We start from the raw sequence: 72,089 nt of genomic DNA on the forward strand, positions 1-72,089 counted from the left end.
CACTGGGGACAAACATGGCTCTGTGCACTGAGAACAAGCAGGGCTCTGTGACATGTTCCCGGCTCACAAAGCAGGATGATTGACAAGCCAGGAACCTGTACAGAGCCCTGCTTGTCCCACTTTCACATCTTGGACTCCTCATAGAGACACACAGGCAATAGTTACAGGGACAGTATTTTTTCACCCAAAAATATAACTATTTTTGACCAATGTATATTACAAATATACATATAATGGTATCATATACATTGTGAGCTAAGTACCTCACTTTTTCATGTTTTTCATTTTTGCACAATAGCTGTAGCTCCATGTTGGCTCCTGCACCCCACCCACCTCTAGTAGGTGTATATAAGGTGCTTGGACATCTCAGACCTTGCAATGCCTGTTGAACTGATTACACAGAGGCATATTCACAGTGTAGGGCCCGTCTCAATGAGGTCACCTTACTGTGGTGGGATGGTCCAAACTATTTGGCAGCCAAATTGGGAGCTAAGTACCTCACTTTTTCATTTTTGCACTATAGCTGTATAGCAGTTCATGTTTTATTTGTATCAGTGTGCTAGCAGTGTACTGCTGTATTCTTCTGTTGCTGTATATTTAGCCTAGCAGCGTGCACCTGTACGCCAGGTCCATATAATAGTTTGGTGTCAGTAGTGCTGGCAAACTTATCCTTGTTTGTGTTATACATACGGGGAAGTGGCTACCTCCATGTTGGCTCCTGCACCCCACCCACCTCTAGTAGGTGTATATAAGGTGCTTGGACATCTCAGACCTTGCAATGCCTGTTGAACTGATTGCACAGAGGCATATTCACAGTGTAGGGTCTGTCCCAATGAGGTCCCCTTACCGTTGTGGGATGGTCCAAACTATTTGGCCGCCAAATTGTGAGCTAAGTATCTCACTTTTTCCTTTCATTTTTGCACTATAGCTGTATAGCAGTTCATGTTTTATCTGTATCAGTGTGCTAGCAGTGTGCTGCTGTATTCTTCTGTTGCGGTATTATGTACATGATATAAATAGGTTTTGTTGATGACAGGTAAACTTTAATGGAGTACTCTGGCAAACGGTAGTAATTTATCCCTTATCCACATAGCCGTGTCGTAAATGTATGGTGCCGTGATTTATGGCGCATGTCCTTAAGAGGTTTACACAGGTTTTTGGACGCAGGACAGATGTGTGTCAGATTTTCATAACTCCAGGCACCACTTTTGAAAATCTGGTGCAAATAGCATTGATTGTTGCACTAATAACTAAATACACATCTTTAAATATGTCCTCCAAAGTCTTTAAAAGTTACAGGTGATTATTGGGCCAATACACAACCTCATAGGTGTTATAGTGGTCCTTCAAGTTGCAATATTAATTGGTTCCAGGAGGACCATTTTAAGTTGAAACCATGGCCGTAAATGTTGGCACCCCTGAAATTTTTCAAGAAAATGAAGTATTTCTCACAGAAAAGGATTGCAGTAACACATGTTTTGCTATACATATGTTTATTCCCTTTGTGTGTATTGGAACTAAACCAAAAAAGGGAGGGAAAAAAGCAAATTGGACAAAAACTCCAAAAATGGTCTGGACAAAATTATTGACACCCTTTCAAAATTGTTGAAAAATAAGATTGTTTCAAGCATGTGATGCTCCTTTAAACTCACCTGGGGCAAGTAACAGGTGTGGGCAATATAAAAATCAGACCTGAAAGCAGATAAAAAGGAGAGAAGATCACTTTGCCTTGTGTGTCTGTGTGTGCCACACTAAGCATGGATAACAGAGAGAGGAGAAGAGAACTGTCCGAGGACTTGGGAACCAAAATTGTGGAAAAATATCAACAATCTCAAGGTTACAAGTCCATCTCCAGAGATCTAGATTTGCCTTTGTCCACAGTTCGCAACATTATCAAGAAGTTTGCAACCCATGGCACTGTAGTTGATCTCCCAGAGCAATGAAGACAGGGACAGAGCAATGAAGACAGGGAAATCTACAAGACTAGGCAGAAAGAGGCCAAGAAAGTTATAAGAACTTCTAAAGTGCAGGCAGAAGAAAAACTAGCTCAGTCTGTGAAAAATGGGGATGCAACATTCTTCAGATATATAAATGAAACAAAGGTATGTAGAAGAGAATAAAGGGCTAGCTGACTGCCTTAATGAATACTTCTGTTCAGTTTTTACAGAAGAAAAAGAAGGAAAGGACCTCCATTTAGGGGGGAAGACTAATGAATTGTTTTATGCATGTGTCTTTACAGAGGAAGAGGTTCTACGTTTGCTATCTAAAGTGAAGACAAATTAGCAAATGTTTTGCCCATTCACAAGAAAGGTAGTAGGGAGAAATCAAGCAACTATAGGGCAGTAAGTCTGACATCAATAGTGGGGAAATTAATGGAAACCCTACTAAAGGATAGGATTGTGGAACATCTAAAATCCCATGGATTGCAAGATGAAAAACAACATGGGTTTACTTCAGGGAGATCATTTCAAACAAATCTTACTGATTTTTTTTTACTGGGCGACTAAAATAATAGATAGCGGAGGGGCAGTAGACATTGCATATCTAGATCTTAGTAAGGCTTTTGATACTGTCCCACATAGAAGACTTATCAATCAATAAACTACAGTCATAGAGCTTGGACTCCCATATTGTTGAGTGGATTAGGCATTGGCTGAGTGACAGACAACAGAGGGTTGTAGTCAATGGAGTATATTCAGAGCAAGGTCTTGTTACCAGTGGGGTACCTCAGGCATCTGTACTGGGACCAATATTGTTTAATATCTTCATTAATGATATTGCAAAAGGTCTTGATGGTAAGGTATGTCTTTTTGCTGATGACACAAAGATATGTAACAGGGTTGATGTTCCTGGAGGGATATGCCAAATGGAAAAGGATTTAGGAAAACTAGAAGAATGGTCCGAACTCCGGCAACTGAAAGTTAATGTGGATAAGTGCAAGATCATGCACCTGGATTATCGCAGCAGGAAACACTAGAAGAATGCTTGGATGTATAGGGAGAGGTATAAGCAGTAGAAAGAGAGGAGTGCTCATGCCCCTGTACAGAACACTGGTGAGGCCTCACTTGGAGTATGGGGCGCAGTACTGAAGGCCGTATCTCCAGAAGGATATAGATACTCTAGAGAGAGTTCAGAGAAGATACTAAACTAGTACATGGATTGCAGGACAAAACTTACCAGGAAAGGTTAAAGGACCTTAACATGTATAGCTTGGAAGAAAGAAGAGACGGAGGGGATATGAGAGAGACTTTTAAATACATAAAGGGAATCAACACGGTAAAGGAGCAGAGCATATTTAAAAGAAGAAAAACTACCACAAGAGGACATAGTTTTAAATTAGAGGGGCAAAGATTTCTGCAGTAATATCAGGAAGTATTACTTTACTAAGGCTAAGTTTCCACTTGTTTTTTTTTTCTGGCAGTTTTTGGATATCTGCCACTGCAGTTTTTGAGCCAAAGCCAGAAGTGTATTCAAAAGGAACTGGACATATATAGGAAGGACTTACACTTCTCCTCCCTTGTGGATACACTTCTGACTTAGACTCAAAAACTGCAGTAGCAGATATCCAAAAACTGCCAGAGAAAAGCCAAGTGGAAACTTGGCCTAAGGCTAGGTTCCCACTTGTTTTTTTTTTTTTGCACACCTAAAAAAACACCAGAAAAACTGCCACAGGTTTTTCCTGTGTTTTGGCAGTTTTTCTGGCGTTTTTTCTGGCGTTTGCCCTGGTGTGTGGAAACAGACAAATTTGTCCCCTGCAGCAGTTTTTTCACTGCCTTCTGGGTACCACTCTGTGGGTCGGATGCTGAGCGCCCGGTCCACAGAGTGTAAGGAGGTGAGGAGGGATGTATAGTATCACTACTCACCTCCCCGGCTGTATAGTATACAGGGGTGCATAGTGTACACGTGTATACTATACAGGAGCTGGGAATCCTGTCACCAGACTGACAGGACTCCCTGCTACTATAGCCCCTTTGGGCGGTATACAGAATATACAGCTATCTATAGATAGCTGTATATAGTGTATACAGAACAGGAGGTCCACTTACCTCCCTCGTTTCTGTCACCTCCGGTCCATGTAGCTCCGCCCCTAGTGATGACGTCATTAGGGGCGGAGCTACAGACATATTCAGGATAGTCTGAAGCTCTGTTCACATTGTCCGTTTTGGATAATGGGAACAGACCCTTCTGCCAGTGTCTACCCAGACAGGGAGACTCCAGCTGTTGCTAAACTACAACTCCCAGCATGCCCAGACAGCTAAAGGCTGTCTGGGCATGCTGGGAGTTGTAGTTTTGCCCCAATTGGAGGCTCACTGTTTAGGTAGACATTGCATTATGGGTGCTCTCCCCTGCAGAGAGTGCAAAAAATGTCCTAACCTATTTTTTTTGTGTTCTTTTTTTCTTCTCGTTTCAGATCGGTGTATGCAGAGGATTACGACGGAACCCCCAATTATTACCCTGGTACCCACCTGCACAGAGGTGCCGGGAAGAGCCGGTACCAACAGGCCCGGAGCGTCAAAAATGGTGCTCCTTGCCCTAGGCGGTAACAGGCTGGCGTTATTTAGGCTGGGGAGGTCCAGTAACATTGGTCCTCGCCCACCCTGGTAACATCAGGCTGTTGCTGCTTTGTTGGTATCGTGCTGATACTGAATATACAGGGAACCCTATGCGTTTTTTTTTCATAAATAAAAAAAAACAAAAAAAAAATGCATAGGGTTCCCCCTATTTTCAGTATCAACCAGATACCAACCAAGCAGCAACAGCCTGACGTTACCAGGGTGGGCAAGGACCATTGTTACTGGCCCTCCCCAGTCTAAATAACGCCAGCCTGTTACCGCCTAGGCCCAGGAGCGCCATTTTTGGTATCGGCTCTTGCTGGCACCCCTGTGGCGGTGGGTACCAGGGTCATAACTGGGGGTTAGCGCTAGCTGTTTTTGGGGCTAACGCTAAGCCCTGGCTTAGTAATGGATTCTATCTATTAGACCTGCTCCATTACTAAGCCTGAATATTCAATAAAAAAGAAAACACAACACATTGGAAAAAAATTTTTATTTTAAAAAACACTCCCCCACAGCCCTCGTTAACCATTTTATTAAAATAAAAAAAAATCCTGTTCATCCGTGGTAATCAATCGAATCCGTCGTAATCTTCTGCATACACGGATCTGAAACGAGAAGAAAGAAAAAAAACACAAAAAAAAAATAAGTTAGGACATTTTTTGCACTCTCTGCAGGGGAGAGCGCCCATAATGCAATGTCTACCTAAACAGTGAGCCTCCAGTTGGTGCAAAACTACAACTCCCAGCATGCCCAGACAGCCTTTGGCTGTCTGGGCATGCTGGGAGTTGTAGTTTAGCAACAGCTGGAGTCTCCCTGTCTGGGTAGACACTGGCAGAAGGGTCTGCTCCCATTATCCAATATGGACAATGTTAACAGAGCCTTATACCCTTGCCAGCCTGGATCGCGTCTGTAGCTCCGTCCCTAATGACATCATCACTAGGAAGCGGAGCTACACGGACATGAGGGGACTGGACGGAGGTAAAGGGACTTCTCCATCTTCTGTATACACTATATACAGCTATCTATAGATAGCTGTATATAGTGTATACCGTCCAAAGGGTTAACCTACACTGTCCAGCAGTGTAAGTTAACTCTTTCCTTGCCGGGCTGGCTTAGCGCACAGCTCAGCAAGGGGTTAAGTGAGCCAGCAATGTGTATACTGTATACACATTGCAGGCTCACTGTAAGTTCTTGCTGGGCAGTATGTATATGATGTATATATACTGCTCAGCTCAGGATCAGCTGTTCTCCCGGCTCTGTAGCCCTGAGAACAGCTGATCCCAACAGTCATATAAGGACGATCGCAGCAGGTGTCAGGAGAAGTAACATCCGCAGTGATCTGTCCCTTACTGCAGGTACTAATACTCCCAACATGGAGTACACTCTGCTCCATGCTGGGAGCTGTAGTATCTGCATTAATAGACAGATCGCAGCGAGTGTCACTCCTCCTGACACCCCTGTGATCCTCCTGTATAATGTATAGATGCAGAAGCTCTTCTATTGTCCCCTGCACTGCCGTATATATATACACATATTCCTATTTCCCACAGAGTTGTGATTGGCTGGAACCATCTGACCAATCACAGCTCTCTGTGGGAAATATGAATATGTGTATATATACGACAGTGCAGGGGACAATAGAAGAGCAGCCGGCCACATCTATACATTATACAGGAGGATCACAACGGACCCCAGCGATCTGTCAATTAGTACAGGTAACTACTACTCATATCATGGAACAGTGTGTTCCATGCTGGGAGTAGTAGTACTACCTAAAAAATGTAAAAAAAATAAAAAGTGAAACACACACACACTACATTTTTATTATTGTCGGCTACATTTTTAGTGCCCTACCCACGCACATAAATTGATCCCTGTTTAAAAATTAATTAAAATTTTGTTATAAAAAAGATAAATTTAGTTAAATACAATTTTTTCCATCACTACTGTATCTTTTTTATTATTATTTTTTAATGGTACCCTACTAAATTTTAATGAAGAAGGTGTCTCCAACATGTTTTTTGGTTCGCTAATGTCCAAAAGAGAATAAAAACCGCCTGAAAAAAACGCCAAATTTAAAACCCACATGGCGTTTTTCTTGGCGTTTTTTCACTCCCATAGACTTCTATGAGAGAAAAACGCCAAGATTTTCCCGAAAAAACGCCAAAGTCTCGACAAGAGGTCATTTTTTAAAAACTGCCAAGGAGCCCAAAAACACCGAAAGCATTACAAAAACGCCAAACTGAAAAACGCCAAGTGGATTTGGCATTTTGCAGTTTACTACTGACATGCAGCTAACATCTGGCCGCAGCGTTTTTTCACAAAAAAAAAAACCGCCATGCGGCAGAATGGGCGTTTTTATTGGCGTTTTTGTAAAAAAAAAAAACAAGTGGAAACCTAGCCTAAGAGAGTAGTGGATGCAGGGAATAGCCTTCCTGCAGAAGTGGTAGCTGCAAATACAGTGAAGGAGTTTAAACATGCATGGGATAAGCATAAGGCTATCCTTCATATAAGATAGGGCCAGGGACTATTGATAGTATTCAGATTATTGGGCAGACTAGATGGGCCAAATGGTTCTTATCTGCCGACACATTCTATGTTTATATTTTTCAATGTAAGTTAAGGGTGCCAATAATTTTGTCCAGCCCATTTTTGGAGTTTGGTGACATTATGTCCAATTTCCTTTTTTCCTTCCCTTTTTTGGTTTAGTTCCAATACACACAGGGAATAAACATGTGTATAGCAAATCATGTGTTACGGCAATCCTTTTCTGTGAGAAATACTTCATTTTCTAGAAAAATTTCAGGGGTGGCAACATTTACTGCCATGACTGTATGTTGAAACTATTGTATATTTAGACCATAACTCTATGGGAACCTGGTAATTGGCTCTGAATACCCAAAATGTCATCTAAAAATAGGAAAAAGTGAGGACTGAATAAAATTAAGTAGATAACTAATATAGATAAAGCAACTTCTTACATATAAAAGTAAGAAAGATCTGCTGGGAGCTGTAATCACTGTATATGTAGAGGACAGGAGCTTCTTCAGGGTCCTGTACAGTACATGCAGTGTCCTAAATAGTAACATGGAGCCGTCCTTATCTGGTGTCCAAAGGAGCAGGTAACCCTGGTACAGGTAAAGAGTACAGAACATGTAATACCTCCCTGTACTGTAGGGGGCGCTACCAGACAGCCAGTCAGTGCATGCACTTCCATAATACATGTTTTTGTTTTTACCAGTAAAATGCTCATTGAGATTAGTCAGATGTTCCATTGATAAATTTTGCTGTTTTAGATTGTCCGTATCATTATATGTTGAGTATGCTTTTATATTACAATGGTCCAGAATGTTGACAATATTGGAACCTGAGGCCACTGTAAGTTGATGGAGCACTATACAAGTCCATCGCTATGCACTCTGAACACCAGGTGGCGCCATAACAATAGAAGTAAATCTCAACTCTTCCGTGGTGACATTTTAACAGCATATAAATGTCAAACCTTGTTCATTTTCTTCGATGCAACATATATACAAGTAGCGGATACAACAGTGGAGCTCAGAGAGTAAGGCTGGGCGCACACCACGTTTTTGCAAGACAATTCCCGTATACGTTTTCAATTTAATAACCATACGGAACCGTATTGAAAACCGTATGCGCTGACTCTCCATTGAAAACCGTATGCCAAAAGATGCATCAGGTTGTGTCTGTTTTGCATCCTGTACGGTTTTGTCAGTTTTTTTCCTGTGCCCAAAACCGTAGCCTACCACAGTTTTTGGTCCGGGTGAAAAACCGTATCGAATTTTATAAGTTTTTTTTTTAAACATGCGAGTCAATGGGAACCGTACAGAACCGTATGTGCGTACGGTTCTATCTGGTTTTCACCATCCAGTTTTTGACTTTGCAGTGAAAAAACGTATACGTTTTTTCTTAAAAAATGGATGCAAGCGGACATCATTTTTCAAACCGTTTACGGTTTTCAACTGTATACTGATTAAAGTTTGTACACACGTTTTGATACAGTTTAGGGTGCATTTACACCACAGTTTTACAATACAGTTCCTGTATACGTTTTTAATGTGAAAACTGTATGGAACTTTCTTGAAAACCATATGCATTGACCCTCCATTGAAAAGCATATGCCAAACGATGCATCCGGTTGCATCCTGTACGGTTTTGTTCATTTTTTTCCTGTATCCAAAACCGTAGCCTACCATAATTTTTGGTCCGGGTGAAAAACTGTATTAAACCGTATACGTTTTTTTTTTTAACATGAGAGTGAATGGGAACTGTACAGAACTGTATGTGCATACAGTTCATCCAGTTTGCACCATACGGTTTTTGACTTTGCACAGTTTTTTTTCTTGGAATTTCAATCAAACAAGTGAAACTTTATTCATAATGGAGTGAAAAGTTAAATGATGTCCGGATGCAACCGGACATCATTTTTCAAACCGTATACGGTTTTTAACTGTATACGGGTTAAAATTTGTACACACATTTTAAACAGTTTAGTCAGGTTTCGAGGAATCTGTTTTTCATCAAAAACCTGATAAGGAAACTGTATTGGAAAAAAGTGGTGTGAGGGTGGGTGGGTGGTTTCACACCACGTTTTTGCAATCCAGTTCCCGTGTCATGTTTTTTTGAAGGAAATGTATCGCTAAAAACTGTACTAAACCGCATACAACCGTATATGCCATATTCCGGTTAAAAACCGTATTGTGATAAAAACGGATATACGGTTGTATACGGTTGCATACGGTTTTACACTAAAAACACTCCCAAATAGAAGATTCTAGAAGCTCGTGAAACTTTCGGAGCCAACTGCGCATGTGCAGATTCGTAAACCATATTGTGAAAACCGGATGTAACCGTAAGTGTATCCGGTTGAATACAGTTCTCATAGACCACCATTATATAAAAAAAACGTATACGGTTTAAATACGGTTTTTCAAACGGACTTCAAACTGTAGTAGACTACGGTTTGAAGTAAGGGAAATTAAACGCTTTTAACCGTAACGGATACAAAACGTATGCAACCGCATGATACGGTTAACATACGGTTTGCAATACAAAGTCAATGAGTACGGTTTGCAATACGGTTCCATACGGTTTTGACGCTCAAACCATATACGGGAACTGTATTGCAAAAATGTGGCGTGAACCCACCCTTAGTCAGCTTTTGAGGAATCCGTTTTTTATCAAAAACCTAATACAGGAACTGTATTGCAAAAACGTGGTGTGAACATAGTTCATAAAATTGAAAGAAGACTGAAGTTCATTACAGCGGTTTTGTTCGGTAAAATGTCAGACACCACCAAAGAAATCTGAGTCGGGTGCTGCCTTGTGTCCACACTATACACACAACTCTGGTGCATGCATGGGAAATGCACACAAACCACATTACACACAAGTACATTGTACACAGGCAGTTCTCACTCCACACTGTTCTGCTGCATGCATCTCCTTTACCAGTGTTTCCCAACCAGGGTGCCTCCAGCTGTTGCAAAACTACAACTCCCAGAATGCCCGGACAGCCTTTGGCTGTCCGGGCATGATGGGAGTTGTAGTTTTGCAACAGTTGGAGGCACCCTGGTTGGGAAACACTGTTCTATACAGCAGTCTCTCTACACCCGCACAGTGCCTGCCTCCTCCTAAACATGTGACTATTCACATGGTCATGACATCATCAAAGGTCCTTTTGCACAAAGGTTGTAGCTGATACGATATAGTGAAGGAGAATGAGGAGCTGAATTGTGTTTATCTTTACACCTCTTTGCTTTACGGCACTGGCCCCAGAGACGTCCAGGTAATATGCTCTGTGTAACATATTCTGTACATAGATATATAACATTATAGACTAATGCTGAGGGGCTGGTGTAGTGCACAATGTCAACAACTGGGGTCTGACGCATGAAACTATATAGAGCCCCTTTAAGAGAACCCCAGCTATACCTCTTCGAGCCATACCCCCCAATGTTATGGGCACTTTTATGACAAATAACTATAGCGCAACACTGTGCATAATAGTCATTGTTCTAAATCACTTTAATTTTGAAATGGAATACCTTCACGAAGTGCCCGTTCTGCCGCTTTTAACTGCATGAGGAGACAGAGCTTCCATCTTCATAGAATCTACCATTGTGAGACCAATCGCCACAGAATCACATTACGCTGGGGGACACTATGGCATTGTTTCCCAATCAGGGTGCATTCAGCTGTTATGAAACTACAACTCCCAGCATGCTCAGACAGCCAAAGGCACCCTGGTGAGGAAACACTTCACAATGGACACGAAGCAGGAGACTCTGTCTTATCGGGGGAGATTAAAGGAGATCTGTAGTGCTCTGAATCTATCTGAGCGCTGGGGCCCCCCGCAATCTCTTGTACGGGGCCATGTTCTGATTGGTTGCTATGGGCAACTGGGCAACTTTTCCTTTGCACAGGTTTAGATTAAAGGAGATCTGTAGTGCTCTGAACTAAGGATAGGGGATAAGCGGGGGGGTTAAGCGCTGGGGCCCTCCGCGATCTCCTGTATGGGATCGGGGGAATGTACAGGAAAGGGGGCATTCCGTCCCCGCATGAATCTCTATTGGATTCATGGAGGGGCATGCTAACTGCCGTGTCATGCAGGGACTGAACACCCCCTTTCCTGTACATTGCCCCGGCCCCATACAGGCGATCACGGGGGGCCCCAGCGCTCAGACCATCCCAACCCCCCGCGATCTATAACTTTTCCCCTATCCTTAGTTCAGAGCACTACCGATCTCCTTTAATCTAAACCCGTACAAAGAAAAAGTTGCCCATAGCAACCAATCAGATCGCTTCTTTCATTTTACAGAGGCCTTGTTAAAAATTAAAGAAGCGATCTGATTGGTTGCTATGGGCAACTGGGCAACTTTTCCACTAGACAGGTTTTTATAAATCTCCCCCATAATGCACAGGTATAAGCAGCGTTCATTCACACAAGCAGAAATGCTGTGGATTTTCCGTGTAGAAATATGCATGGAAAATCTGCAGTGGATTATGACGTGGACAGCGACCTGTAGTGCACATTTTTACATCTGCAGTATTTCAATTTTTGTAGTTTAGTCTTTTTAGTCTTTCCCAACCAGGGTGCCTTCAGCTGTTGCAAAACTACAACTCCCACCATGCCTGGACAGCCTTTAGCTGTGAGCTATAGCCTGTGAGCTATAGTTTGGCAACAGCTGAAGCCACTCTGTTGGGAAACAATGCTGTAGTGTGAAGAAGAAGAAATTGTTGTGGATTTTTTCTCCTCCGCTTCAATATCGCAAGGAAGCCAAAATGCACAAACAACTGTTAATGTTGCAAGTGCATATAAATGCATAAGTTAGGAAAAAAACACTATGCCCACCTTACCAATCCCTACTGCTATGGGAATGTGTCCCGGTCCTCCAATGGGACTTTGTTTACTGGCCTCCAGGTCTTTGGAGATTAGGAAGATAAGTACCCCTCTCTTTTACGTTACATGATCAGCTGTTCTTTAAAGGGGTACTCCATCAACTGGTGGCAGAAAGTTATACAGATAATCCTTCCAGTACTTATCCTATGTAAAAATCTTAATTCTTCCAGTACTTATCAGCTGCTGTATGCTCCAGAGGAAATTGTGTACTTCTTTCCAATCTGACCACAGTGCTCTCTGCTGATACTTCTGTCCGTGTCAGGAACTGTCAATAGTAGAAGCAAATTCCCCATAGTAAATCTCCCCTGCTCTGCACAGTGCCTATTTCAACGCTGGCGCATTATGCGGGGCCCTTTACGGCAATCAGCCATCGGTCATACATTTTCTAGTACATGGAGAGATGTACGACCGGCAGGCAATGATTTTTATGCAGATAAGAACAACCCAGTTAGCCAGCAAGCTTGTTGAATGCTGTCTCTATTAATTTGTATAAAATTTATATAAATTATATAAATCAATGTAAAGTCTCAGAACTGTAGGGACTCCCTTGCTCAGAACCCTGCTCTTTTAGTGGCAACAAATTGATCGCACTAAGGATAAGTTTCCACTTTTTTTTTTTTTTGTGTTTTTGGAGCCAAAGCCAGAAGTGTATTCAAAAGTATAAAGTAAGGACTTACACTTCTCCTCCCTTATGGATCCACTTCTGACTTTGGCTCAAAAACTGCAGTGGCAGTATACCAAAAACTGCCAGAAAAAAACCAAGTGGAAACTTAGCCTAATGCTGTTCTTCCTGAAATCTTCTGGTTTTGTGTATAGATAGAATGTATATCTCACTGTCGGTGGCTGGCATTTACATAGAGTGTTGTGATTTCTTAACCGTTTTAGAGCACAAAAGTCACGGTGATAGTTGCGGATTTATCAAATGGTGCACAGACTTTCATACTTTTTGTGGATGCAACTTCTAAAAAAGTTGCAGATTTTTGTATGAAAAGTCGCATCTACACTGACTCAAAAGTCGCACAGAAAAATGTAGGGCAGGGCTGGCTTGACCTGAGAAACCATCTATTTCTGGGATCGTTGCATTTAAATGGGGAAAAATCTTGGTAACTGATTTGAAATGTTTCTAAAGGAATTGTCGCACAAAAAGTTGCATGGATGCAGTGTGTGAATTTTGTGCTACAAACAGAGAAAAAAGCTGTTGAAAAAGCTCTCTAACTGTCTTGATACCCCCCCCCTTTTATGTATATGATGTTATCAGTGCAGTAACGTATGTATAGTTTTCCTGCATGCTTTGTGTAACCTGATGAAGATGACCGAAGTTGATATGAATTGCCATCATATGTCTGCAAGTCCGGGATAATGCAACGTGTCAACAAGAATGTGGTGCTGGCTGTGCTGACAGCTGCAAGTACCTTATTTCTTCTGTTTCAGCTGTATTACTACCGATACTACATATCTACAAAGGTAATATTTCATAACGTCATATAGAATATATTGTGACCTAGTAAAGAGATATACCCTGTTATGTAGGACATAGAGTAAGAGAGGTTTTGGGGAATTCTAGTACTTATTCCTATTTATACAGGATCATAGTTAAATGAGTTAACAAAAATGTATAACAAATATCGCTTAAAGGTGAAATCCAGCATAATATCCCTTTTAAAGGAGAAATCCAGCTCAGGAAAAGGGATAGGTAGCTGATTCCCCCCCCCCCCCCCCCACGATTCCTCAGAACAGGACCCTCCTCCCAGTAAGTAGCGTGTGCTGCAGACGGCACATGCTCTATCTATTTGTATGGGAATGCCGGAAAGACCCTAGTACAGCACACGGGCATCTTCGGCCCTTCCATAGAAATGAATGGAGCATGTGCCGTCTACTCGTAGATGACATGCGCTCCTCACTGAGATAGCAGGGGTCCTGTCCTGGAGATCGCTGGGGGTCCCAGTGGTTGGACCCCCCCATAATTAGCTACTTATCCCCTATTCTACTTTATATTTGTTACAGACTAGATTGCTCCAGAAGTCTAAAAATTCCTCATGTAGTTTCAGATATTATGTCTGGGTTTTACTGCTCATCTTCTCCACAGCCTGCATTTTTTTTAGTTTTCCATTTATTTCTGTATGTTTTGTAATTTTTTTTCTATTTAGAATGGCCCTGCTTTCTCCAAATTGAAAGGAAGTTTATCTTCACAAGACAGTACACATTGGGTAAGTAGACTGCATAGTTGACAGAAGGTTCTTGCTAAGTTCGCAGATGGTCAGTGTAGGTCACATTTAAAACATATTTTCATTTGTATTTTTTAAATAGAATTTATGGGCAGGGGTTGTTTTGATGAAACAATCCCTTAAAGGATTAATCCGGTGGAAAGCATTTTTTTTTAAATCAACTGGTGCCAGAAAGTTAAACAGATTTGTAAATGACTTATATTTAAAAAAAAAAAAATCTTTACCCTTCCAGTACTTTTTAGCAGCTGTATGCTACAGAGGAAATTCTTTTCATTTTGAATTTCTTTTTTGTCTTGTCCACAGTGCTCTCTGCTGACACCTGATGCCCATATTAGGAACTGTCCAGAGCAGGAGAAAATCCTCATTGCAAACCTATGCTCTGGACAGTTCCTGACATGGACAGAGGGGTCACAGCAGAGAGCACTGTGGACAAGACAAAAAATTAATTCAAAAATAAAAGAATTTCCTCTGTAGCATCCAGCTGCTAAAAAGTACTGAAAGGGTAAAGATTTTTTAATAGAAGTAATTTACAAATCTGTTTAACTTTCTGGCACCAGTTGATTTAAAAGAAAAAAAAAAGAAATTTCACCAGAGTACCCCTTTAAGACAATGTCAAGTCATATTTTCTTCCACGTTTAGCAAAGTGAGAGAAAGCCCTGATAAATATGTTGCTTAATGGAGATATCCAACCAAAAGTGGTAAAAAAAAAAAAAAAATTAAATAAGTTATATATAAGTTCACCATGACTCCACAAGGCATCTCAGCTGATTTTTTCAAAATCAGACCCCCATAAACAGCCTTTGAAAATTCTGCTTAGTCAGCAAAAAACTACACACAGTGGGGGAGATTTATCAAAACCTGTCCAGAGGAAAAATTGCTCAGTTGCCCATAGCAACCAATCAGCTCGCTTCTTTCATTTTTAACAAGGTCTCTGCAGAATGAAAGATGCAATCTGATTGGTTACTGTGGGCAACTGGCCAACTTTTCCTCTAGACAGGTTTTGATAAATCTCCCCCACTGGGCTTGTTTCCTGTGTGAGCTGCAGGGAGGGGCTGTTGTTAGAGTGAGGATTGAAGGGGTGTGTTGCCCTCTAGCCAATTAGGGACACTCAAACACGGCACAGTGAAGCGGTCAGCTCTCTGAGCTCTGGAGAAGGGAGTGTTGTCTATGGTAGACGCTAGTCATCAGTGTGATAAGATCTTCTGGACTTCCTGCCTGGAGAGAAACAGGGTATGTGCTCAGCAAAGATTACACTTCACATTGCTAAGTTATATAACTTTATCATTTGCAGCTATATAAAGGTAATTTTATTTGGCTGGAGTTCTCCTTTAAGTCACACGAGTTAGAAACCTTAAAGGTATTTTCCCCATATAGTGCACACTCATCATCACTAGTCCTACAGTGCAATCTATTTAAGTCCAGCACAGCTGCATCCATGTGTTTCATTACTGTAACTAGATCATGTGATAAACAGCCCTACCCACAGAAAAACACAATGTTTAATGTGTCAGAGGAAGTGGTCTCTCCTGCTTCAGTTGACCTCCTGTGAACTACTTGCGTTAAGGCCGTTCCCTTTCCTGCCCAGCTCCATCTGTATACTGCTGCTACTGTATGTATGGGATAAGGAGATATATATATGTATGTAGTTATACATATACCCTGAGGCTGTGTTTACATGTTGCGTTTTTGCTGCCTTTTGTCTGTATCTTTGCTGTGATTTTCCTGATATCGCAATAAAATGGTAATATTTTACTGTGCTTACCCAAATCACAGTAAAACATGCCATTTTACCAAAATGCCAAATCTTCATAAAACACCTCAATTGTGATTATAGGTCAAATCATTTTCTCCTCATGGCAATATTTCTCAAAAAAAATGCACCTTGAATAAGAATTCGAATCAAATCTGCACAGTGTAGATTGACACTAACCCCCATAAGAGTTTAACCCCTTAACGACCACGGACTTAAATGGATGTCCTGGTTTGGCTGTACTTTGTAAGTCATACACAGCAGGTTCCGGCTGCTAGCAGCAGCCGAGGAGCCACCGGTAATGGCCGACATCCGCGATCGCGCGGATGTCAGTCATTAACCCCTCAGATGCGGTGATCAGTACAGATCATGTCATCTGCGGCAATGCACATGTTAAAATAACATGTAATGGCGGACGGAGGTCCCCTCACCTGCCTCCGTCCGTCTCCCGGCGTCTCCTGCTCTGGTCTGAGATCGAGCAGACGAGAGCATAAGATAGCCGATAATACTGATCAGTGCTATGTGCTATGCATAGTACTGAACAGTATTAGCAATCTAATGATTGGGCACATAAAAAGTGTAAAAAAAATAAAATAAATAAAAATAAAAAAAATAAAGTTGAAAAATGTAAAAGTCAAAAGTGAAAAATACCCTCCCCCCCCCCCCAATAAAAATGAAAATTTTCCTTTTTTTATCATTTTACCCCCCAAAAGCGTTAAATTTTTTTATAAACATATTTGATATCGCCGCGTGCGTAATTGTCCGAACTATCAAAATATTATGTTTATGATCCCATACAATGAACGGCATAAACTTAAAAAATAAAAAAAAAGTCCAAAAATGCAGCTTTTTTTGTCACATTTTATTGCAAAACAATTGATAAAAAATTATCTAAAAGTTTTATATATGCAAATGTGATATCAATTAAAAGTACAGATGACAGCACAAAAATTAGCCCTCATACTGCCCTATATACGGAAAAATGAAAAAGTTATAGGTGGTCAAAATAGGGTGATTTTAGATTAGTGATTTTGTACAAAAAGTTTTAGATTTTTTTTTAAGCCGTACAAAAATATAAAAGTATCTAGCCATGGGTATCATTTTGACCATATTGACCCACAGAATAATGTACACATTTTTACCGTAAAGTGTACAGTGTGAAAACAAAACCCTCCAAAATGTGCAAAATTGTGGTTTTCATTTAAAATTCCTCCCTTAAAAAATATTTTTTTGGGTTCGCCGTACATTTTATGGTAAAATGATAAGTTTCATTACAAAGTACAATTGGTCACACAAAAACAAACCCGTATATGGGTCTGTAGATGGAAATATAAAAGAGTTATGGATTTTAGACGGCGAGGAGGAAAAAACGAAAATGCAAAAATAAAATTGGCCTGGTCCTTAAATAGGCACTGTCAGATACAAACACTTTTGATATGTTGTAAAGCATGTATAACCAATAGGTTTTGCAATTGCTTTCATTGGACCAAGGACGTACCGGTACGTCCTTGGTCCTGCTCTCCTGATATAACGCGGGGTTACACAGTAACCCCGCGTCATATCACGGCGGGCCCGGCGTCATAATGAAGTCGGGACCCGCCTCTAATAGCGTGCAGCGCCGCGCGCTATTAACCCTTTAGCCGCGCGCTCAGAGCTGAGCCGCGCGGCTAAAAGTGAAAGTTGCCGGCTAGCTCAGTCGGGCTGTTCGGGATAGCTGTGGCTAATCGCGGCATCCCGAATAGCTGACAGGACAGCGGGAGGGCCCCTTCCTGCCTCCTCGCTGTCCGATCGCCGAATGACTGCTCAGTGCCTGAGATCCAGGCCTGAGCATTCATGTGGCAGAATCATTGATCACTGGTTTCTTATGAGAAACCAGTGATCAATGATAAAGATCAGTGTGTGCAGTGTTATAGGTCCCTATGGGACCTATAACACTGCAAAAAAAAAGTTAAAAAAAAGTGAATAAAGATCATTTAACTCCTCCCCTATTAAAAGTTTGAATCACCCCCCTTTTCCAATAAAAAAAAAAACACAGTGTAAATAAAAATAAAAATAAACATATATGGTATCACCGCGTGCGGAAATGTCCGAATTATAAAAATATTTCATTAATTAAACCGCTCGGTCAATGGCGTCCGCGCCAAAAAATTCCAAAGTCCAAAATAGTGCATTTTTGGTCACTTTTTATATCATTTCAAAATGAATAAAAAGCGATCAATAAGTCCTATCAATGCAAAATTATACCGTTAAAAACTTCAGATCACGGCGCAAAAAATGAGCCCTCATACCGCCCAATACACGGAAAAATAAAAAAGTTATAGGGGTCAGAAGATGACAATTTTAAACGTATTAATTTTCCTGCATGTAGTTATGATTTTTTCCAGAAATCCGACAAAATCAAACCTATATAAGTAGGGTATCATTTTAATCGTATGGACCTACAGAATAAATATCAGGTGTTATTTTTACCGAAAAATGTACTACGTAGAAACGGAAGCCCCCAAAATTTACAAAACTGCGTTTTTTTTTCAATTTTGTCTCACAATGATTTTTTTTTCCGTTTCACCGTAGATTTTTGGGCAAAATGACTGACGTCATTACATAGTAGAATTGGTGGCGCAAAAAATAAGCCATCATATGGATTTTTAGGTGCAAAATTGAAAGAGTTACGATTTTTTAAAGGCAAGGAGCAAAAAACGAAAATGCAAAAACGGAAAAACCCCCGGTCCTTAAGGGGTTAAGTAGTGTAGGCTTCTGGGCCCAGATTTATCAAACTGTGTGAGAGAAAATGTGGAGAGAGATTTTCCCACAACAACCAATCACAGCTCAGCTAATGAGCACTGGTAAAGTGAAACCTGAGCTGTGATTGGTTGTTGTGGGAAAATCACTCCGCATTTTCTCTCACACACTTTGATAAATCTGGGCCCTGGTGTCTAGCCAGTTGATCTCATTAGGGTAATTGCAGTGATGAGACTCCACCCCTTCTGTCTGCAAAGCCAGGAGATTCATGGGAAATATGGGCAGCATAAAAAAATCAGTGGGGAAATAGAAATCAATATGGCTGAAAAAGGTAAGCACAAGACTAGAGATGAGCGAACTTACAGTAAATTCGATTTGTCACGAACTTCTCGGCTCGGCAGTTGATGATGACTTTTCCTGCATAAATTAGTTCAGCTTTCAGGTGCTTCCGTGGGCTGGAAAAGATGGATACAGTCCTAGGAGACTCTTTCCTAGGACTGTATCCACCTTTTCCAGCCCACCGGAGCACCTGAAGGCTGAACTAATTTATGCAGGATAAGTCATCAACTGCCGAGCCGAGAAGTTCGTGACGAATTGAATTTACTGTAAGTTCGCTCATCTCTAGTTAACAGCTCTGTGAGTCTATTTTTACTTATTTTTGGCTGATCTTGAATTGCAATATATTATCTCATCCACAGCAATATTACAGTTATGCACTCTCTGTGCCAATGTTTCCCAGGTGCACCTTCTAGTTCAGTGTCTGTATAGAACAAACATTGTTTTTAGTGTATTCTATGATAGGATCTAAGCTTTAGAAGACTTTACAAGTGTCACAGTGCAGAATGACTCAAGAAAGAGCCTACAGAATGCAGCTCTGGATAACAGTAGATGCCATTAGTATTATCATCATTATTATTATTATTATTTAAAACCGTCCTGAACATGGTTATTTAAATAGAATGTAATTAATAACAGGAATGTACCTACTAAAATAGTAAATTAGGAACAACATAAAAATGAAGCTAATAATGTTAAAATGCTGTTTCTTTCTTCTTTTCTTCTAAACAGCGAGTGGTTAAGACTTTTATGAATCTGGTTTCCAAACACAATGTACCAGTTTTTCTAGTGGATTCTCAGATTTTGGGACTTCTAAACAAGGATTTAGAACAGCTGAAGAGCTCACCAGACAGTCTGCCACCTGGATGCCAATATTTGTGCAAGCAGAGAGACATCACAATTTTTGGACTGCTAGACAAGATTTGGGAACATAAAGTAAGGAATGATTTTATTTTTAATAAATGTATTGCCTTTATTGTGTTTACAACTTTTGTTTGTTTTAATCCGAAAATGTCAATAGTCTTGATGTAAAAATTAATTTAATATTGGATATAGTAAACAAACAGTACATTCTTTGTAAATACTTAAAATGTACCTATCGTTTGCAAAAACTTGAATACAATGTAGATAATAACATTATTATTGGATGAAAAATAAGCTGTCCCTGGCAGATATTGCCTGTGTGTGTCTCTGTGTGTGTCTCTGAAGTTGAGACAGGACAAGCAGGGCTCTGAGCAGGCTCCTGGCTTGTCATTCATCCTGCTGTGTGAGTAGGGAGCGTGTCACAGAGCCTCACTGCCCAGAGCCCTGCTTGTCCTCGGTGTACAGAGCCCTGCTTGTCCTCGGTGTACAGAGCCCTGCTTGTCCTCGGTGCACAGAGCCCTGCTTGTCCTCGGTGCACAGAGCCCTGCTTGTCCTCGGTGCACAGAGCCCTGCTTGTCCTCGGTGCACAGAGCCCTGCTTGTCCTCGGTGCACAGAGCCCTGCTTGTCCTCGGTGCACAGAGCCCTGCTTGTCCTCGGTGCACAGAGCCCTGCTTGTCCTCGGTGCACAGAGCCCTGCTTGTCCTCGGTGCACAGATGGGTTTGGTGAAGCTGACAGCTTCTGTTCTCATCGGGGCAGGGGTACAGAAGCTATGCACCCGCGGGTCACATTTAATTAATTCCTCGATCAGGGATAGGAGAACAGAAGCTGTCAGCTTCTCGACCCACAGCGCTATCCCCACATCGGGGAATGAATGACATGTGAGCCACGGGCGCAGGGCTCACAGCGAGGAGACATCCTCCCTCTGTTAGAGCCTGAAACACACTGAAGAAAACTGTGCTACAGTGGAGTTGTTAACGTGACACACGCATCCCCCCCCCCCCCCAACAGCCAATAGTAGGGTCGGGTGTGCACTTCTCAGCCAATCACAGATCCTTAGGTGACTCGCCACTTTTCATAGCTGTAGTGTCATAATCAGCTTCAAATCACAGTTTTCCTCACTACAAGCAATTGCAAAACATATTGTTTTTGCATGCTTTATGTATTATTGTATCTGACAGTGCCCATTTAAGCAGTTTTCCATTAAAATATACTTGGCCCAGGGCTGGGAGTGTTGTAAAAATAATAAACATGCTATACTCATCACTTCAGGTCCCCCGCAGCTTCCATGCGGATGTTCTCGATCTCTTGCTGTTTTTCACTTCTTTCAGGTTCTGTGTCATCCCGTCTTCACAGGACCTGCCTTCTCAGGCTGCAGTGGTGTCCCGCCTCAAGTCACTTATTGACTGAGCAAGCAGGTCCTGTGGGACAGAGATAACACAGAACCTGAAGCAAGCAGAGACCAGTTCCTAACCATATAAATCTGTATATCACAGAGTTTAGCTTCTGGATATGTCAGTAAAAACCACCCCACAGGTTTGCTTTTTTGTTGAAAAATGCCAGTCAGTGCTGAGACAAAGTCAAATTATTCTTTAGAATGTGATGTTTTATGTGTTTTAAGAAACCATCTTGTAGTTTGTTTTGTTAAAGGGAATGTGTCACCAAATGTCATTATTTTTTTTTTTTTTTTTAGAGGTTAAATAATTTTTTTCACATTTTTTAAATATTTTTGGAAATATAAAAAAAAATTGTCACAAAATATGAAACATTTTATTATAACTTGTCATATCTCCCACTGACCAGCAGAGGGAGCTAACATGAGGAATCTGGTGAAAGCAAGCAACTTGTCTGGCTCCTGTAAAAGAACTCTGCTCGTCTACCTTCCTGCAGCCTTCCAAATCATCACTGCATGGAGCTTTGCGTGATGACTCACAATAAGATGTCTAGGGAGGAGTACCCCTGTGCCTGCCATAAAGCAACTGTGTAGGTGTTGTGAAGTGACACACCACACCTAGGCTACAGTAATGGCAGCCCCCAGTACACACTTTATTAATAAATAGCATTAAAACTACATTGTCCAAAAACTAAACACATAAATGAAATGCTTTATCTTGATAGAATAATTTTATTTATAAAATAAAATAAAAAAAAAATAAAAAAAAATGGTGACACATTACCTTGCAGTCCCCTTCACATATATCAAGGAATTCGACAGTGTTTCCCTCTGGTGCTGTAGAAAAGTGCCGGAGGGAAACTCATTGATACCGTTCACTTGAATGGGAAGTTCACATTTATCCGGTGCCTTAATTTGGACGCTGGGAGGTCAAACACACCACACCGGCACCAGATAAATGTGAACTGTCCCAATAATATAGATAAATGCGTTCTCTCGTCCAGCCTGCACACTTTTGAATGCTGGATGCTAAACAACTGATGCACTTTGTCATCAGTTGTGGCATCAGTTGCAGCCAGGTGTAGGCTAGGTTCACTGAGTCGGTACCCCAGATGTATTTAACATATCCTTAGAGCAGTAATGTCAAAACCGAATGACCAGGGAGTCAGGAGTATATCTGGCGCAGAGAGGAACCATCAGGCAGCCAAGTAAATTCAATGGATTTATTAGATGCAACGTGTTTCGCTGCGCATGCGCAGCTTCATCAGGCATGAAAAGGGAAGGCTGGTAACAGATATATCTACCTCCAGGAATTAACCATTAGAGTACTTTTTGAAAGAGTTGTTACATGTTACAAAATGTATAAGATATAAAGAAATATGGACCTATAAGGTGTTATGTATGTTAATTCAATATTTACATACATAACACCTTATAGTTCCATATTTCTTTATATCTTATACATTTTTTGAAATAATATCCAACTTGCGTTGTTGAATGCCGCACCGGTGACTAAGCGGTGTGATTCCTTGAGTCGCTTGTGGTGTTATATTCACACCACATGCGATAATTATATTATATATATATATATGTTTATAAGATTGCATTGTGCTTTTATATTGTTCTTTTTGTGACTTTTGTTTGCCTATTTATATTTATTTATATCTATTTATATATTTTTCATACATTGTCACATTTATATGTGGATATGTAATTCTATGTAACAACTCTTTCAAAAAGTACTCTAATGGTTAATTCCTGGAGGTATATATATCTGTTACCAGCCTTCCCTTGTCATGCCTGATGAAGCTGCGCATGCGCAGCGAAACGCGTTGCATCTAATAAATCCATTGATTTTACTTGGCTGCCTGATGGTTCCTCTCTGCGCCAGATATACTCCTGACTCCCTGGTCATTCGGTTTTGATTTTACTCTTACCCAGGAGGGCTGCAGTGGACCTTCTTCTATATCTCTTCTGCTCTTTACCTTGTTGTGTGTGGGCGCACAACCAACTTTGGTAAGCGGCTTGGGAATTACCGTCCCCTACCCCCACCTGCAAGATCTACTGATCCCGCACATGAGGCACCTTCCTCCCTCTCTCTAGATTAGAGCAGTAATGGGTATTCATGTAACTAGGGATGTTCCCACTGATGTTTTTTTTTACTGAGCTCTGACATCTGGTTCTTGATCTGCAGAATCTTTAGTTTTCATGGTATCATATTACTCAACCATCTTGGAGCTTGAAAGCTTATTCAGTACAGTGGTCCCTCAAGTTACAATATTAATTGGTTCTGGGACGACCATTGTATGTTGAAACCATTGTATGTAGAGACCATAACTCTATGGAAACCTGGTAATTGGTTCTAAAGCCCCAAAATGTCATCCAAAAATAGGAAAAAGTGAGGATTAAAGATAAATAAGTAATAACTAATATATATATAAAGCAAGTCCTTACATATAAAAGTAAGAAAGATCTGCTGGGAGCTGTAAATCACTGTCTATGTCAGTGTTTCCCAAGCAGGGAGCCTCCAGCTGTTGCAAAACTACAACTCCCAGCATGCCAAAGGCTGTCCGGGCATGCTGGGAGTTGTAGTTTTGCAACAGCTGGGGGCACCCTGCTTGGGAAACACTGGTCTACGTAGAGGACAGGAGCTTCTTCTTCGGGGTCCTGTACAGTACACACAATGTCCTAAAAAAAAAGTAACATGGAGTCTCCCTCACCTGGTGTCCAAAGGAGCATGTAACCCTGGTACAGGTAAAGTGTACAGAACATGTAATACCTCCCTGTACTGTAGGGGGCACTACCAGACATCAGTCAGTGCATGCACTTCAGTAATACAGGTGTTTTACCAGTAAATTGCCCATTCTGATTGGTCAGTTCTCTTGGCCATTGACAAGTTTCACAGACTTGGACTGTCTTTGTTCAGATTGTCATTGTATGTTGAGTCTGGTTTCAACTTACAATGGTCCAGAAAAGACCATTGTATGTTGAAACTATTGTATGTTGAGGCCATTGTAAGTTGAGGGATCAGTGTATAGGAATAATAACCTATATGACTAGATAAGTTGTTTCCAGCAGGTACATAAAAAAGCATTGTATATTATATTGTGCTGACCATAGTATTAGCTCCTTTCATTGCCTACTTTAACATTTTTCATTGTAGAGCAACATTTTTCGGGCTGCAGAGAAATTGGGATTTCAGTGGCAGAAATACGATGGAAGAGATCCACGACTGGAAGGGATAGATGATCTCTCAGGCACAGAAATACCTCTACATTTTATATTCAAGATGGCAGCTCACACTATACATGTAGTAGTGTTTTATGAAAGGAGTGGCAACTACCTCTGGCATGGCCCTTTACGACTAAAGAGAAATATGGACAGAAAGTTTGCACCTTTCCGAAAGCTTCAGTTTGGCCGATATGCTGGAGCCTATAGTAGGTATGGATGTCAGTTATCATTCATGAAAGAGATTATTATGGACCGGTAAAAAATGCTGTAAAGTAAGTGCTGTTAACATTCCGCACAAAAATATTGACATAAATCGTTGTTCTCTGTTATTTATTGATATTACTTATTCTCTACAGCAAACCATTAAAGGGATACTCCGCCCCTAGACATCTTATCCCCTATCCAAAGGATAGGGCATTAGATGTCTGATCGTGGGGAGAAGATGTCTAGGGGCGGAGTACCCCCTTAAGTAGCAGTTATGTTCAGGCTATGGCCACAACTAAAAATCTGCAGCAAAGCAGATGAGATTTCTAAAATTGCAACCAAACGCTGCAGAAAAAATCAGCAGCCAAAAAATTGACCTGTGTTGTGGAGTTTAAATCTGCTGCATGTCAATTGTAGGATCTGCTGCAGAAAGTGGTGTAGGTTATGGCAGAAAACTACTCCATCTTTGAGTCTGGCCTCGAAGTCTGGCACATGGACAGTGAGAGAAATGAGGCACATTTATTAAGAGGCTTATGCCTCTAAGTGTATCTAGCACACACGCAGCAGATTCTCACATGCCAGTTTTCCACCTCTTTTTCAGAGCTGATACGGTCCGAATTACTGTAGATGGATTAAAGGTGAAAATCCCAAGAGACCCCTCATCCTTTTTATCTGAGGTTTCGCATTCAAGGTTTTTAGAGTGCCGCTACAAAGAAGCTCGGTCATTTTTTAAGGTTGGTTTTCTTTCCCACATATAGTAAACATTGTTACATAAATGTAGTTAGTAATATCCATGGGCCAAGCACAAAGCTAACATACTATAACATTTAATTGCAAAAATAGTATACTCGTCATCAAAACAATGGAAACCCCAGAGCGATGAGCTAACGGAGTCTCTTAGGCTCTGTATGTATCTGCTGTAGCACAGATTCTAGGATCTAAGCATGACATGACCCTTGTATGCCCACCAGTTATACAAATGGCGTGTCTGACCTATTGGGGGATAGGCACCATTTCCTTGGTGTGCCATTACACACCATGGATAATTTTTTCTTCCTGACTTGCGGTTGTTCATCTTGCTGCTGGTTATAGTAATCTATCTTATGCCTGCCTAGGGAATATAGCATCCCTTCTGCTTTATTATGCATTATGTCTATTTTACATGATTTTGGATATTCTTTTGTTATCATAGAATGGTCATAGTACCGATAATAATACCTATGGGTTGCCATTGCTATTATTACTTCTAGCTGCTGAGTGAACCGTCACACTGCACATAATTGTTGATCCTGTGCCATCTCCCAATGGTTAAAACATCAATTTTTATAGGATATCTACCTGTATGTGCCTATCACATTGATGGCAGATGGGCTGCATTGTATTACCAGTGTGTGCAACTACTTAATGTCTACTATCTGCATTGCATCATCAGTGTGTAGCCATTTCGGCTGCTTTTTCTTGAATTGTATTTTATTACCAATGTATACATTCTCTGATGATCCTGTGATAACCTTACTGGTGAAACACATTGCAATTGGGAATTGTGGTCTCCATTGGTGATTTTATCTCACCTCTGTGTTTCACAATTATCTTACAATTATACATTTTTTGGTATATGGTGATAAGGAGCTCTGTGGTGTATATTTATCTTTACCTTTCTCCTTCTTTGGTCATCTCCCTTTTTTTGTTTTTATCCTTCACTTAGGATAGACCAGGGTCCAGCATCGTGGTTGAGGCCACCCTATTAAGGAGGTGGGTCCGTCAAAAGGCAGGGACAGAGGAACGGGCGCCATTGACCCAGTGGGCATGTTATCCCTCCCCCCGCTATTTTCTCTAGTCCTCCTGCTACTATTACCTCCTGCTTAATATCAATTTACTCCTATTACCATCACATTTAGAGGACTGAACCCCAAACTGACTAGTAGGAGAGACTATTATACCTTGACTGTTAGGTTGGACCAACACACCCCAGAGATCCATGTATACTAGTAGTAGTATTTTTTTCTCCTCTTTTTTTTCTTTTTTTCTTTCTTTTTTTAATTTTTTTAATTTTTATTTTTTTTGTGGGTTTCACTATACTCCAATTTTTGTTGCTTATCTACTTTTATTAATGAGCTATTAAAGGTTATGTTTTAATGTTTTATATTGTGTTGATCAGGAGGTACCCTTATCGGTGATTTTTGTACCACAGATTTGGCACAGTATTCTGGCATTTATTGGAATGGATGGAAGCCATAGTGCAGATGTGAAAAATAAATTTGATCAGCACTTACTGTATGTGTATGGCTGTGACACAAATGTACAATTTACAGCAGTCCATTGCAGATGCTAAGGCATGTGTGAACACTGATTTATCACTCTTTTGGAGACAAAAACTGTCTGGTTTGTCCATAGCAACCAATCACAGCTCAGTTGCTATGTCCTCAGACAGATTGATAAATCTGGGCCATAGTATATGAATTATTTTGAACTGCATTACGGCTGTATTTACTATAAATGCAAACGTCACCTTTTTGTTAATATAAATTAATTTTCTATTTTGTATTTAATAATTTCCACAGATTATGCATAGTAAATTGCCTGCTACCACTACACATCTCCCAGAACCAGGGTCCTATACCATGCCTGCTATTGAACAGGAATTGGGATTTTGTGAGATCATTTTATAAAAAATGCTACCACATTTTCAAATGATTTGGGCTTAATTTGCACCATGTTTACAGCTCTTTAAAAAAAAAAAAAAAAAAAAAAAAAAAAAGGATGTGGCATCAATAAAAGGGCATGGCTTAAAATGCCCCCAAAACGTTAAAATATGTGCGAAAAATGTAGTAGACAGTGTAAGATGCACTTAAATAACCTGAGGTACTGTTAAACATCCGTCGCACTCTTAGACTCCCCCAATGTCTGTTATTTACCTGTATCAGTATAGGTAGGAGCCTTCTCACTGGTGATGATTTGCTGAGAGGAGCTGACAGAGAAGAAAGTCTCACACTTCTTTCAAATGTCTTTTTTATCTGAATGCCCGGTAGTTTATTTGTCCCTGCCGAATTGTGGCACAGTAACTGTATTGAGGTTGTTGTTTATTAAAGGGGTATTCCATGAAAAAACTTTTTTTTATATATCAACTGGCTCCAGAAAGTTAAACAGATTTGTAAATTACTTCTATTAAAAAATCTTAATCCGTTCAATAATTATCAACTGCTGAAGTTGAGTTGTGGTTTTCTGTCTGGCAACAGTGTGCAGTTCCCAAAACAAGCAGAGATGTCAGCAGAGAGCGGAGTAGAAGAGGTTTGCTATGGGGATTTGCTTCTAAACTGGGCGGTTCCCGAGACACTTGTCATCAGAGAGCACTTAGACAAAAAAGAATAGCTCAACTTCAGCAGCTCATAAGTACTGAAAGGATTAAGATTTTTTAATAGAAGTAATTTACAAATCTGTTTAACTTTCTGGAGCCAGTTGATATATAAAAAAAAGTTTTTTTCCTGGATAACCCCTTTAACAGCATAGATGACTACTCTGACAAATCTGAAGCTTATAGTATTCAGCGATCATCTGTTATAATTGATTCTATTTCCCTCTAGCTCTATCCTGACGACACTTCACTGGAAGGGATTGAATTTAGAAAGAAAGCCAAAGCACTGTTACACCTGGCAGCTTCAACTTTGGATTCATTGGGTGTGAGCTTTTGGATCAGCAGTGGGACATGTTTAGGTAATAGAATGACTCCTTATGATACTACCCACAATATGGCAAAACAAAAAAGATAAAGAAATAATCACTTTTTAGCAAATACCTTAAAGGGGGTACTCCGGTGGAATAAATTTATTTTATATCAACTGGTGCCAGAAAGTTAAACAGATTTGTAAATTACTTCTAGTTAAAAATCTTAACCCTTCCAGTACTTATCAGCTGCTGTATACTACAGAGGAAGTTTTTTTTAATTTTTTTATTTATTTTCTTCCTGACCACAGTACTCTCTGCTGACATCTCTGTCCATGTCAGGAACTGTGCAGAGCAGGAGAGGTTTGCTATGGGGATTTGCTCCTATTCTGGACAGTTCCTGGACAGAGGTGTCAGCAGAGAGCACTGTGGTCAGACAGAAAGGAAATTCAAAAAGAAAAGAACTTTCTCTGGAGCATACAGCATCTGATAAGTTTGGAAGGATTAAGATTTTTTAATAGAAGTAATTTACAAATTTGTTTAACTTTCTGGAGCCAGTTGATTAAAAAAAAAAAAAAAATTCCACCGGAGTACACCTTTAACCCCTTGCCACAAATGGATGTTAATTAACATCCATCTGCAGCTCCCAAGGTATGACGCATGCTCAACAGGGCCGTTGTCCGGCATCAAACTTGATCGCTGCGTCTAAAATGAAAGAAAACATTGTCGGTTAGATCAGTGGTGTGTCCCGAACAGCTTGGAGGACAGGAGGAGGATCCCTACCTTCCTCCTTGCTGTCCGATCGCCGAACGACTGCTCCGTGTCTGAGATCCAGGCAGGAGCAGTCAAGCGGCGATAACACTGATCAATGGCATGCTATTGCTTGGCAGTGAACAGTGTAAAAGATCAGTGTATGCAGTGTTATAGCCCCCTATGGGGCTATGGGGGCTATAACAATGCAAAAAAAAAAAAGTGAAAATAAAGTGTTAATAAATGTGATTTAACCCCTTCCCTAATAAAAGTTTGAATCACCCCCCTTTTCCCATTAAAAAAACAAACTGTGTAAATAAAAATAAACATGTGGTATCGCCGCATGCGTAAATATCTGAACTAATAAACTATTTCGTTAATTTAACCGCACAGTCAATGGCGTACACGTAAAAAAAAATTCCAAAGTCCAAAATAGCGTACTATAGGTCACTTTTTATACCATAAAAAAATGAATAAAAAGTGATCAAAAAGTCCAATCAAAACAAAAATGGTTCCGGTAAAAACTTCTGATAACGGTGCAAAAAATGAGCCCTCATACCGCCCCTTATACGGAAAATGTAAAAAGTTATAGGGGTCAGAAGAGGAAATATTTCAATGTATTAATTTTGGTGCATGTTGTTCAAATTTTTTTTTTTTTGTAGTAAAATAAAGTCAAACCTATATAAATTGGGTATCTTTGCGACCATATGGACCTACAGAATAAATATTAGGTGCAATTTTTACTGAAAACTGCACTGCATAGAGACGGAAGCCGCTAAAAATTACAAAATGCTTTTATTTTTTCAATTTTGCCCCACAAATATTTTTTTTCTGGTTTTGCCGTAGATTTTGTAGTGAAATTGTTAATGGTATTACAAAGTACAATTGCTGATGCATAGAACAAGCTCTCATATGGATTTTTAGGGGAGAAATTGAAAGTGTTATGATTTTTAGAAGGTGAGGGAAGGGGTTAAACAAAAGGTGAGGGAAGGGGTTAAACAAAAACAAAATGTTTGATTTGAGCCACATACTGAAACATCTTCTTTCTTTTCTAATCTGTTTCTAATTTCTGATTGTGTATATTTTTTGGAGTGTGAATTATTATGGGGCTTGAGTTTGGTATTCTATTTGTAGTTTTTGGCAGGATTTTTAGTTTCTAATAGGCGCTTTCCTGGTTATGATTCGCCATCCACCTAACTGTCCTCTCCTCCTTATAGTGGCTTTTACAAACATTCCATCTTGAGAATGTTTGTAACTGGGAGTTATTAGACTGGAAAAAATTTACATTAGCTTAAATTACTGAATGGTTTCATAATACATATATAGTATATTTAATTTAGTCTACTATATACATTCTTTTTTTTCTAAGGTTGGTATCGGCAGTGCAACATTATTCCATACAGTAAAGATGTGGATTTAGGGATCTTTATACAGAACTACAAGCCTGATCTAGTTCCAGCATTTCAGAAGGCCGGACTCCCTCTGAAGCACAAATTTGGCAAGGTTAGTGTTCTGTTTTTGCCAACAGTTCTATTTTTTCTCTTTTCCATGGCTTTATTTATAGACTTTTTTCTGTTATAAATTACTTCTGTAGCTTATGTTTGGCTGTTTGGTTCAGAAACCTGGTTGTTGCTTCTTACAAAGAATACAGAGGTACAAACAGTAATGAGTAAGATGATAAAAAATAGCCATTATCCAGAGTGTTAAAGGGGTATTCCCTTTCTTTGGAGTGACTGATCAGGTAAAGGTGCACTGCTTTCCTGGATGTACTTTCTTCCAATGCGGATACATAATATATATATATATATATATATATATATATATATATATATATATATATATATATATATAAGAGAGAATAGATAGAATAAATAGATAGAATAGATAGATAAGTTGGCCAGCACATACTGTGTCAGCACCAGCAGGGTTAACAGGTGCTGACAAGGTGTTTTTGCAAGGTTGCCGGGTTACGCCCTGCTGTCTGAGTGGCTAGCTACTGATTGACCACATGTGCATCTCCCTATATTACCAGGCATCAGACACTGGGAAGATGCCTGTGAAAGCGGTCATTACCTGAGTAGCTAGCATTCCCTTATTTCCTTGTATACCCGGCAACTTGACTTCTGGCTTCCTATCTGACTTCTCTTTGGTTATAGTGATTCGGCACCTCTTCCCACTCCTGGCTTGACTCGGTTTGACTGACTTTGACTTTATGTGTGTATGTTCAGTTTGTCTTTGTTAGTTACTTGTTTACCTGTTGCTCCTGACAACTGACAGGATTGTATTTTATTGTGTTGACAATTGTGTTGTATTTTATTGTGTTGACAATTAGTTAGTTACTTGTTTACCTGTTGCTCCTGACAACTGACAGGATTGTATTTTATTGTGTTGACATTTGACTCCCCTCACTTATTTAGGAAGGCATTGTCGACCAGTTGCCGGCCTATCATCTAGGATAGGCGGACAAGTAGGCAGGGACAGGGGCGCGGGTGAGCTTAGCAAGCACTCCTTCCCTGCCCATACGTGACATGCTGATACGGAAACAACTGCATGGACCTGGCATACATGAGATACTATATTGCTGTACTGCAAAAAATGAAAATTGAGGTACTTAGCTCACAATTTGGTGGCCAAATAGTTTGGACCATCCCACCACGGTAAGGTGACCTAATTGGGACGGACCCTACACTGTGAATATGTGCAATCAGTTAGCAGGCTTGCAAGGTCTGCAACATCCAACACCTAATAGAGGTGGGTGGGGTGCAGGAGCCAACATGGAGGTAGCCACTCCCCTATATGTATAACACACACAAGAATAAGTTGGCCAGCACATACTGATACCGAAACTACTGCATGGACCTGGCATACAGGTTCACGCTGCTAGGCTGAATATACAAAAACAGGAGAATACAACAGCACACTGCTAGCACAAAGATACAGATAAAACATGAGATACTATGTTGCTACACTGCAAAAAATGAAAAATGAGGTAGTGCTGCTGTATTCTCCTGTGTGTGTGTGTGTGTGTGTGTGTGTGTATGTATGTATGTGTATATATATATATATATATATATATATATATATATATATATATATATATATATGTAGAAGCAGTCCAATGGCACTCCAATGTTGATTAAATCAAATGGTGGTTTTTTTTTCACACATCCGTGCGAAACAGCTACGTTTCGGCTTAACAATTAAGCCTCTCTCTCTCTCTCTTGAGAGAGGCTTTATTGTTAAGCCGAAACGTCGCTGTTTTGCACAGATGTGTAAATAAAAACCACCGTTTGATTTAATCAACATTGGAGTGCCGCTTCTACCTCTATTTTTTATATTACTTGAGAATTGGTCTGTTCCTGGCGCTGAGCACCCTGCTGGATCTGGAATCCTTGTCACAGTGCTCCTCTTCCTCTATAGTCTATATTGGCAGTGTGCAAGGCTGGTCCTATAATTGTCCATTGGACGCAGGCGGCACATTCACAGGGGCGGCAAATTGCTTACTATATACCTGGCTGCCTAACTACTTACCTGGCTAATTATATATACTGTTCCTGGCTGCCTAACTACCTATCTTCCTGGCTAACAATATACCTGGCTGCCTAACTACCTACCTACCTCCCTGGCTTACTAAATACTTGTCTGCCTTTCTACCTGGCTGCCTAACTACCTGACTAGATAACTATATACCTGGCTGCCTAACTTCCTACCTATATACCTTGTTACCTACCTACATACCTGACTACCTTACTACATACCTGGATACCTACCTACCTGCCCTTTTGCTGCGCAGGACACCAAGGAGGGCATTATTACAGTTTGGGGGCCCTATTGATGGTAAGATTGTATAGAGGAGGGAAACATGTTTGACCTGCAGATGTTAATAGATCTATATGGCGGTCTGATCCGGAGCATTTCACTCCTGGACCCAGGTAACACAATGTCCTGGGCTGGCCCTGGCAGTGTGAGAAGTTCTGTCTGGTAAATGCGGTTACCACCATTCCCGTGCTCCCTAGGTTCATACTGGCATGCTGCTGAAGTGAAATGTGCTTGTACAAAGGTCTCCACTGTTATCGATATATTTTCATATATAAATAACAGTGCCTTTGTGCATATGCACTGTAAGAGCCCTTATACAGCTTTAGATGTTCCTACAAAACTGCCGCTGAGGTGAATTGTCTGCACTATTATCTATATATTGGTATATACAGATAACAGTGCCATGATCAAGTACACAGACATGCTCTGAACCTGTCCCATAGAAATAAGTGTCTGATGGGGGGGGGGGGGGGGGGGGGCGGGGGAGATGTTGGGGCCTGACCGCTGGGTCCCCTGCGATCTTCTGCCCGGCGCATGTTATATATTAAATATAAACTTATATATGATTAACAAGATATCCAAAGTAAAGGGAGATTGTGTTTCCCATTATAAGTATGGTATAATTAAATATGGCACTTACACATATTTTTTTTTTTTTTTTTTTTTGCAGTATGCATGTAATTGGCAATAATCATTTATAACAATTTTGGAAATAGTAGTCCATGGCTTTTTACAAAAACCACAGCATTTAAGATAAATACTTTCCACAGTATAACTGGAAACAAGACACTTGTTCTCTTCAAATATCTTATATGTATCCCTAAGTGATGCAGCTGAATCTCCATAAGTGCAGATAACAGAAACATAGCAAGTAGTTACAAAGTCTGCCTCAAGCTGTTACAAAACGACAATTCCCAGCTTGCTTGTACAGCCAGAGGCTGTCTGAACATGCTGGGAGTTGTAGTTTTGCCCCAGCTGGAAGCACACTGGTTGGGAAACACTTGTCTTTTGTGTAATAGAACTAGTGTTGAGCGGCATAGGCCATATTCGAATTCGCGAATATTCGCGAATATATGGACGAATATTCGTCATATATTCGCGAATATTCGCATATTCGTTAACCTTTGTTTTATTTTCGCGCATGAGAAAGTTCGTGTATGCGAAAATTAACATATGTGGAAATTCGCATATGCGAAAATTAGCATATGCTAAGTTTTCGCATATGCGAATTTCCGCACGTCAGTCTCACACAGTAGTATTACAGCCTTCTTTACACCACACAACCTGGAAGCAGAGAGGGGTGATCACTGTGATGTGTACTGTGAAGAAAAAAAAAACAAAAAAAAAACGAATATTCGTAATTACGAATATATAGCGCTATATTCGCGAAATTCGCAAATTCGCGAATATGCGATATTCGCGAATAATATTCGAATTGCGAATATTCGCGAGCAACACTAAATAGAACTGCAGTTTTATTGATTCATTCTAACTGTTACCACTAGATGGCAGTGTCATTTAACAGTTGTGTTGCCATTTTCTGTATAGTGTAGGCCTCTGTGATCTCTGTGATATTAAAGGTAATTTGAATGAGCAGTGTTATACATTATGCTGGATCTTGCAATGAAAAATAGATTGCATTATGTAGTAGTGTTTTGAAAAAAAATCATGTGAATACCACTATTTAAAATGGTTGTCCAGTAAAGCTACTTTTTTTTCAAAAACAGCACAACTTCTGTCCACAGGTTGTGTGTAGTACTGCAGCTCAGCCCCATTGTTCGTGATGTCATGCCACGCCCACTCCATTTATGTCTATGAGAGGTGGGCAGGAGGGCTGTGTACTAGATCTGACATCTAATCCCTGATCCTTTGGATAGGGGACAGGGGTGTGGAAATTTTATAAAAAACTACTTGTCCACGGGACTAAAATGGAGCAAAATCTACTTGTCCCTCATGACGATCCACTTGTCCGGACCATTTTTCACTTTTACACTCTTGTTTTTTCCTCCTCGCCCTATAATAGCCATAATTACCTACTATAAGGATACCTATTAATTTTTCAATAACATATTCTCTGGAAAAAAAATTGTGTGTGTGTGTGTGTATGTATGTATATGTATGTATATATATATATATATATATATATATATATATATATATATATATATATATATATATATATATATATATATATATATTTGGGGAAGTGAAATTGAAATGGTAAAAGATAATTTTGCAGATTTGGTGGTTTTTCTTTTCTACACCATTTACCTTGTGGTTGAGCAAACATGTTTTGATACTTTAGGCCGCCTGATTGCAGCAATACCAGATTTGTATAGTTTACGTCATGTTTTGCTAATTTAAAAAAAAATTCAGAACTTTTTCAAATTTTTTTAATTGTCATTTTTCAACCTTTTGTAGCTTTTTTTTTTTTTTCCGCATACCAGGCTGTATGAGGGCTAATTTTTTGCACCATCTGTTTTTTTGTATTGGTACCATTTTGGTATTAATCTGACTCTTCAATCGCTTTTTACCTTTTTTTTCTGGGATATTATAAAAATTGCAATTCTGTGGTTTGGTATTTTTTTTTTACATTTACCGTACGGGATACATAATGTTATATTTTAATAGTTCGTACAATGAAGCACACAGTGATGCTAAATATGTTTATTTTTATTATGTTTACATGTTTTTATATAGGAAAAGTTTTTTTTTTTTTGCACTTTATTAGACTTTTAGGAGGAATCATCAGATTCCTCATACAGATGAATAGAGTTCTACTGAACTCAATTGATCTGTGTGCTCTGTGATACATTGATAGAGCCTAGTCCAGCCAGGCTCTCAATGACAGAGCCACGGGACAGCAGGAAGCAGAGGTAAGCCCTCAGGCTACCTCTATAGTGGATCACCCCCCCTACGATCACGCTGCGGGGGAGCGATCCACCCCACTAGCCCACCAGGGAGCGTTCACATGTCCCTTTAGATGCCACTGTCAGCTTTGACAGCGGCGATCTAAAGGGTTAATAGCCAGCCACGGCGAAAACAGCCGGGGGCTGCAGAGTATGGAGCGGGCAGGAGTCCAGAGTCCGCTCCATACATACTGCTGAGCTCCGCATGCAGTCTCCCCGTGCAGATTTGCGACCGCTCCTCCCCTCAGATCTCCGAAGCTAAAGCTGGGGGAGCGAAGGCAGAGGATGCAGGTCTGCACGGGGAGACAGAATGCAGAGCAGGGGAGACGTACACAGCTTCTCATCTCCCCTCCCCATGCTCTGCATTCGAAGAACGCAAGTTTCCACAGCTGAGGGCTGCAGAGTATGGAGCGGGCACAAGTCGGGAGCCCGCTCCATACAGACCGCTGATCGCCGCAGCGCTGGTCTAATCCGGCCCTGCTGGCCGGAAAAATTCACTTACCCGGCGCCCGGAACGGCACGTCCCGGGCGATAGGAATTCCACAACCCTGGGGGATAAGGTGCCTAAGGGCTGAGTAACCTTAAAGGGTCTGATATAAGATTATTATATCTAATACTCCACCCCTAAACATCTTATCCCCTATTCCCCTTATCCCCTGGGGATCTCCGGGCTGGCAGTGGCGGCATCCGAAACACGGAACCTTGCAGCTTCCACGTTTGTGACATCACGCCACACCCCCTCCATTCATGTCTATAGGTGGGGGCATGATGGTTGCCGCAGCAGAGATGGGGGGTGTTCAGCGGCGGGATCCCCCACGATCTAACAATCCTTTGGATTTCAGCTGAGTACCCCTTTAAAACAACCTTAGAGCGGTCATTTAATGGCTTCGAAATGGCCAAAAAAGGATGTATTTTTTTCTATTGAGTTCACACAAGACATTACAACAGTAATTGTTACAGCTGTAAAATTAAATGTTGGACTCTTTTTTTTTTTTTTTTTTTTTTTGACAGTTTCCATGCCCAAATGCGAACATATTTTGGGCTCAAAAAATTGGTTTCAATCGACGAAAAAAAAAGGAAATGTGGCCAAAAAATGATTGGAAAAAGAGTGTTGAACAATGGAACAAATGTAAAAGCTAAAAAGACATATGATATTTTCCGAGTTTTTTTTTTAATTAACAAATAAAAACAAATAACGTTTTGACCCATCAATACGACATGAAAAAAACAGTGGAGACTTTGTAATCCTTTGAGAACTCTCCCCAGTGTTCACATAGAGAAGTCTATTTACCAGAAAATCAAGGAGAGGACAACAGTAAAATTCACCAATCTTAAGGTAGAGAAGTAAAGGATGCTATTAGGCATAGTAATTTAGAAAATATGGTGTCCAGCCCGGATGAGACCTCAATACGGAAACCTACAGAAAAAGACAATATACAACTGCTGGCAGAAATGTTGGACTCTCCACACTTAGAGGATGGTCACCTTTTAACTTAGTCGCAGATACGTGAATCACAGATATAATACAAAAAAAAAGTTTGTTCAATAGCTGAACATTCTGGGTTCACAGCCCCCCCTCCCCATGATCAGCACACCAGGGGCTCTGGAAATAAACAATATATTGGAGCCAGAGGCCTTGGCTATGCACATTGTGGAAAAAATAAGGACTGCTTCAGATCGAGTTCAAAAGTGCATTTGAAACACAACATTTTCAACTTATTCAAGCATATCCACTATAAAGCTTCATAAGAAATTGGCCCACAGTGTCCCACCACTTACTCCATGTACACAAAACCTTGGGAACCATGCCTCCTTACTTATGTGTGCAGGTGTGACTATCCAGGGTCCAGTTGCTAAGACCAATACCGATCTCCAGAACAAAAGAACACAAGTGATGCCCCTGAGGTAAGTCGAGAGTACTAACACAGTCCTTGGCCTTCTGGGGTAGAAACAAAGGGACTCAGCTCTCATGCAAGCGAGCACTTGTGTCCCTTTGTTCTTGCCATCGGTGGGGGTCTACTCAGCTGGACAACTTCTAACATGTCTCAATGACTTGTCAGAAGTTAATTTAACTTTCAGGTACTCATGAAAAAAGTCTTCATACTTAGGATCACTCCCGATGTTTAAGAACTGTCCCTTTAATGAATGCATTGTATTTGGACATTTACATTAAATGCCCTTTTTTCCTGTTTTGTATCTGTCTATTTTTCTTCCACTTATTTCTAGATATATGCCTTCCTTTCCTTTCCTTCTCTTCTATAAATTTCCCTGGTAATTCTCTGATTTCTTTTTTTCCATATTCTTCTGGTTTTTCCACTTTAAACAGCTTGCTTTGAAAACAAGGTAGTAACAAATCAATTTTTATCCTCTTTAATCTCAACGTCAATGTAAACATTTTTAAGACAGGACAGAGCTGGGAATTTATGAATGCTTATACTAGAAAACTGGTGTGAAACATTGCAGACTTTTGTACAAACTTTTGGAGTGAAAAAGCGGCTTGTGGAAAAATCTACAACTTTTGTTACACCTGGAAACTGGCATGGAAGCTATAATATCCTCCCCCCTGGAGAATATAATAAAATAGCGGAAATTTTAAATACATAATATCATTAATGTTAGGTATTGTAAAACGTATCTTGGACTTTTCATGAATAATTAATATTTTCTGTCTTGTCTGACATTTCCTTTTCAGGTAGAAGATAGCTTGGAACTCTCTTTTTTAGGAAGTGATGATGTAAAACTTGACATTTTTTTCTTCTATGAAGAAGAGGATTATATGTGGAATGGGGGCACACAAGCCAAAAGTGGCAAGAAATTTAAGTATGAGCATTTCCTTTTTTTATCGCTGTAACATTGCTGTTATCTTAGACTCATTTCACACTGTGTTTGCTGTGCACATTTCTTGTATGAGCCATTAAAGGTCCTAGCGTATATGGTAAATGTATGTATGGAGCCCCATTACTTGACGGAGGCCAGGAGAGTGTGATTTTGGCCCCCATTAAGGTGGTATATATTTGCTGGATTGAATAGTTCTGTGCTATTTCACTGAGCTGACTACAGTAAAAAAAAAAAAAAAAAAAAAAAAAAAAAAGTATTCCACACACTGTTTTTTTTTTTTTTCTTCTTTTTTTTAACATTGGACTTAATGTATGGCAGATTTTCCACTGGTATCTATCATAGAGATATCTGTCATAGAGAATGGGAAGTCCCTTGATGTATACCTTGGATAAAAACTGTAAGGCGCAGTGTTAATCAAACCTAACCTATGTTATGTGACATTAAGGCTTGGTTCACATTAAGGTTTCTCCAGCCCAAAATATTCCAGCTGGCGAATCCGAGGATGCCCTAGAATTACCTGGACATTGCTGTTTCCGTAGACGGCAATGTTTTTCTGTATGATTACTGCCAAAAGAATTACAGAGATCATTCTTTCGATGGCAGAATTCCAGCAGCGGAAATTCCGTAGTGTGCACTATGAAGTGGAATCCCATTGGCAGCAATAGGATTCTACTGCATCAGAATTTCCAAGCATAATTTCTAAGCGGAATAACTTTTCTGAATATAGTACCTTTTTAGTATATCAGCAAAATCAGCTTCATTCTGACCTGACGTAATTCTGAATACTTTTAGGTGTCCATATTTTTTGTTATTCCACATTAAGATTAGACTATGTACCTGTGGCCCAAATTTTATTGTGTGGATTGCAGTCAAAAATACATAGCCTAAGTTGCAAGTTTAAAGAGATTGTAGCGGCAGACAGCCTATTCTGGTGTACAAAAGGAAACATTTGAAGGGGCACTCCACTGGAAACATATTATCCCTTATCCAGAGGAAAGGGGATAAGATACAACATCAAAGAGAAAACTAATAGTGCACACACACACACACACACACACACACACACCAAACTGAGATAATATAAACAATCAGTCTTTATTGAAATATACAATGTACATAAAAAACATGAGATGAACTTGATAGAATCAAAGAAGGCACCGGAATACACTAGGAATAAAAATTAACAAATGGATTTAAAGAAAAAGAATGTTACCATAAAGGCATACAGTAAAGTGCAACATGGATCTATGTACAAATGCCAATACAGGCAGAACAGCGAGATAATACAGGGTGCCAGACCTTACCTCCCAAACCCCAACAATCGTTTTGCTTAAGACAATGTTTCCTCAGGGGACGTGACTGACATTCTCTCATCCTGACTATATATAGCTATCATTAGCCAATCAGAAATGGGCCTCCCTGATGGACAAAAATGTCCATCAATCAAACCAATGCCAAATCCACTCAGAATTACTGTCAGGCAATGCAAGACATAACTAAAATCAATATCATAAGTGCAAAGACGCCATACCATGTCATTGCAGGCGTTCCAGAACGCCAAGTACGTACTTCCGCCTGTGCTAGTGGTCACATGACCATCTCCTGGCCATGTGATCACCCCATGTGTCCTTGGGAGCACAAAGCGCAGGTGCCAGGGACTCCATGCAGCAACCATGGAGGTGCAGCGTGTCACATGTCACATGACTGCACATGCACCAGAATTGATGGCCATGTGCGACATGCAAATACGGAAGGGCGGTGCATCACATGACCGAAGAGTGGTCACGTGACACAATGCTCTGGCACACCGGAATTGTTAATCGTGCACACTACGTGAAATAGGAAAACCGCTTGTCACATGATGGGTGCGTGCATGCAGTGAAGCCAGTGAAAAAGACAAGGCGCAACTGAACCGTGACTCTGGAGGGGACAAATTTATTATTATCATACATATGCATAAATATGATCAATACAGTGGTCCCTCGAGTTACAATATTAATTGGTTCCAGGACGACCATTGTATGTTGAAACCATTGTATGTTGAGACCATAACTCTATGGAAACCTGGTAATTGTCTCTGAAGCCACCAAAATGTCATCCACAAATAGGAAAAAGTGAGGATTAAAGAAAAATAAGTAACTAAGAGCAAGTCCTTACATATATAAGTAAGAAAGAGCTGCTGGAAGCTGTAAATTGCTGTCTATGTAGAGGACAGGAGCTTCTTCAGGGCCCTGTACAGTACACACAATGTCCTAAAAAGTAAAATGGAGCCGCCCTCACCTGGTGTCCAAAGGAGCAGCTAACTGATGCACAGAAGAGTAGTACAGAACATGTAGTACCTCCCTGTACTATAGCAGAAAGCCAGTCAGTGCATGCACTTCAGTAATACAGGAGTTTTACCAGTAAAATACCCATTCTGATTGGTCAGTTCTTCCAGCCATTGACATGTTTCACAGATCTGGACTGTCTGTAGCATTGTATGTTGAATTTGGGTTTCAAGTTACAATGGTCCAGAAAAGACTGAAAATATTGTAACCTGAGGCCATTGTAAGTTGAGGGATCGCTGTACAACAATAGAAATGAATGAATGAATAAATAGGTAAATCAAACAAAATATTAGATAGAGTAAATATCTCAATTAAAATATGTTAGAAATATATAAAAATAATAATAGAATAAAGGAATAAATATAATACTAGTAAATAAATATTCAAAATAATAAATGATACTGATAATAAAAAAAAACGGACACACGTGTAATATAGTAGGGGTAGGGAAATTGTAAAATTGTGCAGTGGTGATAATAGGTTGAAGCGTGTAAATGATAACGTCCTAATATACAGTGAATACTGCTAAACATTAACAGTAAAAGGATGAGCACCAGACTATAGAGTAGGTGCATAAATAACAGCCAAATACATCTGAAAGGTGCACGTATAGCTACAAAGCAAAGTGCTAATAGACATACAGTGGTCCCTCAACATACGATGGTAATCCGTTCCAAACGGACCATCGTTTGTTGAAACCATCGTATGTTGAGGGATCCGTGCAATGTAAAGTATAGGACAGTGGTCTACAACCTGCGGACCTCCAGATGTTGCAAAACTACAACACCCAGTATGCCTGGACAGCCGTTGGCTGTCCGGGCATGCTGGGTGTTGTAGTTTTGCAACATCTGCAGGTCCGCAGGTTGTAGACCACTGTTAGAGGAAGTTGTACTCACCTGTCCCCGCCGCTCCGGACCGTCACCACTCGTCACCGCTGCCCGGGATGTCGCCGTCCATCGCTGTTGCCGCGTCCCCGAGGTGTCCCCGACGCTCCGGCAAGGCCTCTGCTTCCCCGGCATCCGCGCTCTCCGTCACCGCCATCACGTCGCTACGCACGCCGCTCCTATTGGATGACGGGATGGTGTGCGCAGCGACGTGATGACGACGGAGAGCGCCGACGATGCAGGGGATCCCGAAGAGGATGCGCCGGAGCCCCGAGGACAGGTGAGTGATCGTCAGCGGACCATACGGGGCACCGTTTATGCGATGGCCCCGACATACAAAAGCATCGTATGTTGATGCTGCCTCCGAGAGGCCATCGCATGTTGAAATTATCGTATGTCGGGGCCATCGTAGGTCGGGGGGGGTCACTGTATTTCAAAGGTAAACAGTGTGTAATAAAAAATCTAAAGTGACATGTGCAAATATAGTAACTAAAAGGAATTTTATTCATTAATAAATATCAATAATATATAATAATGGGCAAAAAATGACTTGATGGGAACAAATATGAAAAATAATAAAAGGTCTGGCACCACTGCACATAACAAACAGGATCAATAAAACAGACATCACTTAAAAATGGGATGGCAGCACTGGAGGTATAACTAATGAGGGAGACTTGATGGTGTGTAGAACGATGACCAAACGAATCTAGGCTCAAAGTCGCAGCAACAACACTACAACAAATAAAGAAAAAGAGAACATTTAAATTAAAAACCCAAGTATAAAAGCAACTAAAAAAAAGTGAAAGCCATAAGGCAGTCACTGGGGGATCTGATGTGAACTATATGCCTGTATTGGCATTTGTACATTGGACCCATGTTGCACTGCTTACTTACTTTAGCTAGTAAGGTAGTGTTTGTTTATCGGTGTTCATAGTGGATAAGATGTTAGAACGCGGGGGTCCCGCCGCTAAGGACCCCCGCAATCTCCGCTGCGGCCCCCAGTAATTTGGTGCACAAAGCAAACTCTGCTCGCTGCCCGATGACTGGCGATGCACGCCACCACGCCCCCTCCATTCATATCTACGGGAGGAGGCGTGACTGCTTTGTACTAGCCGTCACGCCCCCTCCAATAGACATGAATGGAGGGGGTGTGGTGTGACGTCACGAACGCAGAAGCTGCAAGCTTCTGTGTTCCGGATGCTGCAGGCCAGAAGATCGCGGGGGTTCCCAGCGGTGGGATCCCCGCAATCTAAAATCTTAGGGATAAGAGGTTTCCAATAGAATACCCCTTTAAATACTGCTTGATTTGTCTGTGGATATAAACATTGAAGCTCAAAAGGAGGTTTTCTGAGATGACTGACCTATTGACATTGTGACAGAATAGAAAAGTAATATTTTATTCTTTTTCCCCCCCCAGATACTTGTTTCCAAAATTTACACTTTGCTGGACAGAGTTTTTGGAGCTTAAGGTTCAAGTACCTTGCGAAACTGTAGATTATATCGAAGCAAATTATGGGAAGAACTGGGATGTACCTCTCAAAGTTTGGGACTGGAAAAACTCCCCCTCCAATGTTCATCCCAATGGAGTGTGGCCTATAGATGAGTGGGATGAAGTCATTCAGTTATTTTAAGCAAAATGTGAAAATGTATAATATCAGATACACTGGAACCTTATTTTTAGTATATTACAGAACCTGGTTTGTACTCTGCACTGGCATCTGACTTGATAATATTAGTTACTGTTTTGCTAAATAGTTGAAACTCCTAACAACTCTCACATAGCAATGTAGAAATGATACTATCTTTAATATATTAAAGTAAACCTGTCCCTAGTTTCTTGCTGTCCAGTCCAGGCTCCCTTATTACAATGCTGTATATGGGGCTGTTCATAGTGAATTGTACAACCTGGTGATAAGGCTGCCCATCTCTGGTTTGGAGGGCATGACACTAGTGACAGCTTTCCTTATAAAATATCCATCATGTAATTGGTCACTACTGGATTATAAAACACTCTGAATTATCAGATGGGTACAGCAGTCAATATTTATTATTGTTAGAATATATATTTTCCAGTTCAAACAAATAAACATTAGAAATCATTTTAGGACACAATGTTTTTTCAATCAAAGAGGCTTCTGATTATTTAACTGTTCAGTCTACTTTGATCTGGAGGATCAGACAGCTTTATGCTACTCAATCGGAATTGCCAGAATTTCGGAAGGTTAGAATAAAGGAATTATACAGTATGATGCAGCCCTATATGTTTACGGGGGCTAAGGAATGTGAATTCGAACAAGGGGAAGTCTATTGAAAGTATTAGAAGAAGCAGAATCTCGCCTCTTCAGACTCAATTAGACGAACAAGAAGTTAGTACATCTAGAGAATGTATACATAATATTTATGCACAGTAGAATTCCTTTATTCTGGCATCTGGAAAGTATGATAATTTAGTACGTGCTTCCAATACAAAACTGCAAGATAACGAAAAATGTCATTAGACCAGACTTAATGGAGAGAAAATACACACTTTTGCAACTACTTTTAATTGCTATTATGTAGGTAAAGTATAACATTAAGCAAGCAAAAATACCTTACTGTTTTGTGAATACAACGCCTGCGCTGATGTGTGTTTCCATCTACAAAAAATGTATGTTCTTGTTCTGCAGTCATGTGTCACTCTACTACTTGTATCCCATATTCCTATTAGCCTACAAAAAGTAAAGTCGGGGGAGGAGTACCACTTTTGTTGTTTGTCTGTAGCCACAGAGTCACACAAGTCTGCATAGGAGCTGTGAACATAACTTTGTTGTGAGTTATTAAGACTATTTGCAGAGTTGCTTAAAGGGGTTATCCATTGTATTGTAGAAACTAATATGGTGCTGGGACAGGGGGAAAATAGGAAAATAGACAAAAAAAAAATAGTTATCTAGCCTCAGTCCCCCGCAGCTTATGTTCCCTCTGTTTGGTTCCCCGGTCTAAGGACTTGCCAGCTTAGCCAATCACTGGTCTCGCCAGTGATTGGCTGAGTTGGCAGGTCCTGCATTGAGTGCTTGCCTTGGGACAGGAACAAGAAAGAAGACTGGGGGACCATATGGAGGCGAATCAGGGCTGTGGGGTAAATATATATATATATATATATATATATATATATATATATATATATATATATATATATATATATTATAAAATATATATATATATATTATTTTTTTTTTCTGCCCAAGCACTATATTAGTGTTTGTTTGTTTTTTAAATGATGCTGTGGATAACTCCTTTTATTTTAAATGAAGCAAGGAAAAATTGTTAAAATTCCTTTAAAGGGGTACTCCGGTGAAAACCTTTTTTTCTTTTAAATCAACTGGTGGCAGAAAGTTAAACATATTTGTAAATTACTTCTTTTAAAAAATCTTAATCCTTCTTGTACTTATTAGCTGCTGAATACTACAGAGGAAATTCTTTTCTTTTTGGAATGCTCTCTGATGACATCACGAGCACAGTTCTCTCTGCTGACGTTATTATAATAATAATAACGCTTTATTTATTGTTGTCCTTAGTGGGATTTGAACCCAAGTCCCCAGCACTGCAAGGCAGCAACGCTAACCACTGAGCCACCATGCTGCCCTTAGCATGCATCTGCTATGCATCTGCTATGCATGGTTGCTAAAATGGACAGAGATGTCAGCAGAGAGCACTGTGCTCGTGATGTCATCAGTGTTCCAAAAAGAAAGGAATTTCCTCTGTAGCATTCAGCAGCTAATAAGTACTGGAAGGATTAAGATTTTTTTAATAGAAGTAATTTACAAATATGTTTTAACTTTCTGCCACCAGTTGATTTAAAAGAAAAAAGGTTTTCACCGGAGTACCCCTTTAAGTCTTTGTTTTTTTGTTTCAATTCCTCATTTTCAAGACATTATGGGGAAATTAATTTAACCATGTATGCCACTTGTGATAAAAGTTGCTACTTTTTGTGCAAGCCTTATCTTTCTCTATATTGGCAAGGGTTTATCAGACTCTTAACAGCCCAACACATTAACTACAACTCACTCCAGACTATTGCTGTGACTTATAGAAGAAATACTTGACAGACAAGGATATGCAAAATGTATTAAGGCTGGATTCACATGTACATTTGCAATTTGTCAAAATAGGGTGCCAACGTTCTTGCATGGGCACAGGCTCCAGTGACTTCAATGGCCCAGACATATTCAGGTACTGATGGTCTGTCCTGAACATATACATGTTTGTATTTGGGTTTAAAAGTGCAGCACACCATGCTTTCGAGTCCAAGTCAAAGCATGAATATGTTCAGGATATTAACTGAATATGCTTACTATGTTTGGTTCATGAGTCAATTGGACCTGCACCTTTCAGTGCAAGTATATGTTGGGATTCTATTTGGCAGGGTGCTGCAACAGAGGGCATAATCATAATGTGAACTTGGCCTAAAAGGCATGCACCTCTTAATAAATTAGGGAATGATTGTTTACTGCCAGTTAAAAAGAACAATCTGGTTTACATTTTAAGGATGCAGACCCTTATAGACCCAGCCCTGCTGAGGAGTGGATACTACTGAAGTGAAACAAAGTATATTAGAGAGTTGGAGAACTTTTAATTTATACAGATAAACATTATTTATATATAATGGAAATTAAATAGTTTAGGGTGCCCTGGTCATAAACCTGTTTAGTTTCTTGATACGCCTTTGTGTTTCTGAGATATGGGGGTTGATAATTTGTCTGGCAATTCAGGGATCAGTTAGATGGGCGTGAACTTAATTTTAATAATAGGAGTGACCGGTGATGGGCAGGATTGTACAGTCAGGGAGTGTATATTAGACAGACATACATGCCTCTCAATGTAAAACATTCACACCCTGTGACTGTAAAATCTTACCCGTCACCGGATAGTCACTCCTATTATTAAAATTAAGTTCACACCCATCTGACTGATTCCCTGAATGTCAAACAATGAACAGGAGAGCGTATCAAGAAACTGTAAAAAGTTGTGTGATGAGGGCACCCTGGGCTATTTAATGGCTGTAACAGCTCAATTTTAAGAGGGTTGGCCACAGGTCCTCTTTAACAAGTAAAGTAAAACAATATTTTATGTTAAGATTTGATTTTGAGCCATATTCCTGAAGTATAGTGTGAATAAATGTATATGTACGTGTGTGTGTGTGTGTGTGTGTGTGTGTGTGTGTGTGTGTGTGTGTGTAGTTTTTTTTTTTTTTTTTTTTGAAGTTTTTTTTTTTTTATATGTCATATTGATGAATGATAAGGCACTACTACATAGCAATGAACCCTGTACCTGTGTTTGGAATGTCCTTTGTCTATATATTTATTAGCTCTGCTTTACCTGTTTTATTTTCATAGGTAATGTCCTTTACAAATACTTTGTCATGTCATATCTTTATGTAGAGATATGCCTAACTCAGGGCAGGGGAATGTCACAAGTAACAACTAGTAAGAGGTCATAGTTTCTTCAATATACAAGCAACATAGTTAGAGATGATGATCTTGTGCGCTCTAACCTGCAATAAACTGTAATTTATGACTCCTCTTCATCCATCAATGGAACTAAAATCTGCAGTCTTCTGATAGCCGTGTGAGTTACATAATCGGGTATGATGCAAGGATGCATTTTTATGGACATTTCAGGCAGAAATCACACACCACTCTCAATCTCACAGCCAAACTGGAAAAACAGATATGTGTTGAGTTTATTAGCAAAAGAATACAAAATATCCATAATGTTCTGGTGAAGAAGACCTTCATAAGTCATTAAAAGTTCATAAACAACACATTTTGATTATCCATCAAATGTGGGCTTATTGAAACAAAGAGCAGGTATATATTTATAGCAAAGTGAGATCAATTGTCAAGGAATAACAAAAACTACATTGCATGAAGAAAATCACTATGTAATCAGCATACAAAGTTTCACATCTGCTAAATATTGTCCTTCAGTGAATAGGCGTAAAGATATCAAAGGACTAAATGATACTACATAGATCATAAAATACATACATTCTCCTCTACTGAACATATATTATTTCCTTTACTATGACACAGATACAGTATCTAGTGAGTTCGGTTACATGACACCTAGACCAATCCACCAGATGCTAAACCCCATTTTAACACAGCCATTGATGTACCTTTGAAGTTTTATCTTTGGTCATTCAGGTTATGTATTTTATGATTTTTGTAGTATCTTTTTATCCTTAAATGGGCACTGTCAGAATCAAAACATTTTTATGTTGTACATCTTGGCAAAACATTAACATTTCTATTATAAAAAATTTTCAAAAAACTATAAATTTCCTTTTTAGAGAAATCATGGCTTCTAATAAAGACCAGCAGGGCTCCCCATACTATTCAGAACATAATCCTGTCCAGCTGCAGCATCATCTTTGTCCCAACTGAAGCACAGGCTGGGACAAAGTCCATGAAGTCAGGGCGGGACTCTCACTTATCTGCTCACTCCACTCCTGTCTATCAGACTTCTGTCTGAAAATAGAGAGGAAGGGGTTACAAAGCAGCCTGCAGATTTAGGGAGACAGTGTATACATGGTGAGTTAGGGTGGGTTCAGTGCTTGCCTGGAACATGCTCCTTCCTGAGCAGTGGATGACAGAATGAGTGAGCAGCAGAACAGAGGGATATGTAAGCCAAATACATAGCTAGACATGTAAAAAAGAAATGTAAATCTTCATGATCTAGTAACATATCAGCATACTTTTTTTTTCTGTGATATGAGAGGTAGGCTTTAATATCTTCATGGCATTCTGCTTTAGATAATATGCATGATTTATAAGATATTGCGCTTGTCTCTGTTGATACACCATGTATTTTGCACATGACAACATTACAGTTCCTCTTTTGATGTTTAGCTCCCAAACCGTCCGATGAAGGTCATTTTGACTGAAACAGTATGAATTCTCTGTATTTAATGGATTGCTAATAAATTAAATGTATACCAGTGTTGGAGTGCCAAGGAACTTTATAAATTGTATGAAGGATTGGAATCCTACATGAGCACACCCTATTTGACTGGGAGTGTTGTATCTTTTTATTACAAGAGTGTAGTTCCAGAGATGTGCACTTAAAGAGATTTTTGTAGTAATTAAAAAAAAAAAAAAAAAAAAAAAAAACTCTGATAAGGGATCAGTATAATTTCAGCATTATAATGGGTGAGATCCAAAAATTTTTACAAATGCGATCCAGATCAAAGAAAATTATGAAGGATTATTCTGTCAATATTTTGAATATCCTATATATTTATCTTTTTTTAAACGGGAAAATGTAATATATATATATATATATATATATATATATGTATGTATATTCTATTCAATCAGGCAGAATAGCAGCAATTGCAATGTGGTCTCTATTTTTATTGAAATGTGAACTCATGTGCCCTGTAATCACAGGACAATACACTGACCTTTCAGCCATAAGTCACACCAATAAATCCTTAATTGTCTGGACTATAGAGAAAGGGACATGGCAGGTGTATTTTTACTAGTGTCCATTAAATGCATAGCAACTGGGCTTCTGGATATTGCTTTGACCTTTGTCCTGATTAAACGCTAGAAAAGAATTAAAACATAGACATAATCACTAGAATGGTTAATCCTGTGCCTGTCAGAATAATACATTATATATTTTCCCTGTGTGATCTTTTTTATTACAGGGGAACTAGCAAAATCCATTTAATAACTGCAGGGGTTATACATTTATTGTCAGTAATTTTAAAGATGAGAAAGCAAGGTACTGCACTATTAAAAATGTTGCTTCCATTAAACCAAAATGGTATTTAGTCATTTTCCTGTTTCAGAAATGTAGAGAACTGTGGGGCAGGGTCACAAGTAGGGATGTCCCGATACTGGTATCGGTATCGGGGCTGATACTAGCCAATTTGCCTGGTATCGGGGACTCGTTTAATGTCCCCGATACCATGTCCGATACCTTCTGCAGCTCCGCTACCCCGTTCTCCCATCAGCATCATAGTGTTCCATGGAGGAGCATGTGACACACACGTCACTCCACCTCCTCCCTCGTGCCCAGCGTAACGCTACGGAGGAAGCAGAGTGACGTATATGTCACATGCTCCTCCATAGGACGACATGATGTGGACGGTAGAACGGGGCAGTGGAGTGGCAGCACCCAACAGAGGACAGCCGCAGGTGAACTGTCTGCAAGGAGGGGGGCTGCTACTAATGTCTACAGAGGGCCCTGCTGCTGCTGTCTAAAGGGGGGCCCTGCTGTCTACAGGGGGAGGGAGGGGGGCTGCTGTCTAAACGGGGGGGCCATGTTGCTGCTGCTGTCTAAAGGGGGGCCCTTCTGTCTACAGGGGGAGGGAGGGGGGCCCTGCTGTCTACAGGGGGAGGGCTGCTGTCTAAACAGGGGGAATACTACAGCCGCTTCCATTGTACACAAAAAGGACCCACATATCATACAGTAAGCAGCGCCAGAAACCGTGTCACCCTGGTGTCAAATGCCCTTTAAAATAAAAGTACTCGTAATTGGTATCGGCAAGTACTAGAATTAAAGTATCGGTACTCGTACTCGGTCTTAAAAAAATGGTATCGGGACATCCCTAGTCACAAGTGACTGACATCTGCTGGTCACATTCTTTTGACTAATAAAAGCAGTAGTACTCTTTTAGTACACTCAAAATAAGGATCCAAGTAGGAGTTGTTGGAATCAAATGTGTGAATCTGCTGATGGTAAATGTAAGTGATTACAATCTTAGCAGGTAAGTATACACTAATGGAGAAAACTGTACAATTAAAAGAAAGATCTAGTACCCTGTTGGGTAGCCTCTAGCCTGGTTACAAGATGAGATATGGTTGGGTATGGAGGCATACAAGTTCCATATGGCATCCTGCTGCACATTTACCCATTTGCAGCTGGACTTGTAGATCTGGTAGGTAACAGAAACTGGCGTCCCAGATGGTCCCAAAAATGCTTGTTTGACAATATCAGGCAGGTTACTTGGTTATCAGGTAAGCCAAGGAAGTGTTGAAATCTGGCAGAGATATACATGGGAAACCCTTGCATTATCCAGCTGAGGAAGTCTTGCCATGAGAGGCAACATATGTGTCACAGAATTTGCTGAACGTATCACTGAACATATGGTGTCCCTGGCATCACTACTCAGCGGGACTGACTGTCATGTGCAATGGCGCCATAGAAACTACAAAAAAAGAATTAAAGCGCTTACCACAAAGCCTCCATACTTAAACCTGAACATTGTCAGATTAGAAACAGAACCTGGATTTGTTGTTAAAGTTAATGTAGTTCCATTCTCATGCATTACGCCACTGCAAACAAAGGCTTCAATGGCTGGCTGTCAGTGGCAGGACATGAAATGGGTGCCATGACACCAAATTTCCTTGAAATATTCTGGGTACAGACAGAGGTGAGTAATGAAGGTGATATCCTGTGTCTGGATAGATGACAAGGAAACATGGAGCTGGTGTTGCTTGTCATTGGATCAAACAATCCTTTGTACTGGTTGTCTGTTTAAGCTGTTTGGAGGAGCCCTCATGTAACCACTGATCTCAACACCTCCTAACAACCTTTGGTCCAAATGGTCTAAATGGGGGGCAGTTTGTCAAACTGCCCATTCTGCTTCTCTCATTCCATTGATGCGTCCTCTCTCAAAGTTTAACTTTGCAGAATGTCGTTGACTGCTTTTTAGAGACATGTCTAGCAGTCAGTGATCTCTTGCCTTTTTTATAGGGCAGCAGGGGAATCACTTTTATGTTTTATTGTGGCAAGACCCAAATTGTAATCAGACCTTACCTGTAATCGATTACATATCTACCTGAGCTGTAACTGCATGAGTTTTGCAGCAATCCGACATTTCTATCAGAGCAGAAAAGGGCTTGGCCTGGATTTTTGTAATCCTGTATAACCCCTTTAAAGGGGTTGTGCGCTGCCCTGCAGTTCGGAGCTCTGCTCATAGCGCATGGAAGTTCATTACTCCGAACGCTGTGTGCGGGCTTCTGTGTTCGCAGCCGCCGGGCGTGACGTCACGCCCGGCCCCTTTGTGACGTCTCGCCGCCCCCTCGTGATGTCACGCCCGTCCCCTCTACCAAAGTGTATGGGAAGGGGGCGGGACAGAGCAGAGCTCCGAACTGCAGGGCAGCGCACAACCCCTTTAAAGAATTTGAATATGAGATCAGGGTGTTTGTTTTGCTTCCAAATTCCCTAGATGGCAATCCAAATGAGCATCTGCAGGATGTGCTAGAATAACAAGCCTAATCCATGGAAAACCCACTCTGCAACTGACAGTTAATGTCTCGGTGCCAGATACCAAAGGATAGTTTAAGAGGTTTTGTGGAGTGCTTTCTTTAAAGTCATCAACATTTTCATATAATAGGCATATATGATATTAAAGCAGGTTTTTTAAAGTTATTATTGTTATGGGGGGGGGGGGGTGTCAGAGATAACTATATTGCAGTCTGTGAGATAGAGGGTGCATGAATACCAAATTGGAGGAAAAATACCTGAAAATAGCATTAATATGCTGTGTACATGTTTTTTCTATATGCATAGATTATATGCACATAGCATATGCACACTGGGGGACATGTATCATTATTTGTGTATGGTAGAAGCAGTTTACCCCTTTTCCCTAATTCTAAATTATGCGCAGAAGCACAAAATTTATCAATCAAGCGCAATGAGCTTCATAAATTGCGGGTAAATATAGGCATCTCCTCAATCCACTCTTTGGAAAATAGAATCGATGATTTAGAGCATCTTGCTACGTTAAGTCCAAGATGGCTTATATTTGCGCAAAAAAATCAGTTCTTGCGGCAACATTTTTGGTGTAAAGGAAAAGTACGCAGTTAATAAATCCATGTGTATTATAGATGTCACTTCATGGTACCCCGATTTGGCCACATCTGGAGGAGATGCTCTACCAAAACCTGTGCAAAAAAATGAGCAAAAAAAGGGCTTGCGCAATATTTTGCGCAAGAAAATACACACAAAACAGGGGTAAAGATCTTCCCCCACTGACACTATGGCCCTCATTTACTATTCTAAACCCGACTTGTTTTGTCGGGTTTTTGGGGCGCATCTTTGTCTGCGACATGTCGCAGACATCGTGCGCCAGTCTGCGACACGATGCAACATTTTTTTCCCGACGGACCCGATGTGGATTCTCCCAAACCCGAAAAAGCGGCGTAACCCGACATTTCTGAGCTTTCCCACGTATTTATAAAGGTTTCCAACCTGAATATGTTGAATTGTTGTGGATTTTTTCCCGACAACTCAGAGGAGTTTGAAACTAAAACCTACAAAACCCACGTGCAACAAACAGGATGCGACATAATAATGAATATCAGGGGAAAAAAGCAATCGGGTAAGAAAGCAACATAGACTTACAACCCGATTTTTCTAAGTAAATGAGGGCCTATATATGCACACTCTAGGCTTGATCTTTCATGCAGGTCCTGGAGTCTTCCCAGATGCCATCACTTCCACAGGGCAGCAGTTGTGGGTGAAGTTGGTGAAAATGTGTTTTTAACACTACATGGTGCATGACATAAATAATGGCAGATATATAGCAGATACATTTTTTGTATTTTAACACTACATGGTGCATGACATAAATAATGGCAGATATATAGCAGATACATTTTTTGTATTTTAACACTACATGGTGCATGACATAAATAATGGCAGATATATAGCAGATACATTTTTGTATTTTAACACTACATGGTGCATGACCTAAATGATAGCAGATATATAGCAGATACATTTTTTATTTTAACACTTCATGGTGCATGACATAAATGATAGGTTATATTTAGCAGATACAATTTTAAATCAATCCCCCCCTCCCCCACCTATAAATGCCCACATACTTCACCATGAGCAACAGCACAGTGGTGAGATTGGCTCACACAGCAGAGAGTTCAGGCAGATGAATAGATAAAAGATTGGGCAAAATGTCTGAAAACAATGAAGAACTGGTGTCACGTTGCTGTGTGGTCACTGTATGCCATTATTATTGGTGCTTGTACATTAGTAGGGTAGGGCATACTTTCCCAGACCGTGTTACATACTACTATTTTTCCACAATATGAGGGAAGCAATACTATATATAGGCTGGAGAAGTTGTAAGTGTTTGGGCTGCAATAAGTCCTACTCATCTAATACCATAGGCGTGCGCAGCCTATTGCATTAGGGTGTGCACCCTAAAGCACAAACTCACTCTGCGCACGCGTGTGTGTGTGTGTGTGTATACATACATATACACACACACACACACACTCCTGCTTGCATAGTGTAGGAGGATTGGATCCAGGGCCAGTTTTAGGCTTAGCATGGCCCTGAGCAAAATCAGAAGTGGGGTCCCAGATGTCGTAATAGTGCACTAATCAGATTAGCACATTTTTGGTCACTTCAAATACCATAACAAATATCTAAAAAGCAAAAAAAAAAAAAAAATGGTACCAATAAAAACTACAAATCACAGCGCTAAAAATGACCCTCATACATCCCCATATACAGAAAAATAAAGTGCTATAGGGATCAGAATAGTACAATTTTATATTTTTGTATTCACATTAGGTTGGCAGCATAAATCTCCCACATTAGGATGGAAATATATTTCCCCCACATTAGGTTGGCAGTATAGTTCCCCCACATTAGGTGCAGTATAGTTCCCCCACATTAGGTTAGTAGTACAGTTCCTCCACATTAGGTGCAGTATAGTTCCCCCACATTAGGTGCAGTATAGTTCCCCCACATTAGGTGCAGTATAGTTCCCCCACATTAGGTGCAGTATAGTTCCCCCACATTAGGTTAGTAGTACAGTTCCTCCACATTAGGTGCAGTATAGTTCCCCCACATTAGGTGCAGTATAGTTCCCCCACATTAGGTGCAGTATAGTTCCCCCACATTAGGTGCAGTATAGTTCCCCCACATTAGGTGCAGTACAGTTCCCCCACATTAGGTGCAGTACAGTTCCCCCACATTAGGTGCAATATAGTTCCCCCCATTAGGTGCAGTATAGTTCCCCCACATTAGGTACAGTATAGTTCCCCCACATTAGGTTGGCAGTATAGTTCCTCCACATTAGGTTGGCAGTATAGTTCCTCCACATTAGGTTGGCAGTATAGTTCCTCCACATTAGGTTGGCAGTATAGTTCCCCCACATTAGGTACAGTATAGTTCCTCCACATTAGGTGCAGTACAGTTCCCCCACATTAGGTGCGGTACAGTTGCCCCACATTAGGTGCAGTATAGTTCCCCCACATTAGGTGCAGTATAGTTATAATTGTAGGGAGGAGGACAAGTCTAGAATTTACCATGAGGCTTACGGGACTAATTCTACCCCTGATCTTATATTTGCCAAGGGGTTCAATGGGCGGAGCCAAAGGGTTGTCAAAATTAGCTTTTGCCTAGAGTGTCAAAAATCCATGCACCAGCCCTGACTAGATCTCCCACTTGATTGTATGTTTGCTGGTGTTTATAGGGAGGCATTTGATGTGGATTTGAAAAAAAATAGTAAGTTGAATGGTAAAACTCATGTTTTTCTTTATTTGGCAAACAGAAGAACGCTTTCACTATAAGATGGGGGCACAGAGGGGGGAATATTCCAAATAGAATTTTTTTTTCACCAGATTGGTTGAAAAAGTGATGCGGCACCCAGCAAGCGTGGAGCAGCATGTACGTTGTAGTTTTGGGTCTGCAGCTGACCCAAAACTAGGACTCCCAGCATGTTACACCATAATCTAAATTGTACTCCTATATAGATGTGTGGAGTTGTAGTTTTGGTCATCATAGATTGTATCAGGGCATGCTGGGAATTGTAGTTGGTAAATGCACCTCCCAGCATTGCTTTCCTTGAAGGAATGCAATGCTGGGATTTGCAGTTACCAACTACAATTCCCAGCATGCCCTGATACAATATATGGTGACCAAAACTACAACTCCCATTATGTTGCACTATACTATAATATAGGTTATATGGTGCTACATGCTGGGGGGAGCTGTAGTTTCGCTTCAGCTGCCGAGATATAGGCTGGAATCTGGATCACAGAAATTTCTTGATCCAGATTCCAGCCTATATCTCTGCAGCTAAACTGAAACTACAGCTCCCCCCAGCATGTAGCACCATATAACCTATATTATAGTATAGTGCAACATAATGGGAGTTGTAGTTTTGGGTCAGCTGCAAAACATAAGCTGCATCAGGGCATGCTGGGCATTACAAATAGTAACTGCAACTCCCAGCATGCCCTGATACAATCTTGGTCTGCTCTGCAGCTTTCCCAAAATTAATGCATTGCTTCCCCAGGACTCAGGAGTATAGTGCAACATAATGGGAGTTATTGTTTTGGGTCAGCTACAAAACCATAGACTGTATCAGGCTGATACAGCCTATGGTTTTGCTGCTGACCCAAAACTAATTTTGGGACAGCTGCAGAGCAGACCGAGATTGTGTCAGGGCATGCTGGGAGTTGCAGTTAATACTAACTGTAATGCCCAGCATACCCTGATACTATCAGGGCATGCTGGGCGTTACAGTAGTAACTGCAACTCCCAGCATGCAACTCCCAGTATGCCCTGACCACACCACACATGCCCAGGCTCACAGCTCAGGACTACATCCCCATCATGTATGATTGTGACTGTCTATTATATGTAGCCTACATATAATAGACAATCACACATGATGGGGATGTAGTCCTTAGCTGTGAGCCTACATATAATAGACAATCACAATCATACATGATGGGGATGTAGTCCTGAGATGTGAGCCTACATAATGTAGGCTCACAGTTCAGGACTACTTCCCCATCATGTATGGCAGCAGGCCAGCAGCCACTTACCGGCACTTGCTGCTGCAGACCTCTCTCTCCTTAGCTGCCCTCTCCAGAAGCCCAGACTCCAGAGCTGGGGGCCCGGGCTTCTCCTGTCCTTGCCCTGGCAGCGGGCCTCTCCTGTGCGGGCTCTCCAGAAACAGTGCGCGCGTGCGTCATGACGTCATGTGCAGCCGTGCGCACTGACGCCTGACCCATCAGCCCGCGCGCTCTTAAAGCGGCCCCGGGCGGCATGTAAGGTCAGTCAGTGTAGGGATAATGTGTGTAGTAGTGGTTGCGGCGCCGAGCGGGGGGTGGTGTGTGGGTGGGGGGTCGGGCTGGTGATGTCGGCGAAAAAAAAAAAAAAGAGTCCTGCAGCAGCGGGCCGCGGCCGCGGTGATTAGGGTGTGCCTGTGCACACCCGGCACACCCCGTGCGCACGCCTATGTCTAATACCTAGAATTGAGAATAGCTACAAACAAGCAAAATTACTGCTACACTGAAAGCACCCAAGAGCACAGTGGCCTTTATAATTCTTAAATGGAAGAAGTTTGGAGCAACCAGGATTCTTAGAGCTGGCCGCCCCAACAAACTAACCACTTGGGGTAGAAGGGTCTTGGTAAGAGAGGGGACCAAGAACCCAATGGTCGCTCTGGCTGAGCTCTAAAGATCCTATATGCAGATGGAAGAAACTTCCAGAAGTCAACCATTACTGCACTACTGAAACCAATCTGGGCTTTATGGCCAGAGTGGCCAGAAAGAAGCCTTCTCTCTGTAAAAGACACATGAAAGCCCACCTGGACTTTATTTTAAATTTTTTTTAAACACCTAAAGGACACAGGTTGTGAGAAGCAAGGTTTTCTGGCCTGAGTAAACCATAATTAAAGATTAAGCTTCAATTCTAAGTGTCAAATCTGGAGGAAACCAGGCACTGCTCATTACTTGCCTATACCATACCTACAGTGAAGCAACATGTGGGGGTGTTTTTCAGCAGCTGGGACAGAGAGATTAGTCAGGGCTAGATATTTTTAATAAAAAACTGATCCAGAGTGCTCTGGACCTCAGAATGAGCCGACAGCACCTTCCAACAAGCCCCTAAGCACACAGCCAAGACAACACAGGAGGAACTTAAAGGGGTTCTCCGGTGCTTACACATCTTATCCCCTATCCAAAGGATAGGAGATAAGATGTCTGATCACGGGAGTCCCGCCGCTGGGGACCCCCGGGATCATGCATGCGGCACCCCGTTTGTAATCAGTCCCCGGAGCGTGTTCGCTCCGGGACTGATTACAGGCGACCACTGGGCCGGCGCCGTGTGACGTCACGCCTCCGCCCCCGTGTGACGTCACGCTCCGCCCCTCAATGCAACACGCTCCGGGGACTGATTACAAATGGGGTGCCGCGTGCGTGATCCCGGGGGTCCCCAGCGGCGGGAATCCCGCTATCAGGCATCTTATCCCCTATCCTTTGTATAGGGCATAAGATGTGTAAGCACCCTTTAAGGACAACTCTATAAATGTCGTCGAGTGGTCCAGCCAGAATCCTGAGTGTAATCGATTTGACATCTCTGGAGAGACTTAAAAATATCTGCTCATCAACAGTCTCCATCCACACTGCTGAGTTTCTGCAGCAGAATTTTGCAAGCAGAATGGACATACAACAGCAGAATCTCGGCAATTACAGCAGAAATTGTCTGGAATTTGAGGACAGAATTTATTCGAACATCCAACTAGAGCTTGTACTAGCCCACAATACACCCAATCTCCACTTTAGTGGTGTTCGTCTCTACACATTGTAATCGTGTTTTTTTTTTTTGCTCTTTTTGATTTGTACAAATTCCTTTATTGAAAAAAAGAGTGAACCATCCAAAATAGGCTTACAAAAGCAAAAAACATATATAGAACAAGCTTAAAGGGAACCAGTCAGCATATTTTAGCATATATTACGCTCGACAACACGTTATATATGCTAAAATCATTATCCTCGCCATCTTTGGGGGACGTTTGTGCCCCCAGGGATGGTGAAGATATTAAGTTATAAAGTACCCCTGGTCCACCCGACAAGTAGCCCCTGGGCAGGAACTTACAATTACCAGCTCCGTTCGCGGCGGCCGTGGCCCTGCCCAGATGGCTTGAATGACTGCTCTGTCACCTCTCAGATCCCTAAGCAGAGCGGTGACGAGAGCCGTCATTCAAGCCGTCGAGGCGGGGCCATGGCCGCAGCAAACGGAGCTGGTAAGTGTAAGTCTCTGCCCAGGGGACTACTTGCTGGGCGGCCCGGGGGGACTTTATGACAATATCTTCACCATCCCTGGTGGTACAAACGTCCCTTGGGATGGTGAGGATAACTATTTTAGCATATATAACGCATTGCAAAGCATTATATATATATGCTAAAATCTGCTGATTGGTTCCCTTAAAACGAATAAAGCAATAAAAAGAAGGAAAAGGTACCTCAGATATCAGGGTTTCAACATCTAGAGACATTTTGTTGTATAACCACTTCCCTGCCATCTCTGTTGTCTCTCTGGGTCTCTGTCAGCACTGTCGCCTCTTGCTTCTACTGTCTGGTATGCAAATGGTCAAAAAGAGGTAGTCCTTTTTTTTCCTGGCCATAACCAGAATTCAGTGCTATATTTCCGCAGCAGAATTTCCAGTGCAATTCTGCACTAATTCAGCTCCAATTCCATGCAGAATAAAAAAAATTGACACATCTCTGAAAAGAGTGGCAGGTTACTCCTCATGCTGTGCTTGCCACATTTTATAAAGTGTGTGTGTGTGTGTGTGTGGGGGTGGGGGGGGGGGGGGGGGGAGGCATAGCATGAAACGGCATGGTCTCCAATAATCTGGAAAATTGCAAATTTACTATATTGCACACCAGAAAAGTATTTATAGCTTAAATCTTCTTCAGGTCCTAGCTGGCATAGACTTCAGTCTGTGGTGAGCAGAGAGTCAATACTGTGACAAACTGATTAAAGGGGTACTCCGCTGCCCTGTGTCAGAAGCTCCGCTCCCCAGCATCCGGAAGTTTATTGTTCCGAACGCTGTGTGCGGGCTTCCGTGTTCAGGGCCGCCCCTCGTGACGTCACACCCGCCCCCTTCGTTACGTCACGCCCGCCCCCTCAGCGAAAGTCTATGCAAAGGGGGCGCAATGGGGCATCGTTGAACACGGAAGCCCGCACACAGCGTCCGGAACAATAAACTTCCGACACAGGGCAGCGGAGTACCCCTTTTAAGAGGCGTGCATCTCTTAGAGAGGCACTGTCATTATGAAAAACTTATTATATCTTTTAGTACTACTGATAAGATGACTTTTTAAAATATACAGTACATTTAAAAAAGAAAAATGTACATTTTACAAAAAAATCAAGAATGAAAATAGCTGCCACTAGGGGGTCATCTGTCTTTATGCAGACAGACTACTCTGAATTTTGCAGGATACTGGATACCGGCCATAAAGTGTGCTGGTATCCAGTATAGGAGATCACCATTGCACCACTACAGCCTTCAGCTGTGCCTAAACTACAGCTCCCATTATGGGAGTTGTAGTTTTGCAACAGCTGGGGGTACAATCTTTGTAAAATTCTGTTTCAGAGCTGTGTATTCTCCAGCTCTTGCAAAACTACAGATAAAAGAAGGAGTGGGTATGCTGGAAGTTGTAGTTTTGCAACAGCTAAAGGCAACACTGATCTAACCCAGTGCTTTATAAACACTGCAGCTCCAGCTGTTGAACAGCCAAAGCTGACTCCTAATTGACAAAGAAGCTGATCAGACATTCAAGAGTCTGTGAAATCTGAATGACACACATAGTGACAGCTATGTAGACTGCCAGGTTGCTCCCAGACACAGAGCAAATGAGTCATCACAGTGAGGGAGAGAGACGGACACGCCACTCCAAAAGGCAAGAACACAAAGCAAGTGAGCAACATATAAATGCTATTTGGGAGGGATATGTAGGTTCTAGTCACATAAAAATTATATGTACGTGATTAGGATTAGGTTCTGAGTTAGATATCACTTTTTATTTTTGCACTATGACAGGTATGCTTTAACCCCTTAAGGACGCAGGACGTAAATGTACGTCCTGGTGAGGTGGTACTTAACGCACCAGGACGTACATTTACGTCCTAAGCATAACCGCGGGCATCGGAGCGATGCCCGTGTCATGCGCGGCTGATCCCGGCTGCTAATCGCAGCCAGGGACCCGGCGGCAATGGCCGACGCCCGCGATCTCGCGGGCGTCCGCCATTAACCCCTCAGGTGCCGGGATCAATACAGATCCCGGCATCTGCGGCGGTTCGCGATTTAAATGAACGATCGGATCGCCCGCAGCGCTGCTGCGGGGATCCGATCATTCAGAACGCCGCACGGAGGTCCCCTCTCCTTCCTCCGTGCGGCTCCCGGCGTCTCCTGCTCTGGTCTGTGATCGAGCAGACCAGAGCAGAAGATGACCGAAAACATTGATCTGTTCTATGTCCTATACATAGAACAGATCAGTATTAGCAATCATGGTATTGCTATGAATAGTCCCCTATGGGGACTATTCAAGTGTAAAAAAAAATGTAAAAAAATGTAAAAGTAAAAGTAAAAAAAAAGTGAAAAATCCCCTCCCCCAATAAAAAAGTAAAACGTCCGTTTTTTCCTATTTTACCCCCAAAAAGTGTAAAAAACATTTTTTATAGACATATTTGGTATCGCCGCGTGCGTAAATGTCCGAACTATTAAAATAAAATGTTAATGATCCCGTACGTTGAACGGCGTGAACGAAAAAAAAAAAAAAAAATGTCCACAATTCCTACTTTTTTAATACATTTTATTAAAAAAAAAATTATAAAAAATGTATTAAAAGTTTTTTATATGCAAATGTGGTATCAAAAAAAAGTACAGATCATGGCGCAAAAAATGAGCCCCCATACCGCCGCTTATACGGAAAAATAAAAAAGTTAGAGGTCATCAAAATAGAGGGATTATAAACGTACTAATTTAGTTAAAAAGTTTGTGATTTTTTTTAAGCGCAACAATAATATAAAAGTATATAATAATGGGTATCATTTTAATCGTATTGACCCTCAGAATAAAGAACACACGTCACTTTTACCATAAATTGTACGGCGTGAAAACAAAACCTTCCAAAATTAGCAAAATTGCGTTTTTCGTTTTAATTTCCCCACAAAAATAGTGTTTTTTGGTTGCGCCATACATTTTATGATATAATGAGTTATGTCATTACAAAGGACAACTGGTCGCGCAAAAAACAAGCCCTCATACTAGTCTGTGGATGAAAATATAAAAGAGTTATGATTTTTAGAAGGCGAGGAGGAAAAAATGAAAACGCAAAAATTAAATTGTCTGAGTCCTTAAGGCCAAAATGGGCTGAGTCCTTAAGGGGTTAAAGGGGTACTCCCGTGGAAAACTTTTTTTTTTTTTTTTAATCAACTAGTGCCAGAAAGTTAAACAGATTTATAAATTACTTCTATTAAAAAATCTTAAGTGCTGAAAGGATTATTAGCTGCTGAATACTACAGAGGAAATGGTTTTCTTTTTGGAACGCAGAGCTCTCTGCTGACATCATGACCACAGTGCTCTCTGCTGACACCTGTCCATTTTAAGAACGTTCCAGAGTAGGAGAAAATCCCCATAGCAAACATATGCTGCTCTAGACCGTTCCTAAAATGGACAGAGATGTCAGCAGAGAGCACTGTGGTCATGATGTCAGCAGAAAGCTCTGTGTTCAAAAAAAAATTTCCTCTGTAGTATACAGACCCTAAAGAGTACTGAAAGGTTTAAGATTTTTTAACCCCTTAAGGACCCAGCCCATTTATACCTTAAGGACCCGGTCATTTTTTGCACATCTGACCACTGTCACTTTATGCATTAATAACTCTGGGATGCTTATACCTTTCATTCTGATTCTGAGACTGTTTTTTTGTGACATATTCTGCTTTATGTTATTGGTTAATTATCGCCGATACTTGAATAATTTCTTGTTGAAAAATTCCAAAATTTGATGAAAAAATTGAAAATTTTGCATTTTTCTATCTTTGAAGCTCTCTGCTTGTAAGGAAAACAGACATTCCAAATAAATTATATTTTGATTCACATATACAATATGTCTACTTTATACTTTCATCATAAAGTTGACATGTTTTTACTTTTGGAAGACATCAGAGGGCTTCAAAGTTCAGCAGCAATTTTTTACAAAATTTTAAAAATCTGAATTTTTCAGGGACCAGTTCAGTTTTGAAGTGGATTTGAAGGGCTTTCTTATTAAAAAATACCCCATAACTAGCCCATAAAAACTGCACCCCTCAAAGTATTCAAAATGACATTCAGAAACTTTGTTAACCTTTTAGGTGTTTCACAGGAATAGCAGCAAAGTGAAGGAGAAAATTCAAAATCTTCACCTTTTACACTCGCATGTTCTTGTAGACACAGTTTTAGAAGTTTTAAAAGGGGTAATAGAAGAAAAAGACCCCAAAATGTGTAACCCAGTTTATCTCGAGTAAGGAAATACCTCATATGTGGATGTCAAGTGTTCGGCGGGCGCAGTAGAGGGATCAGAATGGAAGGAGCGACAATGGGATTTTGGAGAGTGAATTTTGCTGAAATGGTTTTTGGGGGGCATGTCACATTTAGGAAGCCCCTATGGTGCCAGAACTGCAGAAAACCCCCACATGGCATACCATTTTGGAAACTACACCCCTTAAGGCATGTAACAAGGGGTCCAGTGAGCCTTAACACCCCACAGGTGTTTGACGACTTTTCATTAAAGTTGGAAGTGTAAATGAAAAAAAATTTTTTTTTCACTAAAGTGTAGTTTGATTAAATAATAAAAAAAAGTTTTCCACGGGAGAACCCCTTTAACCCCTTAAGGACCTAGGGCGTATGGATACACCCTGGCTTTCTGGTACTTAAGGACCCAGGACGTATCCATACACCCGTGGGAATTTCTTTCCCCGCCGCGTGCCGGGCAGGGACAGGACCGGGGTGTCTGCTGATATCGATCAGCAGGCACCCCGCGCAAATGCCCAGGGGGGGTCATCAGACCCCCCATGTCGGTGATCGGCGCAAATCGCAAGTGAATTCACACTTGCGATTTGCGCCGATTCGAGTCTATGGTTACCCGATGACCCGGAATAGAAGGGGGATCGTGGGTGTCCAAGACGCGATGACCAATAGCAGATCGGGGGCGGGGGGCTTTACTTTCGGTTTCCCCGTCCTGCCCACCCACAATAGGCGGGTCAGAACGGGGAAACGACACAGGACCGGCGCCGAAGTCCACTCACCCATTGGCGATGGCACCGGGCGACGATCGACGGAAGAAGAGGACGGCGACGCAGCTCCGTGGATCCTACGGAAGCCGGTGAGTTGCTTAGCAACATCTGGAGGGCTACAGTCTGAGACCACTATAGAATGGTCTCTAAACTGTAGCCCTCCAGATGTTGCAAAACTACAACTCCCAGCATGCCCAGAGAGCTGTTTAGGCATGCTGGGATTTGTAGTTTTGCAACAGCTGGAGAGCTACAGTTTGAGACCACTGCACAATGATCTCTATACTGTCGCTCTCCAGATCTTGCAAAACTACAACTCCCAGCATGCCCACATAGCAGTTTGCTGTCTGAGCATGCTGGGATTTGTAGTTTTGCAACATCTGGAGGTCCACAGTTTGGAAATCACTGTGCAGTGGTCTCTATAAACTATAGCTCTCCAGCTGTTGCAAAACTGCAAATCCCAGCATGCCCAAACAGCAAACAGCTGTCTCGGCTTGCTGGGAGTTGTAGTTGTGTACCTCCAGCTGTTGCATAACTACATCTCCCAGCATGCCCTTCGGCGATCAGTACATGCTGGGAGTTGTAGTTTTGCAAAAGCTGGAGGCACACTGGTTGGAAAATACTGAGTTAGGTAACTGAAGGTTTTCCAACCAGTGTGCCTCCAGCTGTTGCAAAAGTACAACTTCCAGCAGGCACGGTCTGTCAGTACATGCTGGGAGTTGTAGTTTTGAAACAGCTGGAGGTTTGCCCCCCCCCCCCCCCCATGTGAACGTACAGGGTACATTCACACAGGCAGGTTTACAGTTAGTTTTCTGCTTCAAGTTTGGGCTGCGGCAAATTTTTCGCCGCAGCACAAACTCCTAGCGGTAAACTCACTGTAAACGCCCGCCAGTGTGAATGTACCCTAAAAACACAACACTAACACAAAATATAGAGTAAAACACTACATATACACCCCCTTACACTGTCCCCCCCAATAAAAATGAAAAACTTATCGTACGGCAGTGTTTCCAAAACGGAGCCTCCAGCTGTTGCAAATCACCAACTCCCAGCATTTTCAGACAGCCACTGACTGTCCAGGCATGCTGGGAGTTTAGCAACAGCTGGAGGCACCCTGTTTGGGAATCAATGGCGTAGAATACCCCTATGTCCACCCCTATGCAATCCCCATGAAGTCCTCAAATGCGCATGGCGCTATCTCACTTCAGAGCCCTGTCGTATTTCAAGGAAACAGTTTAGGGTCACATATGGGGTATTTCCGAACTCGGGAGAAATAGCACTACAAATTTGGGGGTCTTTTTTTCCTTTTACCCCTTATGAAAAGGAAAAGTTGGTTTCTACAACAGCCTGTTAGTGTAAATTTTTTTTTATTTTTTAAACTAACATGCTGGTTTTGCCCCATACTTTTTATTTTGACAAGCGGTAAAAGCAAAAAAAAGAGTACGGAAATACCCCAAATGTGGGCGTAAAATTTTCTGTGGATGCACAACAAAGCTCAGGAGTGAGAGCGCACTATGTACATTTGAGGCCTAAATTGGGGATTTGCACAGGAGTGGCTGATTTTACAGCGGTTCTGCCATAAACACAAAAAAATAAATACCCACATGTGACCCCATTTTGGAAACTACACCCCTCATGGAAAGTAACAAGGGGTATAGTGAGCATTTACGCCCCACAGGTGTTTGACAAAATAGTTGGATGCGAAAATGAGAAAAAAAAATTTCCGCTAAAATGTTGGTGTTACCCTAAATTTTTCATTTTCACAATGGAACATAGGAAAAAAGCCCCCCAAAATTTGTAACCCCATTTCTTCTGAGTAAGAACATACTCCATATGTAGATGTAAAGTGCTCTGTGGGTGCACTACAATGCTCAGAAGAGAAGGAGCGCCATTGGGATTTTGAAGAGAAAATGTGTCCGGAATTGAAGGCCACGTGTGTTTACAAAGCCCCCATAGTGCCAGAACAATGGACCCCCCCACATGTGACCCATTTTGGAAACTACACCCCTCACGTAATGTAATAAGGGGTACAGTGAGCATTTACGCCCCACAGGTGTCTGACAGATTTTTGGAACAGTTGTCCGTGAAAATGAAAAATTAAATTTTTCATTTGCACAGCCCACTGTTCCAAAGATCTGTCAAACGCCAGTGGGGTGTAAATACTCACTGCACCCCTTATTAAATTCTGTGAGGGGTGTAGTTTCCAAAATAGGGTCACATGTGTGGGGTCGACTGTTCTGGCACCACGGGGGGCTTTGTAAACGTATATGGCCCCAGACTTCCATTCCAAACAAATTCTCTTTCAAAAAGCTCAATGGCGCTTCTCCTCTTCTGAGCATTGTAGTGCGACAGCAGAGCCCTTGACGTCCACACATGGGGTATTTACATACTCAGAAGAAATGGGGTTACAAATTTTGGTGGTCATTTTCTCCTATTACCCCTTGTAAAAATGTAAAATTTGGGGAAAGCACAGCATTTTAGTGAAAAAAAATCATTTTTTTAATTTACACATCCAACTTTCACAAAAAGTCGTGAAATACCTGGGAGGTGTTAAGGCTCACTGTACCCCTTGTTACGTTCCTTGAGGGGTGTAGTTTCCAAAATAGTATGCCATGTGTTTTTTTTTGCTGTTCTGGCACCCTAGGTGCTTCCTAAATGCGACATGCCCCCCATACACCATTTCAGCAAAATTTGCTTTCCAAAAGCTAAATGTGACTCCTTCTCTTCTGAGCATTGTAGTTCGCTCGCAGAGCATTTTACGTCCTAACATGGGGTATTTATATACTCAGAAGAGATGGGCTTAAAAATTTGGGGGGGCATTTCCTCCCATTACCCTTTGTAAAAAGGATAAATTTGGGGAAAAATCTGCACTTTAGTGAAAAAATTTTTATTATCATTTACACATCCGACTTTAACGAAAAGTCGTCAAACACCTGTGGGGTGTTAAGGCTCACTGGACCCCTTGTTACCTGCCTTAAGGGGTGTAGTTTCCAAAATGGTATGCCATGTGGGGGTTTTCTGCAGTTCTGGCACCATAGGGGCTTCCTAAATGTGACATGCCCCCCAAAAACCATTTCAGCAAAATTCACTCTCCAAAATCCCATAGTTGCTCCTTCTCTTCTGAGCCCTCTACTGCGCCCGCCGAACACTTGACATCCACATATGAGGTATTTCCTTAATCGAGAGAAATTGGGTTAAAAATTTTGGGGGGATTTTTCACCTATTACCCCTTGTAAAAATTCAAAAACTGTGTCTACAAGAACATGCGAGTGTAAAAAATGAAGATTTTGAATTTTCTCCTTCACTTTGCTGCTATTCCTGTGAAACACCTAAAGGGTTAACAAACTTTCTGAATGTCCTTTTGAATACTTTGAGGGGTGCAGTTTTTATAATGGGGTCATTTGTAGGGTATTTTTTAATAAGAAAGCCCTTCAAATCCACTTCAAAACTGAAGTGGTCCCTGAAAAATTCAGATTTTAAAAATTTTGTCAAAAATTGGAAAATTGCTGCTGAACTTTGAACCCCTCTGGTGTCTTCCAAAAGTAAAAACGTGTCAACTTTATGATGCAAACATAAATTATACATATTGTATATGTGAATCAATATAAAATTTATTTGAAATATCCATTTTCCTTATAAGCAGAGAGCTTCAAAGTAAAAAAAATGCAAAATTTTCAATTTTTTCATCAAATTTTGGGATTTTTCACCAAGAAATGATTAAAGTATCGACAAAATTTTACCACTAAAATAAACTAGAATATGTCATGAAAAAACATTATCGAAATCAGAATGAAAGGTAAAAGCATCCCAGAGTTAATAATGTTTAAAGTGACAGTGGTCAGATGTTAAAAAAAATGGCCGGGTCCTTAAGGTATATTTGGGCTGGGTCCTTAAGGGGTTAAAAGGAGTATTCCAGAGAGAAGAATAGGTCCTATCTGTCTTTGTCACTCCACTTCGGCTCCTTGTTGTCTTATAAGTATACAGTTCCAAGACTGGAGAGGGTGGGTGCTCCTCTCGAACATAGAGGTATACTTCCCGGAAGACCATGGAGCGGAAGTGGAGTACCAAGGAGCAGAAGAGTTAGGACCTACTCTGCTCTCCTGAAAATACACCTTAAATACAGTGAAGGAAAAAAAAAACACTTACCTGCTGATTTTGTACATTTGCCAACTGACAAAGAAATGATTAGTCTATAATTCTAGTAGCAGAATATGGCACTCTTGATCCAGATGGTGGATGCACGAGTAGGGTCCCAACCCTTACTCAAATAGAACAAATAACTCGGCACTCAAAGTTATGTTTGTGTGGAATTTATTTCATACGCAATCCAAGTAGATAATGTTTCGTTTAGGCATTGACATTCATCAGATCTAGATTGCTGTGGAGTATGATGCTGGTTATTATGGCTAAGATCACCGTGGCATGGGTCATATGGAGAGCGACCGCAGAGATGCCTTAGCGACTGCGGTCGCTCTCCATATGACCCTTGCCACGGCGATCTTCGCCATAATTACCAGCATCATACTCCGCAGCAATCTAGATCTGATGAAGGTCAATGCCTGACCGAAACGTTATCTACTTGGATTGCGTATGTAATAAATTCCACACAAGCATAACTTTGAGTGCCGAGTTATTTAGTCTATAATTCTAATAAAAGGTTTATTTGAACAGAGAGATTGACAGAATAAACCCAGAATTGACAAATATAGTATATAAAAAAAAAGTCAACCAGATAAATGGTATTGTGGCTCTATTAAACATCAGATATCTGAAATACAGCCCACAAATTGTTATAATGCAATTTTGCCCCCTTATTTAAACAATGAGAAACAAAAAAAAAAAAAAATCCAGAAAAACACATTTCAAATAAGCTATAAATCGATTAGCATTTTCTCAGTGAAATAAGTATTTGATCACCATGGCTGGCTATTAACCCTTTAGATTGCCGATGTCATAGCAGCGGCATCTAAAGGGACATGTGAATGCTCCCTGGTGGGCTAGTGGGGTGGATCGCCCCCCCATACAGTGTGATCGCGGGGGGGGGGGGGGGGGGGGGGAGATCCACTATAGAGGTAGCCGTAGGGCTTACCTCTGCTTTCCTGGTGTCCGTGGCTCTGTCATTGATAGAGCCTGGCTGGACTAGGCTCTATCAATGGATCGCAGAGCACACAGATCAATGGAGTTCAATAGAACTCTGATATGTATGAGGAACCTAGTGATTCCTCCTAAAAGTCTTATAAAGGGAAAAAAAAAAGTTAAGATTAAAAGACACACATCAACCCCTTTTCCTATATAAAAACATGTAAACATAATAAAAATAAACATATTTAGTATCGCTGCATGTGTGTGCCAAACATAACCAAACCACAGAATTGCAATTTTTATAACATCCCAGAAAAAAAAGTTAAAAAGCTATCAAAAAGTCAGATCATTACCAAAATGGTACTGATACAAAAAACAGATTATGGCGCAAAAAATTTGCCCTCATACAGCCTGGTATGCGGGAGAAAAAAGCTACAGGGATAAAAAAATGGCAATGGAAAAAATTTGAAAAAGTTCTGAATTTTTTTAAATTAGTAAAACATGATGGAAACTATACAAATCTGGTATTGCTGTAATCAGGCCGGCCCAAAGTATCAAAACAAAATGTTATCTCAACCACAAGGTAAATGGCGTAGAAAAGAAAACCACCAAATTTGCTAAATTATCTTTGACTATTTCAATTTCACTTCACCGATATATTAATACAGTGACCCCCCGACATACGATGGCCCTGACATATGATCAAATCGACATACGATGGCCTCTCAGAGGCCATCGCATGTCGATGTCAGCATCGACATACAATGCTTTTTTATGTCGGGGCCATCGCATTAAGTGCTATCTGGCAGCGCAAAATGCTTAACCCCTTAAGGACTCAGCCCATTTTGGCCTTAAGGACTCAGACAATTTAGTTTTTACGTTTTAATTTTTTCCTCCTCGCCTTCTAAAAATCATAACTCTTTTATATTTTCATCCACAGACTAGTATGAGGGCTTGTTTTTTGCGCGACCAGTTGTCCTTTGTAATGACATCACTCATTATATCATAACATGTATGGCGCAACCAAAAAACACTATTTTGGGGGGGAAATTAAAACAAAAAACGCAATTTTGCTTATTTTGGAAGGTTTGGTTTTCACGCCGTACAATTTATGGTAAAAATGACGTGTGTTCTTTATTCTGAGGGTCAATACGATTAAAATGATACCCATTATTACATACTTTTATATTATTGTTGCGCTTAAAAAAAATCACAAACTTTTTAACCAAATTAGTACGTTTATAATCCCTTTATTTTGATGACCTCTAACTTTTTTATTTTTCCGTATAAGCGGCGGTATGGGGGCTCATTTTTTGCGCCATGATCTGTACTTTTTTTTGATACCACATTTGCATATAAAAAACATTTAATACATTTTTTTATAATTTTTTTAATAAAATGTATTAAAAAAGTAGGAATTTTGGCCTTTTTTTTTTTTTGTTCACGCCGTTCACCGTACGGGATCATTAACATTTTATTTTAATAGTTCGGACATTTACGCACGCGGCGATACCAAATATGTCTATAAAAAATTTTTTTTACGCTTTTTGGGGGTAAAATAGGAAAAAACGGACGTTTTACTTTTTTATTGGGGATGGGGATTTTTCACTATTTTTTTACTTTTACTTTTACATTTTTTTTACACTTGAATAGTCCCCATAGGGGACTATTCATAGCAATACCATGATTGCTAATACTGATCTGTTCTATGTATAGGACATATAACAGATCAGTGTTTTCGGTGATCTTCTGCTCTGGTCTGCTCGATCACAGACCAGAGCAGGAGACGCCGGGAGCCAGACGGAGGAAGGAGAGGGGACCTCCGTGCGGCGTTATGAATGATCGGATCCCCGCAGCAGCGCTGCGGGCGATCCAATCATTCATTCAAATCACGCACTGCCGCAGATGCCGGGATCTGTATTGATCCCGGCACCTGAGGGGTTAATGGCGGACGCCCGCGAGATCGCGGGCGTCGGCCATTGCCGGCGGGTCCCTGGCTGCGATCAGCAGCCGGGATCAGCTGCGCATGACACGGGCATCGCTCCGATGCCCGCGGTTATGCACAGGACGTAAATGTACGTCCTGGTGCGTTAAGTACCACCTCACCAGGACGTACATTTACGTCCTGCGTCCTTAAGGGGTTAAGCTGCTGCCGGATAGCAACTTAATGTTCCCTGTGTGGTGCGGTGAGTGTTACTTACCCCTCCACCATGCTCCGGGTTGACCTTCGGGTCTAGCGCTGGTCCTCCGGTGTCTTCTCGGCCCTCTCTGGTGACGTCAATACGCTGTTGCGCACGCCATCCCGTCATCCAACAGGAACAGCGTACGCAGCGGCGTAATGACGTCGCTACGCAGGCCCAGTAAGGTCTTGCGGAAGACAGCTGAGGACCGGAGAAGACCAGGAGAGCCCAGCGGAGGCCCGGGGTCACCATCGGGAGTGGCGGGGACACCATCGGGAGTAGCGGGACGCGGTCAGGAGCGGCGGGGACAGGTGAGTACAGCTTCCTATACTTTACATTGCACGAATCCCTCAACATACGATGGATTCGACAAACAATGGCTCGTTTGGAACGAATTACCATCGTATGTTGAGGGACCACTGTACACACATATATATATATATATATATATATATATATATATATATATATATATAAATGAATATGTTATTGAAAAAGTAAAAGGTATCATTATAGTAGTTAGTTATGGCTATTCTAGGGCGAGGAGGAAAAAAAGGAGAGTGTGAAAGCGAAAATTTTGTGGAAAAATTGCTGCTGAACTTTGAAGCCCTCTGATATCTTCCAAAAGTAAAAACATATCAACTTTATGATGAAAATATAGAATATTGTATATGTGAATCGATATATCATTTATCTGGAATGTCTATTTTCTTTAAAGCAGAGAGCTTCAAAGTAAAAAAAAAAATGCAACATTTTCATAACATTTTTTCATTTTTCACCAAGAAATGATGCAAGTATCGATAAAAATTTACC

The 72,089-nt window shown here is 41.0% G+C and overlaps 1 protein-coding gene across 2 annotated transcripts; it reads left to right on the plus strand.

Annotated features, from left to right (window-relative positions):
• The first annotated feature begins 10,228 nt into the window (after nt 1-10,228).
• On the plus strand, nt 10,229-45,012 carry FKTN (fukutin). 2 transcript variants are annotated; one of them, XM_056520286.1, is made up of 10 exons: nt 10,229-10,365; nt 13,257-13,443; nt 14,127-14,186; nt 19,762-19,965; nt 24,449-24,726; nt 25,322-25,454; nt 28,302-28,431; nt 30,500-30,633; nt 38,551-38,678; nt 43,328-45,012. In XM_056520286.1, the coding sequence occupies exons 2-10, from the start codon at nt 13,339-13,341 to the stop codon at nt 43,539-43,541; spliced, it is 1,386 nt and encodes a 461-aa protein (XP_056376261.1). In that variant the 5' UTR covers nt 10,229-10,365; nt 13,257-13,338; the 3' UTR covers nt 43,542-45,012. The 2 variants fall into 2 exon arrangements, with proteins under 2 accessions (XP_056376261.1, XP_056376270.1); XM_056520295.1 differs by having other exon boundaries at nt 10,263-10,365; nt 13,289-13,443.
• Nucleotides 45,013-72,089: the final 27,077 nt, after the last annotated feature.

This window comes from Hyla sarda, chromosome 1 (genome assembly GCF_029499605.1).
Source record: "Hyla sarda isolate aHylSar1 chromosome 1, aHylSar1.hap1, whole genome shotgun sequence".
NCBI lineage: Eukaryota > Metazoa > Chordata > Amphibia > Anura > Hylidae > Hyla > Hyla sarda.

Excerpts from the sequence above, each read along its gene's own strand:
- FKTN (XM_056520286.1), top strand. The coding sequence starts at position 13,339 with ATGCAACGTGTCAACAAGAATGTGGTGCTGGCTGTGCTGACAGCTGCA. Across the intron at positions 14,187-19,761 it reads CACAAGACAGTACACATTGG|CGAGTGGTTAAGACTTTTAT; the intron begins GTAAGTAGACTG and ends TCTTCTAAACAG. Across the intron at positions 38,679-43,327 it reads AAAAGTGGCAAGAAATTTAA|ATACTTGTTTCCAAAATTTA; the intron begins GTATGAGCATTT and ends TTCCCCCCCCAG.